This window comes from Taudactylus pleione, unplaced genomic scaffold (genome assembly GCF_031769625.1).
Source record: "Taudactylus pleione unplaced genomic scaffold, aTauple2 ptg000478l, whole genome shotgun sequence".
NCBI classification, from domain to species: domain Eukaryota; kingdom Metazoa; phylum Chordata; class Amphibia; order Anura; family Myobatrachidae; genus Taudactylus; species Taudactylus pleione.
This window is the reverse complement of record NW_028284880.1, coordinates 2162593-2234681: the sequence shown is the minus strand read 5'-3', so window position 1 is coordinate 2234681 and position 72089 is coordinate 2162593. Positions and strand designations below refer to the sequence as shown.

The window sequence follows — 72089 nt, the reverse complement described above, 5'->3', positions numbered from 1 at the left end:
AGGTATTGGGCTATCCTATTAGCGTGCGTTTTTGTGGGTGCGAATTCTTGTACAGATGTGTCCTGCTACATCTTTGTCGACCGCGCTACAGACGTGCGCACGCATCCGCCACGTGATTACCCACAGCAGCCTACGCTATGCTACGCTATGGCGTGCACTGCAATCGCCCATGCATTCCTATGGTGGCACGGGTACGAACGCAGTGTGCGTATCTACTCGTGGGCACAAGCCTAGCGCCATATGTGGTGCGATTTGCTGCATACGGAGCAAAGATGTAGTGGGACAGGATTATTGGGGGGCTGTATGGATGGGAGAGGTACATGGGGGTTGCTGTATGGATAAGACAGGTATATGGGGGTACTGTATGGGTGGGACAGGTTTATTGGGGGGCTGTATGGATGGGACAGGTTTTTATTGGGGGGACTGTATGGGTGGGACAGGTTTATTGGGGGCTGTATAGATGGGACAGGTTTATTGGGGCTGTATGGATGGGACAGGTTTATTGGGGGCTGTATGGATGGGACAGGTTTATTGACAATCCAGTCTCATCTCAGCCAGGTACGACAACTCGACAAGTGGAGGAAGTCGCAGCTAATTGAGGGGGTCTCAACACCAGGTTTGTAGATTCGAGTGTCTGTACATAGATGAGACCTTTATTAAAAAAAAAAAAAAAAAATTACAATTAAGTTAAATAATGACTCTGGATAAGGCCCACGGTGTGGAATAGCGAAGCAAGAACAGAACTACAAGGGGAGGATTCAGTTCCGTGAAACACCGTGGAGAGCCTCCGGAATGGTGGTGACAGCGATGTATATTAGCTCACATTTCCTCGCACCCCATAGAGAAAATTCCTTATAGTAGTAAGTGGTAATGTCCAGACAGACATTGCAGTGATGTCCGATGTCACAGCCCCAAGGTAGGGTAGTGTCTCGTTGCCGCAAGCCCCAGAGAGATTTCGGCTCTAACAGAGCCGAAATCTCTCCCACTGACATCACTCGAGATGTCAGTGGGGCCGCCCCCAAACGGAGGCGTTCACATGGGAACTCCTCCGTTTGGGCAGCCACCCTCCGGCCCGCCCCACAAAAGGGGGCATGCTGTCACTCAACATCGACAGCGCGCCCCCTTTGGTACGATACCCGGAGCGACGGATTATCTGGGTCCGTCGTGCACATGCGCTCTGGGCCACCATCGACCCGGTTGCGAGCGCTCAGCGCTTGCGACTGGGTCTGAATCAGGCCCTGAGTCTGGCTGACGTCGTAAAGTAACAATCCTTTAAAAGGAAAAACCAGGTTGGTTTTGCTTTTTAAATAATTGCTACTTTAAAGCATCAGCCAGACTCGCTGGGAACCCGCCTACATTTACCTCTATGGGTAGATTATATTTTGCCAGGACAGGAGGGATAAGTCACTGGCAATAAATAAGGTGTAATTAGTGTCAGCACTGCATAAAGAAATGACTGATGTTTATGTTGGTGTAACGCAGGGGTGTGATAAGACTCAGTGGTGAAGGGGTTAATAAAACTAGCACAGCCAACTGCAATCTAAGTAACTGGTGCTGTATAGGTTAAATGACCTTTGAGGAGATGTACTAAGCCTTGGGGATGATAAAGAGGAGAGAGATAAAGTACCAGCCAATCAGCTCCTGCCATGTTGTTGTTTAAAAAATGACAGTTAGAAGCTGATTGGTTGTTACTTTATCTCTCTCCACTTTATCACCCTCTAAGGCTTAGTACATCTCCCCCCTTCAATGATGGGATTAGGGGGCATTGGGGCTGAGAGTATAGAGGTGTACATACCCACATGGCACTGGCCACACCCACACAGCACTAGTCACGCCTCCTCTGCTTCTCATAATAAGCCCTTGGTCATTTTCAGCTCCAGGCCCATGTGGTCCTCAATCCGGCCCTACGATAGTGCATGCCGATCTGATGGAGCAATTTTGGGATCGGTGCGCACCTGTACACACTGAGCAATTTTTTACTTAAGCTGCATACACACACAACGATTTTGTTACCAAAGATTTTCTGAACAATTTTCTGTCAGATTTTTGAAAGTGTAATGAACGATTTTTTGACCTACAAACGATTTTTGTAACTTCCCTTAATGAAAATCATGCAGTTGGTCAGAATGAACTACAAACTATAAATGGGAACGCGCATGAACGATAATCGTTCATCGTTATAACTCAGAAACTGAACGATTTTTTCAACGATTGAACGATAACGACGTTGTTATAGTTAAATCGTTAAAAAAAACGTTACGTGTGTATGCACCTTTAGTGTGTACTTTCCTTCATACTTACCTACTCTTGATTCTGATACTGATTATCTGAGGTAATGAGAAAATGTATATAAAATGCAACTTTTAATGTAAAACACCTTAAACAGGAGAAAACAGGTATACTCCACTTACAGACAAATAAATTCACAATGGTGTCAGATCGCACCATTCCAAACAATATAGATTTCAAGATGTTTCAAATGACATCATAGGGGCATATTCAATTAGGTTGCGAAAAGTCCCGTACTTTTCGCAGGCCGGACATTTCGCAGACATCGCTGGTTTTCCATCCGAAAAAGTATCGCGCTCGTCCCCGCTTATCCGCGTATTCAATTAGAAATCGTCGAAAACGGGACCAGGCGAATTCAGACCTGGCGAAAAGTGCTATCAGATTTGGGGAAATCAGACTGACACCCCCCAAAAGATGCACTGACATTGGGGATCACTATAGATACCCCCGAATAGACCTGCTGAAGGTATTTGAGGTAATTAAATGCTCACAATAGCTGCTAATTAGCGTCTTTACACAAGTGGTGAAGAATAGCATTTAGCAGGGATTTTTGCAGAGAATAAGTAGTCCCAGCAAATTTGGGGTACATGAAAATAGGTGCTAGCACATTTTAAAGTTGCTAAAGTGAAGTTTTAAAAAAACTTTAAAATCCACCTGGGGCATACTTGGGGACCCCCTGGAGTCTATTTTGCTAGTTTTTACGTTTGTCCCCCAACTTTGTACTTTTTCGCTCCCTTTTTCAAACTAATTTTTTGGGTTGTTAAAAAAATACTTTAGAATTTTTTTTTTACACAAGTTTACCTTTGGGGGGCTGTCCCAAGGGTGCAGGGTGGTTCCTGCAAGTTTGCACCACAAAACCCCAATTCTGCACTTTGTTTCAACAGCTTTCATAGGCAATTCTTTTTCGCCTATACCAATGCATTGACTTTCCGCACCGGCGAAAATTCTTGGGAATTGAATACAGGGATAAGTTTTCGCCTGGCGAAATGACGTCACCGGCGATACTTTTCCGCTGAAACTGACTTTTCCAACCTGTTTGAATACGGCCCATAGATGCAAATCTCTTGGCGAAAAAATATTTGTTAAAAATCCCTGACTAATAATTAGAATGGTCAATATCTTACAGGGAAAATTACACACACCATACCATTATCCTATTCTTGAGGCAAAATTAGTGCATGAATAGGAACCACACAATATATACATACAGGGGCCGGAGAGCATGATATAAAAAATGCATCAATTGACTAATATTTATCTCTATGCCCTAAAATATGTCCTTTCAGAAAAAAGTGTATAGTTAGAATACAAACCGCACAAAAATGAACATGATTCACATTTCATGAGATAGTAGTCCAGTATAGATTGCAGGCATGTAACAAAGGATTGATCTGCAATATTATCTCTTCTTAGATATGAGACCTGCAGCCATCCATCAAACAATAAGTTAAAGTATTAAATTATGATGCTGCAATGAAGGGATCTCATATTAAGGGCTCTATTTACTACAATCCGCATTTGTAATGCAGATTGTAGTGTGATATTACCGACTGAATTCTCATTGCGAATATCACAGAGATTTACTACAAATCCCTTGCAGGGACAGAGCTTGCGATAAAGCTCTGGGCCTGATTCAGACCTGGTCGCAAGCGCTGAGCGCTCGCAACCGGGTCGATGTTTGCCCACTGGGCAACTGAGCCAGAAGCTCTCTGAGGCTTGTGGCCACGAGACCCTACCACAAGGGTCTCGTCGCAAGCCCGATGGCCGCCATCATCCTGGCCGCTCGCTATAGCTGTGGGTGGTCACCCACAGCTATCCGAGCGGCCAGGAGGCCGCACAAAAAAAAACCGCCCAGATTTAGAGCGTCCGTCTCTGAATCAGGGCCTCATTCCCTGTGAATCCCCTCCGCACACTAGTCATGGTATTTTCGGAAAAAATACCGTGACAAAGTGCCCGCGCATGCACCGACTGTCCGCCGCTGCTAAACCCCCCCGGCGCTAAGCCCCGTCCCTGCAATCGAGGACCCCTCACGACCCCCCCTCCCTTAATTACACTTATCTGCATGATCTGGGACTCCGGTGATGTCTTCCATGTCCTCCGGTCATGTGATATCCCATACTGCACTGGGACCCGATCACCTGATGACCGGGCCACAGTGCAGCATGGGAGACCAGCTGACCGGAGGGGTGACATCACCGGAGCCCCGACCACCAGTCCATGGAGTCAGGTAAGTTAATTTTTTTTTTTTACTTTTTTTTTTTTGCAGTGATCAGCTTGCGGTCTGTTTAGACCACACAGCTGATCACTGGGACCGGCTCCGGGCTCTGCTCTCCCCGTTAGAGCAGAATAGGTGTCCGGTAACCGGGGGAGACCCTGGATAACGCCACCTCCAGGTGGCGATATTATCACAGGGCTTCCCTAGGTATTTTTTTCACAATTTATTTTTAGTAACTACCAGGCAGATCACATTTCCCATTACAATTATGGGAAATGCAATCTGCTTACTAAAACTAAGTGATACTTAGGGGTTGGAGTAGAATTTTACGAATTCTACTCCAATTGCCCTATAGTAACTGTAGGTGAAACTAAAATACTGTAATGTGAATAGGGTGTCAAAACACCCTTTTCACTTTATTTTAGTAAAAATAATGTTAATAAATAGAGCCCATTGTCACTGAACACATAAAATGTCTATGCAGTATATCCATCATGTATACACTTTGTTTTACAGCTCTAGACTTTGTTCCAGCATTGTAAATGTCATTGAAGAGATGGATTTGATAGAAGGAAGATCAGGTGACCAAGCTTCAGAGGCGAAACAAGAGTCCTACCACTCAGACAGCTGCTACATTCACACACCAATCAGCCACACATGATCCACGGACTGTGGACCGGAGGTATTCCCTTTCCCTCTCAAAAGTGCTCTCTCATCTGGGCTAGGTCTGTGTCCTCTCCTGCAATGCCTATTCTGGCAACAGGGGAGATACATGACTAGGGGCCTGATTCAGTGCCGCTCTTAAGCGGCAATACGCTCGTTCCGAGCGATGTTCGCACTTCTGCGCATGCGTACGGTTTATAATGCAAGAACCAGTCAGTGCGGCCGAAAATCGTTTGTTCGCTATATAGCGAGTGCCTGCTATTTTGAGTGACAAGATGAGGCGTTAGTGGGTGGTAACAGGGGAAGGTGCTTGAAAACGGGGAGTGGAGATCAGAACGCAGGCGTGCTAAAAGGTCAAAACGGGCGTTTTATGGGTGTGCATAATTAAAACAGCAGCGTCATTGACCACGTCACCTGGTTGTTTTATAGTCAAAACTGCTCGCAATATAGTGGTAGGAAAAACCAACCACAAGAATAGCGAGCAGTTCATACGCTGATCGATGTACTCGATTAATCTAATAAATAGCGGACATGACGTATGATGCGAGCGGCCAGGGGGCGTTTTTTACAAAATAGCGGCCGCAGGTTTTGTTCGCTTGCTCAGACATGGAGGCGTCAACAGACCGCAAAGAGCGAACGGTTCATTTGAATAGACACCCCCTTTTCCAGAACGAACGTCCGCAAATTGCGAACGGCTGTGAATCAGGCCCTAGGTGCCCTGAAAGCAGAAGCGCTCTCACTGTTGTTTCCCTTTGGTACTGTGTTCTCCACTCTCTCATCCCTGTTCGACAATTCAGACAGGTGAAAGCAGAAGTGGATTAACACTTTCTTTACCCAGGGCTTTACTTCCTTCTATCAAATCCATCTCTTCAAAGACATTTACAACCGTGCTGAATCGCGTCATCATGACCCTACCCCCTGCATTGTGTAACAGAGGCGGAGCCAAAATGACATGATCGTGTGGTCACGCAACCCCCCCCCCTACGCTCTATCCCAATTGCCGGATAATATCCACGGCCATGCCCCCCTCTGCCGCGGCATCCCCCCTATGGCAATCATGCTTTCTTGATATCTAAAACAGGTTCGGGGAGTCTGAAACCTGATCAGGAACTTTTTGGGAAATATCCTAATAGCTGCGATAACCCATTTTTCCCTGAATACTGTAGTTTTTACCGGCGAAAACTTTTCACCAAAAACAGGTATTGGGCTATCCTATTAGCGTGCCTTTTTGCTGGTGCAAATTCTTGTACAGATGTGTCCTGCTACATCTTTGCCGACCGCGCTACAGATGTGCGCACGCATCATGCCACGTGATTACCCACAGCAGCCTACGCTATGGCGTGCACTGCAATCGCCCATGCATTCCTATGGTGGCACGGGTACGAACGCAGTGTACGTATCCGCTCGTGGACACATGCCTCGCGCCATATGTGGTGCAATATGCTGCATACGGAGCAAAGATGTAGTGGGGCAGGTTTATTGTGGGTCTGTATAGATGGAACAGGTTTATTGGGGGGCTGTATAGATGGGACAGGTTTATTGGGGGGCTGTATGAATGGGACAGGTTTATTGTGGGGCTGTATGGGTGGGACGGGTATATGGGGGTACTGTATGGGTGGGACAGGTTTATTGGGGGCTGTGTAGATGGGACAGGTTTATAGGGGGCTGTATGGATGGTACAGGTTTATTGGGGGCTGTATAGATGGGACAGGTTTATTGGGGGACTGTATGAATGGGACAGGTTTATTGGGGGACTGCATGAATGGGACAGGTTTATTGTGGGGCTGTATGGGTGGGACAGGTATATGGGGGTACTGTATGGGTGGGACAGTTTTATTGGGGGCTGTATAGATGGGACAGGTTTATAGGGGGCTGTATGGATGGGACAGATTTAATGGGGCCTGTATAGATGGGACAGGTTTATTGGGGGGCTGTATGGATGGGACAGGTTTATTTGGGGGCTGTATGGGTGGGACAGGTATATGGGGGTTGCTGTATGGATAAGACAGGAATATGGGGGTTCTGTATGGGTGGGACAGGTTTATTGGGGCTGTATGGATGGGACAGGTTTATTGGGGGGGTTGTATGGATGGGACAGGTTTTTATTGGGGGGCTGTATGAATGGGACAGGTTTATTGGGGGTCTGTATGGATGGGAGAGGTATATGGGGGTTGCTGTATGGATAAGACAGGTATATGGGGGTACTGTATGGGTGGGACAGGTTTATTGGGGGCTGTATAGATGGGACAGGTTTATTGGGGGGCTGTATGGATGGGACAGGTCTTTTGGGAAGGCTGTATGGATGGGACAGGTTTATTGGGGGACTGTATGGATGGGACAGGTATATTGGGGGGCTGTATGGATGGGACAGGTATATGGGGGTTGCTGTATGGATAAGACAGGTATATGGGGGTGCTGTATTGGTGGGACAGGTTTATTGGGGTTCTATGGGTGGGACAGGTTTATTGTGGGGCTGTATAGAAGGGACAGGTTTATTGGGGGGCTGTATGGTTGGGATAGGTTTATTGGGGGGCTGTATGGATGGGACAGGTATATTGGGGGGCTGTATGGATAGGACAGGCTTATTGTGGGGCTGTATGGGTGGGACAGGTATATTGGGGGCTGTATGGATAGGACAGGCTTATTGGGGGGCTGTATGGATGGGACAGGTGTTTTTAACAATGCAGGAGGCAGTGACAGGTGTATTTTGAACATTTTTAAAAGTGGCCTAAAATGACACAAAAATATACTTACAGCCATTCTAGTGTACCCCTAATGTAACAGTAGCATTTATTTTAGCAAAGAAACTTTGCTTTCTATCATTATTTCACTGTTATACAAAACTGCCTATAACAGTCATTTGACACATTTTAAGAACCCCAAACCCTTCAATTATGGCCACTACCAGGCTTCTATACTGTTACCCAATATTAGTTTTCTTTTTTTTGTGGCACAGGCTGATTTCCCCAATTTCACCTGTGCTTATCACCTGTCATCCATGGAAGAATTATTGTGCGAAACTGGTTATCGGCGGTTTTGCAATTGGATAGCCCAATAAACAGGAGGCCACATAGCTGTGATAAGTGTCATATATCCGAGCGATAGGTGAGAAAAGTTTTCAACGGTGAAAACTTTTTGTTTTCCACATCTAATTGGATATCCCCCTCTGAATGTTTATCGGCTAAAAACACTCTAATGGTGCATACACACGGTCAGACTTGCTAGATCAACGATGAATGATTTGAACGATTTTACCAACGATTTCATGAACCATGAACGATATCTGACAGCATTTAAAGGAATGAAATTATCCAGATCTGACTGCAAACACAGTCGATTTCAGAAATCGTTATCTGACATGCGGGCACGCGCATCGTTGGTCGATGCATGCCAAACATGTCAACGATATGAACGATGTAACGTTTTTTACAATCATTATCGTTTATATCTTCCAGAAAATCTGACCGTGTGTACCCTCCATTACGCTTCTGTTTACACACTATTGAATTATTGGGTCGTTCAGCCAATTGTCACTGTGTTGCTTAGTATAACTGGGCACATAGATGCACTCTCAGTGGCAGCATCAGCACCGCCCTCTGTGGCTCCAGCCAATCAGTTCACAACTGTCATTTTTCTAACAGTTGACAGTTGGGAGCTGATTGGCTGAGCACCATTTATCATAAAAAGTGATATTTATCACTAGTTTTGAGTTATAAAGTTGTTGATAAATGAGGCCCTTTAGAATGAAGCAGTGGATGGATCTACAGCTGGGCGCCTCTCATGTAGAGTAACCAGATGTCCCGTGTGCCTGGATGTGATCTCTTCTTGGTGTGTTACAAACATTCAATATACATTTATGTGAGATTTCTACATTTTTATATTTTTGTGATAACTGTGATTTGCCGCTGTAACTGTCTGTCAGCCAGTGTGTACCCTATTACTGTAGTCCGTGCTACACCCTGGCGCCGAATGGCTGTGTATCTGCAATGGGTGAATGAGGTATTGTCATTTTAAGGGGAAGATATATCAAATCTTCCAGGGAGATAAAGTGGAGAAGTTGCCATTAGCAACCAATAAGCTTCCAATACCCCTTTTACACTGACATGAAAATCCCGGGTTTTTGCACATGAACGCCTATCAACCTGGGATTTTTGTCAGTGTAAATGGATTCACCCGGGTCCAGGGACACAACTCAGGTAGCTTGCAGGGTTGGCCATGGGTCGTTCCTGTGCCACCCTGCAGTGTAAACGGCACGATCAGGGTCACGATGACCCGGATCGTGTTGCATGCTACCCGATTGGTCGGCTTCAGTGGTGCTTGGAAATCACATAATTTCCAAGCGTCCACTGCAACGCCAGAAGAGCTGGTCACTGCAGACCCGGCTCTGGTGTGAACCGTGCCGACCCGGCCATACCCCAGGTTGGCGTCGCAGTAGTGTCTGATCCGGGTTGGAAACATGTTCCAAATCCCGGTTCAGAGCTGGGACGTTGGGGTAAAAGCAGTATAACTGTTATTCTATAGACTGCGCTGGATAAATGACAGTTAGAAGCTGATTGGTTGCTATGGGCAACATTTTCACTTTATCTAACTCAAAGGCTTCATACATCTCCCCTTAAAGCTTCTGCTGCTGTGAGTTGCAGTCCAAGACTAGTTTTCTTTAAAAATATGGGATGGGTTGGACCACAACACCCAGCATGCCCCATTGCTTAGCTTTATTAACGTCATATTTGTCATAATCACAAAGTGTAGTAATTATTATTGTCTCTATTATAAAAGTGCTGTAATACAGGGTGTAGAATATACTAAATGGACCAAGGCCGTGAGCCAGAGGGATTTGGTATTGTACAGCTGCATGTAATATTCATGGCTGTAAGTTTGATTATTGTCCCTATTTTTCTACTTAAAATGTCGGGATACAAATCTGGGATTCCTGTAATCTGATTGTCACATTTGATGATTAACAAAATAAAAAAAACTCCTTATACCGATGCACAGCGCAATTCTATTTGTGTTTCTCAATATAAATGTATTATTTCCATTTATTTATAAGGCGTCAGAAGGCTTCTGTAGCGCCATACACGGGGGGAAATGGGCAACAAGATACATGAGTACAGACAGTGTATACTGTACATTCCATAATTATGTAGAGAAGGAGAGAGGGTCCTGCTCATACCAGGTTATAATCTATAGGGGATGTGAGTGACAAAATATTATAAGTTATTTATACAGTGCACACATAGGAGTAGCAGGTTATAGAGAATATTAGTCACTCACATCAGTCCCTGCCCAGTGGAGCTTACAATCTATGATCCCCAGGGACGTAACTAGGGGTGTGTGAGCAGTGCCACCAAACAAAGCGCAGAGGCCTGTGCCACCCATGGCCCCTGCATCTGGCTAGTAGGGTGCTTGGAATGGCACCATGCAGCCATAATCGCTGCTGTAAGTGCCGCTCAAGTGTCATCAGACGGTCACACTGCAGCTCATACAGCCCCTGAAACCATACTGAGGAGGCTCCGATCAGTGCTACGAATCCCAGCGCTGCTGGCCCCAACCCCTCCAAATGACCTCATGCACAATGGAGGCGTGGCTGGCACAGGGCAGGGAAAAGCCCTGTTATGGTGCTGGTGTTCCCTATCAAATGGACCCAAACACATGTAATAAGTCCATACATGCCGACTATCTGGCTGCCCCTTCCGGGAGGGAGCAGCCGGATCGGCATTACTGGGGGGCGTGGCCAACAGACGGGGCGGGGCCGGCAAGATGAGAAGTTTTTGCGGGTGGGGCAGGGGCGGAGCCACTCGAGCGCGTCATTTTGGCCCCGCCCCCGCTACACACTGCCCCCCTTTGCTGCCGGGAGACTTGCGGTGGGACAGGAGGGGTCGGCGGCAGCAGGGAGACTTGCCTGCCATCCCGGGAGGTCGGGAGCGGCACCCGATTTTCGGGAGGCTCCCGACCAAATCGGGAGGGTAGGCAAGTATGAATAAGCCCCTAGTGGTGGGGTGTCGCCGTGGGTGGAGCGTGTGTTACCTGAATTCTCCTCGACTGCTGTTGTCCGTCTCAGCTCTGGAAGCACGCTGCTTTTTGGACTTCCCTGGTAGATCAGGCAGAGGAACGAGAAGCAAAACACACATTTGGACCTTGACAATAATTTTATTGAACATTATAGGGATATTCAATATGGGAGCAAAAACTCAGTTTTTGCTTTAATTTCGCACCTATGACGTCATTATCGCAGGTTTTAGTTTTACACCATATTCAATTTCAAAGACTTTTCGCAGGTTCGAAAAGTCTTTGAAAAAAAACGGGGACAACTTTTCACCACTGAATAGGTGGCGAAAAAAAGTGCAGAATTGGGGTTTAGGGGTGCAGGCTTAAAAAAAATAGCCTGCACCCCTGGGAATGACATTTTAAAAATAACTGTGTCAAAAAATTTTTTTTAAAGAAATAGGGACACCCTAAAAAATGAATTAAAAAATTGGGGTGAAAAAAAAAAATGGGAAAAATTTGTTTAACAATAGGAAAATAGGTTCAGGGCTATTCTGCAAATATGCGGCAGGTGTTTTCTAGAATAGAATTATAGCGGCAGGTGCACAGTTGCAGAATTTTTTAAAACTTACTTTAGGGACATAAAAATATGCTAGTACCCATTTTCATGTACCCCAAATTTGATGGGACCACTTAAAAAAACGAAAAAAATAACCTAAGTGCTCTTCTGCATCACTTCTTCAATGTCTTTCATTTGCAGGCTAAAACGGGGGTACCCATAGTGATCCCCCATGTTTTTACAGCTTTAGGGGAGTCCTACAATTTTTTCCAGGAAAATTTCATAGTTTATCGCAAATCCCACTTCGCCAGGTCCCGTTTTCGTAGATTTTATATTGAATACGGGGATAAAGCAGGCGCACGCCCGATACTTTATCCCAGAAAAATCTCCGATGTGGAGCGAAAAGTCCAGCACGGACTTTTCGCTCCCATATTGAATGCCCCTCTTAGAGGTCTATTTACTAAGCTGTGTTGGGAGATAAAGTGAACGGTGATAAGGTACCAGCCAATCAGCTCCTAACTGTTAGTCACACAACTTTCACATAAAATAAAGTACAAGCAAATAACATTGATTATCACAGTAATATGCCTCAATCAGTTCTTTGGTAGGCAGATATAATTCAAAATTAAGCACATTGGTCATAAGAGTAATAACCTATTACTGTATCAAACTGGCTATTAAAGGAAACGAACCACTGAAATATGATGACTAGACACTGAACAATGGCCCTGATTCAGACCCACTCGCGAGCAGCTTTCCGCTCGCAAGTGGGTCAATGGTATGCACTGCGCATGCGCATGACGGCGGGAGCTCCGTCGTGCGCATGCGCCAGACGCGACGAGCGAAGGACTTTCCTTCGCTCGTTGTGTCTGATCAAAGGGGGCGTGCTGTCGATGTTGATTGACAGCACGCCCCCTTTGGTGGGCGTGCCGGGGCCGTGCCTCCCTGACGGGGGCGTTCCCAAGGGAACGCCTACCGTCAGAAGCCGGCCCCACTGACATCACTAGTGATGTCAGTGGGAGTGATTTTGGCTCTGATAGAGCCAAAATCACTCCGGGCCTTGCGGTTGAAAACCTCAACCGCAGGCTCCGGCTCGCAGTGGCGATGGTCGCGATGGTCACGACCATCGCGGCCATCAAACTGCACGCTCGTATAGGCTGTGGGTGGTGACCCACAGCTATACGAGCGTCCAGGAGGACGCTCCATAATTATGGAGGGCGGCCCTCATTCAGAGCGAGCGCTCTGCTCAGAGCGTACGGCTCTGAATGAGGGCCAATGTCTCTAGCGTCCAATAGATGTTCAGTAAGAGCAATTAATGCTTAAGCAATTAGAAACTGGGTAATGTCTTTAAAGGCGCATATCCACTACACGATATCACTCCACGAGCGATATCATGTAGTTTGTTCCTGGCAGTGATGTGCTCAGTGTCCTTAACGACATTGAGCACACACACTGAGCGATATATTGTTCAGTGACGTCACCCTCCCTCATCCCCGTACTTGCAGAACCTGACTGTGGGGTCTATTTACTAAGCAGTGTTAGGAGACAGAGTGAAAAGTGATAAGAAAGTGATAAGATGCCAGCCAATCAGCTCCCACCTGCCATCTCACAGGCTGTGTTTGAAAAATGACAGTTGGGAGCTGATTGGCTGGTACCTTATCACTTTTCACTCTGTCTCCTAACACTGCTTAGTAAATAGACACCAATATCATCAGGTAGCCCTGCAAGTACGGTCGATGTACAACGTTGTCAATGACAAGCGGAAGTACGCATTTGATGATTAACCTAATGGAACAGGTTATGTTGGAGGGTCTGAGTGAGTACTCAAGCTGCGTATGCAATCGCAGTGGCTAATTTATACACGCCCATGAAACAGCATTCAAATGGACAGACACACCTACATTTCTCTGACCACTCCCCCATCATCACCCCCAAACGCTCTCAGCCCGTCACTTACTTTGCAATGGATTCCTTTTTGTGTGTGTAATCGCAGTGCGATCGCCATGGCCGCCGAGAGGGGGGGAGCGGATACAGTTGGCCCAGGCTTGTAGAGGGGCCCGGCGTCGCTCCCCCCTCCCTCACAGCAGTCCAGCACACAGCTTGTGCTGGGCTGCTGTGTGAGACTGCTTGCGGCTGCTGCAGCAGCTGGAGCAGTCTCCTATGGCTGTGGGGGAGAGCGATCACATTGATCGCCCCCCCCCCCCTGCTTAGCGCCGGGCTGGGGGTCTTACAGCGCCCCTACATGGCGCTGCAAGACTGATCTTTTTTTTTTAGGGGGCGTGGCCACGCCTCCCGCGATTAGGCCATGTCCCCTCCATTACCCGGGCCCGGACAGTCTCTCAGCGGCCCTGGCGATCGCAATGCATGCACAGTGTGGCTTATATGCATGCGCAATGGTGAACAATTGCCCAATTTACCTACGTAGTTGCTGCTGAATCAGGCCCTTTACGCAAAATCAATGGGTTTCCGTTCGTTAACCCCTGCCATTTAATTGAAAAAAAATTCCCTGCTTGGTGCGTGTAAACCCTGCGGCCAGTTGTATTCCTCCCTAAATCCTTGATTGCACATAAATAATGGTTAGCATTACTGCCTCACAGCACTGAGGTCCTGGGTTCGATTCCCACCATGGCCCTAACTGTGTGGAGTTTGTATATTCTCCCTGTGCTTGCGTGGATTTCCTCCGGGTACTTCGATTTCCTCCCACACTCCCAAAATACACTGGTAGGTTATTTGGCTCCCAACAAAATTAACCCTCGTGTGTGTGTGTGTGAACATGTGGTAGGGAACATATTGTAAGCTCCACTGAGGCAGGGACTGATGTAAATGGCTAAATAAAGCACTGCGGAATATGCGCTATATAAAATAACTGGTAATATTAATAATTAATAATAAATAAATAACATTATTAGAGGTTGCAGTTTTCTTTAGCGTGTGCCAGTGTTTTGGTATTGGTTTTGGCTCTGAAACCATTTACGTGGTTTGGTTTTGGCTTTGCCCAAAATATCTTCTGTGTTTTGGTCTCAGTATTGCTATTGGTTTGGGATTTCATTAAAAATGGTCAAAACAGGTAAAATTATGTAATTTGTGTTTTTTTAATTACTGTATTACTATTAATATAATTATTGTTCATTTATAGGTTTTTACAGTCACCTGCAAACTGTCAATATTTTATTTTCCAACAATATTGGCCAAAGGCTGCAGGGAGCCGCCTGTCCAACCCTAGGGCCTAATAACAGCAGTGGACGCAATGCCGATATTTGCGCAGAACAGGCGATTATTTGCAATTGCCCATACATGTAAGTCGCACTGCTCACTCATGGCGATTGCTTTGCGATTACATATGAACAAAGGCTCCAATTGCAAAGTGATTGTCATGTGGTCAGAGTTTGGGGAAGGTAACGGCTGGTTAGGTGAAATCAGGCGTATCTGACCGTTTGTGCGTGCATAAATTAGCCATTCCGATTGCATTCACAGCATGAGAGCTCCAGCGCTTGCGGCTGGTCACACTTGCGTAGATGCTGCATGACTGCTTGATGTGCGTCAATGGTACTGATGTTTACGTAGGAGTGCGATATCGGATGGATGTGAGAAAGCAGCAGTGGGCGTCTTTATGCTGGCTGAGCTTTGGCAGACATTAGCATATTTTCGTAGCTATGCTCCATGCGAAATTGCAGCTGCGATTGGATTAGCGTCCTCTGCTGAATCAGACCCTTAGTGTTAGAGAAGCGGCACAAACACAACAGTGTAATATCAGATACGACACCTATAGAATACTATAGACATATATAGAGGTGATTTCCTTTTATGCAACACACAGAAATTAAATGGTGGCAGATTTAGAGGCCGGTTCTCTTTCAAAGTACATACTGATGATGATAATGATGATGATGATGAAGTCTGCATAAGGATAGATAGAGGCCGCATTGGTGTGTAAGGACTCTGGGCCTGATTCAGAGCCTGAGCCTGGGCCTGATTGTAGCGAGCCCCAGAGCGACGGTTTCCCCGTCGCTATCCAGGTCTTGCGCATGCGCACCACGGAGCCGGCGCTGTCGTGCGCATGCGCACTGGGCCAACAACCCGCTTGCGAGCGAATAGCGCTCGCGAGCGGGTCTGAATCAGGCCCTCTGTGACAGTGACATAACATAGCAGAATATGTGGGCGATGTGCAGTTTAATCACCTTTAGTTCCATCTAAGGAAAAATTGTTCTTGTCCAAAGCGGGTGAGCCGGCATGATGTCCTGGTTTACTATTTAAATTTGACTAGAAAAATTAGTTTTATTGATGCAGAGTAGAATAAGAATAAATGTAAATATGTCGGGGCCATAAATTAAATGTATTTGGTTTTTTTTATAACATGGAGACAGAATAAGAGATACACTGTGCAATAAATCCTGGAGACTACCTAATGGTGCTTCATAATCATATAAATGCAAAACTGCCTTAATCTAGTCCTGGGTCCACCTTATATCTCAACAAAGGGCCTGATTCAGCAGGGAACGCACGCTAGCAGACGCACGCACCCGGCCACTGCGAGAATATGCTAATCAGTGCACACGCACAGAGACCCCAGCATAAGATGCAGACGCCCAGTACTATACAAAGCCGCCCACTTCCCTTTACTCAAAGCCTGAGTAGTCCGCAAGATAGCGTAAACATCGGTAACATCGAAAACCATCGGACCCATACGCAGAATAGTGGTTGCCCTGACCTTGCGCAGGAATTTCTTCATTTCCTGCACACAGTGAGGGCTTGAGCTGGGTAGGGCCTCGCACTGCCTTAATTATGCATGCCCCAATAACGGCGTCCCAACACCACCCACAAACCACCCCCCATCACCACCCACAATTGAAACTTCCTGTCAATCAAAATAGGAAGGGTCTGCATGCACACTGCGTGTAGCCTGCGTACGCATACCCGCTCGCACTGGCTAGTCCGCGCACGCCCAGTGTGATGCATACGCATGCGCAGTGCAAAAACATCGACCGGGTGCATGCGAATTTTCATCTGCGTTCCTTGCTGAATCAGGCCCAAAGTCTCAAACAAGCAAATTTGGACCAGATCTGGGCGCTAGCATATAACCAAATCCTAATATATTGGATAGGACTGGATCTTAGTGAAGTAAGTGATAAAAGTGATAATAAAAATAAAAAATAAAATATACAATCTCTTCCCTTTAATGCCAGGGGCAGGATGCACAATTCATCACATATATTATGTGATCAGTAACGGCGCCTTTTGGATTTTTTTCAAAATGTATTCTTTATTCTTATAGCTGTTACGGTATGCTTTATTATCTTCCTTACTGTCAGGTCTGTGCTGTAATTGGCTGTCTGAGCGATGTCATCCCTACAGTTAGCGGACGCTGATTGGCTGGCGGCTTCTGACTCATTGACCAGCCCAAGTGGAAACTGTCAGAAGCCGGAGCCAATCAGCGGCCGCTAACTGTAGAGCGGGCGGTGATTGGCTCCGGCTTCTGACAGTTCCCACGTGAGCTGGTCAGTGAGTCAGGAGCCAGAGCCAATCAGCGTCCGCTCTGGCTCACTGATCAGTTGGGAGCAGGTTAGCGCTGTATGTGGCCACACTAGGGGTGAGCGGGTTTGGATTTCTGAAATCCGAACCCCCCCGAGCCCCCCCGATCCGAGGCCGATCCGAGTCAGGCTCGACTTTTCCCGCCTGACTCAGATCTGAAATCGAGGCAAAACGTCATCATCCCACCTTCCGGGTCTCGCTGGTTTTGGATCCTATATAAGGTACACGCGTCGGCGCCATTTTCTCACTTGGCTGTGGACAGTGAAGAGGGAGGGTGGGAGTTAGGGCTGGGTGGGCTGTGTAGTGTAGTGTAGTGCAGTGTAGTGTTGTGCTGTGCTGCGCTGTGCTGCTGTTGTCCATAGGGGCTGTGTCCACTCCTCCAAAGTCCATAGGGGCTGGCTGTGTTGTGCTGTGCTGTGCTGCTGTTGTCCATAGGGGCTGTGTCCACTCCTCCAAAGTCCATAGGGGCTGGCTGGACTGTGTTGTGCAGTCAGTTGTCCATAGGGGCTGTGTCCACTCCAAAGTCCTGGGCAGAGTCCCAGTCCTAAAGGGGTGCTGTAGTGTTGTCCAGGGGGTGCTCTGTCCATCAGGGGTGCTCCCCCCAAGTGCAAAAAAAAAATATTTTCTGTGTTTGTGAATTGTGTGCGCAGTAGCCGCACGTGCATCAACAAAGTAGTGCCAAGCGTGCGTCTGTGTCATAAGTAAAGGGCGGGCTGGCTTGACCGTTAAAGGGTGCTGTAACCCCCAAAGTACACTCCAAACAAAATAAAAAAATATTTTCTGTGTTTGTGAATTGTGTGCGCAGTAGCCGCACGTGCATCAACAAAGTAGTGCCAAGCGTGCGCCTGTGTCATAAGTAAAGGGCGGGCTGGCTTGACTGTTAAAGGGTGCTGTAACCCCCAAAGTACACTCCAAACAAAATAAAAAAATATTTTCTGTGTTTGTGAATTGTGTGCGCAGTAGCCGCACGTGCATCAACAAAGTAGTGCCAAGCGTGCGCCTGTGTCATAAGTAAAGGGCGGGCTGGCTTGACCGTTAAAGGGTGCTGTAACCCCCAAAGGGCACTCCAAACAAAAGAAAAAAATATTTTCTGTGTTTGTGAATTGTGTGGGCTGTAGCTGCACGTGCATCAACAAAGGAGCAGCGCCAAGCGTGCGCCTGTGTCCCATAAGTAAAGGGCCAGCTGGCTCATATCTTAAAGGGTGGTGTAACCCACAAAGTGCACTAGTCTCCAACAAAAATCAAAAATTATTTTCTGTGTTTGTGTGCGCCTTAGCCGCACGTATATATCAATATAACATAAATGGAGGACCAAACTTTCTCCGATAAAAATAAAATAGGGAAAGATCAAGAACCACTTCCTCCTAGTGCTGAAGCTGCTGCCACTAGTCATGACATAGACGATAAAATGCCATCAACGTTGTCTGCCAAGGCCGATGCCCAATGTCATAGTAGAGGGCACATACAATTCCAAATGACAAAGTTCAGGAAAATGACCTTGAAAAAAACATTTAAATCATCTGAAGAGAAACGTAAACTTGCCAATATGCCATTTACGACACGGAGTGGCAAGGAATGGCTAAGGTCTTTCCATATGTTCATGACTAGTGGTTCAGCTTCACATGACGATGGAAGCCCTCCTCCCACTAAAAAAATCAAAAGAGTTAAGCTGGCAAAAGCACAGCGAAGAACTGTGCTTTCTAAGAAGATATCACAAATCCCCAAGGAGAGTCCAAGTGTGGTGGTGGTTGCGATGCCTGACCTTCCCAGCACTGGACGGTAAGAGGTGGCTCTTTCCACCATTTGCACGCCCCCTGCAAGTGCTGAAAGGAGCACCCACAGTTCACTTGCTGATATGCAAATTGAAGATGTCACTGTTGAAGTACAACAGGATGAGGATACTGGTGTAGCTGGCGCTGAGGAGGAAGTTGGCGAGGAGGATTCTGATGGTGATGTGGTTTGTTTAAATCAGGCTCCGGGGGAGACAGTTGTTGTCCGTGGGATGAAAAAGCCCATCACGGTCATGCCTGGGCAGAAGACCAAACATTCCACCTCTTTGGTCTGGCAATATTTCTATCCAAATCCGGACAACAACTGTCTTGCCATATGTACCATATGTAAAGGTGAAATAAGTAGGGGTAGGGATGTTAACCACCTAGGAACATCCTCCCTTATACGGCACCTGCAGCGCGTTCATAAAAAGTTACTGTCAAGTTCAGAAACTTTGGCTAAGACCGTAAGCAGTCCAGGGACACCTAAATCCCGTTGTCCTGTTGTATCCAAGTGCCTGCAAACCACACCATCAACTCCCTCCTCGTCAATTTCCTCCTTAGTCAGGATCGGAAGTAGTCCTGCAGGCCGTGTCACTGGCATGACTGACTCTCCTATCCGGGATTCCTCCGGAGGATCCTGCATTGCTACGCCTCCTGCTGCCGCTGCTGCTGTTGCTGCTGCTGGGAGTCGTTCATCATCCCAGAGAGGAAGTAGGAACACCACTACTTTTACTAAACAATTGACCCTCCAACAGTCCTTAGCGAGGAGGATGTAGTACGACAGCAGTCATCCTGAAGCAAAACGTATAACTGAGGCCTTGACTGTTGGTGTTAGATGTGCGTCCGGTATCCGCCATTAGTGCAGTGGGATTTAGACAATTGATGGAGGTAGTGTGTCCCCGGTTCCAAATCCCGTCTAGATTTAACTTCACCAGGCAGGCGATACCGAGACTGTACAGAAATGTTAGAAAAAGTGTCCTCAGTGTCCTGAAAAATGCCGTTGTACCCAATGTCCACTTAACCACGGACATGTGGACAAGTGGAACAGGGCAGACTAAGGACTATATGACTGTGACAGCCCACTGGGCAGATGTATCACCTTATGCAGCAACAACAGCAGCGTCACCAGTAGCAGCATCTCAGAAACTCCAGCTTGTTCCAAGTCAGGCTACGCTGTGTATCACCGGTTTCAGTAAGAGGCACACCGCAGACAACCTCTTAGAGAAACTGAGGGAAATCATCGCCCAGTGGCTTACCCCACTTAGACTCTCTTGGGGATTTGTGATATCTGACAATGCCACCAATATTATGCGAGCATTACATCTGGGCAAATTCCAGCATGTCCCATGTTTTGTTCACACAATAAATTTGGTGGTGCAGAATTTTCTGAAAAGCGACACGGGTGTGCAGGAGATGCTTTGGGCGTCCCTAAAAATTTCTGGCCACTTTTGCCATTCAGCGACTGCGTGCCGAAGACTGGAGCGCCAGCAAACACTCTTGAACCTGCCCCGCCATCACCTGAAGCAAGAGGTTGTGACGCGGTGGAACTCAGCCCTCTATATGCTTCAGAGGATGGAGTAGCAGCAAAAGGCCATTCAAGCCTATACATCCACCTATGACATAGGCAAAGGAGGGGGTATACACCTGACTCAAGCGCAGTGAAGAATGATTTCCGTGTTGTGCAAGGTTCTCCAGCCCTTCAAACTTGCCACACGTGAAGTCAGTTCAGACACTGCCAGCTTGAGTCAGGTCATTCCCCTCATCAGGCTTTTGCAGAAGCAGCTGGAGAAAGTGAAGGAGGAGCTAATACGGAGAGATTCCGCTCGGCATGTGGGACTTGTGGATGAAGCCCTTCATTCGCTTTGCCAGGATTCCAGGGTGGTCAATCTGTTGAAATCAGACCACTACATTTTGACCACTGTGATCCTAGGTTTAAAGCCTATGTGGTGTCTCTCTTTCCGGCCGACACAAGCCTGCAGAGGTGCAAAGACCTGCTGATGAAAACACTGTCAGCTGAAGCGGAACGTGCATGTCAACAGCTCCTTCTTCATTTTCTCCTGCAACTGGGGCTGCCAGGAAACAACTTAGGTATCCTAAGCAACCCGCTGGCGGTGATGCAGGGCAGGCAGGACCAAGTTTGGACATCTGGTCCGGACTGAAGGATCTGGCAACAATTTCTGACATGTCTACTGTCACTGCATGAAAGGTGGAGGATTACATTGGTGACATCATCCAAGTAGGCATGTCAGACAGTCCGTACCTGTACTGGTAGGAAAAAGAGGCAATTTGGAGGCCCCTGTACAAACTGGCTCTATTTTACTTCTATTTTTACCTCCAGTGTGTACTCCGAAAGAGTGTTTATTGCAGTCGGAACCCTGTCAGCGAAAGGTGTAGGAGGTTGCTTCCACAAAATGTGGAGAATATGATGTTCATAAAAATGAATTATCAACTCTTCCAGGGAGACCAGCCTCCAGAAGGTACAGAGGGACCTGTGGTGGTGGATTCCAGCAGGGACGAATTAATACTCTGTGAGGATGAGTATGTACACAACACTGAAGAGGGTGAGGAATCGGTGGATGGTTAGGATGAGGACGACATCTTGCCTCCGTAGAGCCAGTTTGTGCAGGGACAGCTTAATTGCCAGCTTGTTTTGTGGGGGCCCAAACAAACCAATCATTTCAACCACAGTCGTGTGGCAAACCTGGTTTGTTAAAGTGTGCATGTCCTGTTTATACAACATAAGGGTGGGTAGGAGGGCCCAAGGACAGTTCCATCTTGCACCTCTTTTTTTTCTTTGACTTATGTACTGTTTGGGGCCTAGTTTTTCAAACTGCCATCCTGTCTGCCACTGCAGTGTCACTCCTAGATGGGTCACGTGTTTGTGCCGCCCACTCGTGTCGCTTAGCATAGTCATCCAGCTACCTAGGTGCAACCTTTTGGGCATAAAAACACTATTGTGAGGTGTGAGGTGTTCAGAATAGACTGGAAATGAGTGGAAATTAAGGTTATTGAGGTTAATAATAGCATAGGAGCAGAATAACCCACAAATTCTGTGATTTTAGTTGTTTTTATGCTTTTTTTCAAAACAATCCAGATCCAAAACACAAAGAAAGATCCAGATCCAAAACCAAAACACAAAACACGAAAAGTGGCCAGTGCACACCCCTAGGCCACACACATACAGTGCTAAGCTTAGTAAATGGTTCGGGTGTCCGTTTTTTTTTTTTCAAAGACCCCTCTGGATGCTACGGAGACCAGCGCGATGGAGGAGGTGAGTATAGGATCTTTATTGCAGGTACTCCAAGCGGGATTCTACTTGAAGAAGCGGACGTGATCAAATTGTTCAATCCTTCACCTGACATATCTGACCGTGTGTATGCACCATTACAACCTAATCCTAAACCTCCAGGCCACGCAGAATATCGACATTTAACATATCAACAGTGTGAACATGTCGACATTCTGCATGTGCCGACATGTTCAAAGCCAACATGTCAACATCATACCTGTCAACATTGTGATGTTGACATTTAGAATGTCGACACTGTAAATGTTGACATTATGTCTGCAGCCCTCTGACGGAACTTCTGCATGGAGCAGGGGGCTGGTGCAAGTGCTGACAATAATGATGATGCATGTGGCAGATGGTGTAAAAACAACAGGTGGTGCGGCATTCCGCTTGCAGGTGCATGGACTCCCACATTTATTATTATTATTATTATCCTTTATTTATATGGTGCCACAAGGGTTCTGCAGCGCCTCACAAAGCACATTAACAAATGAGAAAACACGTAAAACAGCGACTTACAGTACAAGACAATACAGAATATGAACATGGGTTATAAACATTGCTGCAACGATCATAACACTCAAAAAAGCAGCAGGGCGTCAGCTACCAAGTGTTATGTGCCCTTGTGGATAGTTTTGAGTAGATGATCGTATGAGTGAGGGAAAGAAAAGCACATAAGGGAAGAGGGCCCTGCTCGTGAGAGCTTACATTCTATAGGGGGGGAGACAGACATGGGTGACACAGATGGGGAGACAGTGAGGAAGAAGCATGTAAGCAGCAGGTTAGGTTGAGAGCTGGAAGGCTTTGAAGTAGTGAGTCTTGAGAACCCGTTTGAAGATTTATAGAGAGGTGGGGAGTCTGAGAGGGAGAGAGTATCAGAGGTAGGGAGCAGCACAGGCGAGATTTTGGAGGTAGGAGTGGACGGAAATGATCAATAGGCAAGAGAGGTGGCGTGCATTTGTAGATAAGGGAGGGAGATTAGTGTGATGTAGGTGAAGGTGTGGTGAAGTGATAGGCAGAGGAGGGTGGGTGTTCAGCTTAGTGGTTGGGTAGTAGGACCATTGTGGGGGAGAAAAGAATGAAAGAGGAGTAACGGGAGAGGAGAAGGAGGGAAGCAGAGGGGAGGCATACAGACAGAGGAGAGGAGAGAAGGGGAGGAGATTAGGGGGGAAGGATAGAAGTGGGAACAGGGGGCAGACTAAATGATTAGGTAGGCACAGAGCAAAGTGAGAATTTGAAGAAAACATGGTCATGATGTGGATGTGCTAAGAATAGTGTATGTATGAGAACGACAGTGTTGAAGCTTTTTCAAAAATGCTGGTGAAAGAACACTGTTAGTGAAAGCGTATGGTTGATGACCAAAGTTGTGTTTTATTGTTTGGTTTGTTTTATTGAGGGGACTAAGGGCTTCATTCAGAGGCGGCCGTACGGTCTACGACCGCACAGCCGCCTCGATGTTTGTCCAGTGCGCATGCGCACGAGGGAGCCGGCACCTTCGTTCGCATGCGTGAGACCCGCTACGACCGACAGCGCCGGTCGTAGCGGGTCTCTTTCCAAACGGGGCGAGCTGTCGATGTTGATTGACAGCTCACCCCATTTGGAAGGCGGGCCGGGGGGGTGGCCTCAGGCCAAATGGAGGCGTTCCCATGGGAACGCCTGCCGTTTGGGGGAGGCCCCACTGACATCACTAGTGATGTCAGTGGAGAGCTTCCGGCTCTGACAGAGCCAGAAGCTCTCCGGGGCTTACGACAAGTGAGACCCTACCCTAGAGTCTCGTTGTAAGCCTCGATGGTCGCGATGGTCTCTGACCATCGCGACCATCACCCTAGCTGTCGTTAGAGCTGTGGGTGTAAACCCACAGCCTAACGACCGAAACAGAGGTGGGCGGTCAGGATGCAAGCGGCCGCCCAGTTTCTGAGCGACCGCTTGCATCCTCCGACCACCTCTGAATGAGGGCCTAAATGTGATTTTAAGGGTTTCGAAAATGAGTAATAAAAAAAAAAAAGGTCAAAGTTGTCAAGCTAGGCAAAAGCTAAGGTAAATCAGACCGTATATGCAAGGTTTAGAGTATACTTTGCATTGGTTCAAATAAGAATTTAGTTCTTAGTGATAACAGAGGCAGCACAAATAGTAGCAAGTGACATATTGTCTATGCTATGATCAAACAAGGAGTTCAGTGTTGCATGTCCTGGTTATGCAGGCAGCAGGTGTTTGTTGTGAAGAGATAGTTAACTCACACTTGATGCTCCATAGGTGTCCATATGCAGTATTGATAGCAGTTTAGTTGTGTTTGTTGAAATGTTCTCCTTCTGTTATCATTCGGTTTAATGCCGGTCTAACGCTGACATTTTCCCTAAAATCTATATTGCACTTGTGATTCTGCACTTAGGAGTCTGCCAACTCCAGCCAAGGCTAACCAGCCTACATTTACCCTATGGATTCTCGCATAGGTATAAGGCAGTAAATCCGGCTTCCGCGGCTGCCAGCAACTCAGAATCAGAGCCAATTCTTCCCATACAGATCAGATACCTTTATTTCAGAAGATTTGCAGATATTCAGAAAGTACCTATGTTATGCAAAGGTTTTCCAACTGTTCTAAGTGTTATTTTCCCCCACTGTGCCACCTTCAGGAAACCACTGTGCATCACAGTCTTGCATTAGAAAGGTGGGTGACCCCCATATTATGCCCACACATTTTCTGTATTCTATCCAAGTGCAGCTTTTATTGTTTCCAAGTGCAGCTTTTATCATGAAAACCTGTGTGTAGAATCCGACTTCCTGTAATGTTGGATAGGTGTACTGATGCCAAAGTAAAAACCACAAAGTATTTATTGGAGGTGTTAGAAAAAAAAATCCCCACATCTTTTATTTCACTTTGATCAATTAGAAAAAAATAAAAACAGATTTTTTTTTTTTTACATTATGTGTAGATTATCTTTAACCACGTGAGGAGGGATGAGCAAAGCTTCTGACGAAAAATAAGGTATAAATTGTGTGAGCACTGCATAAACAAATGACAGACACAGGGGCAAATTTTCCAGTGGATGGGGCCCATACACAGGCTCCGTGAGGGTCCCCTTCTCACTGCATCCATTATAGATAAGCTTACCATATGATCCCTTTAAAAGGGTCCACTCATGAATTACGCAGGTTCTGAGGCTGGCTGATCTCAATCCTGCATTTCACCTAGTTTTAATCAGCCACAGAACCTGTGTAATTCATGAGTGTCCTAGTTTAAAGGGATAGTATGGTAAGCCTAATTATAGATATGCAGGGGTGTGGAAATGACTCAGCAGCGAAGGGGTTAATAAAACTAGCACAGCTTATTGCAATCTAAGTAACTGGTGCTATACAGGTTAAATGACCTTCACTGACTGCAGAGTAAATGCATGTTTCCTATGTGCAGGGCTGTGTCCCTATAACTCAGCCCATACATGTAATCTGAGTGGTAACATCAGCCCCTCCCTCTGTGGTTTCTGAGTGTCACAGACTTTGACTTTAACTTCTCTCCTCTGCTGTCAGCGATGGCGTCTGCTGATCTGAGAAAGGAGCTGGACTGTTCCATCTGCCTGAGCATTTATAAAGATCCAGTAACCCTGAGCTGTGGACACAACTTCTGCCGGGTCTGTATCGATCAAGTGCTGGATACACAGGAGGGGTCTGGAGTTTATTTCTGTCCTGAATGCAGAGCAGAGTCTCAGGAGCGTCCTGTACTGATACAGAACATAACTCTGTGTAACATAGTGGGGAGTTTCCGGTCTACTCGGCCAGATCAGGAGGAGACTGGCATCATCTGCACTTAATGTGTGGACTCTCCTGTACCTGCTGCTAAATCCTGTTTGTTGTGTGAGGCTTATCTGTGTGATAGACACCTGAGAGTACACAGCAAGTCAGCAGAGCACATCTTATCTGATCCCACCACTTCACTGGGGACCAGGAAATGCTCAGTCCATAAGAAGATCCTGGAGTATTACTGCACAGAGGATGCTGCCTGTATCTGTGTGTCTTGCAGTTTGGCCGGAGAACATCGGGGACACCAGGTGGAGTTGCTGGATGAGGCCTCTGAGAAGAAGAAGAAGAAACTGAGAAATGTTCTGCAGAAATTGACAATAAAGAGAGAGGAGGCTGAGAAAAGAGTCCACAGCCTGGAGGAGCGCAGGAAAGATGATCAGGAAAAAGCAGCTGGTGTGACAGAGACAGTCACTGCCCTGTTTAGAGACATCAGAAGACAGCTCAAAGACCTGGAGAAGAGAGTCCTGAGTGCGATCTCCAGGCAGGAACAGCGCGTTTCACTCTCAGTCTCCGATCTGATCCAGCAGCTGGAAATAAAGAAGGATGAGCTGTCCAGGAAGATGCGTCACATTGAGGAGCTGTGTAATGTGTCTGATCCATTGACTGTCTTACAGGAACCAGATACAGGTGACTGGTGTGATGCTGAGGATAGAGGGAGACATGATAATCAGGTCCTTAATGCAGAAGATCTGGATGTGAGTCACATCTCAAAAACATTACACACATTATATGATATAATAACCAGTATAAAGAAAGGGATCTATGTGCAGGAATATACTGACAGACTGCAAGATGTAAACTCAGCAGTTAATACAGAATCTGATATAACCACAGCTGTAAAGAAAGGAAACAATGTTCCAGAGCCTATAGATATAGCAGTGGGTGTAAAGACAGTGGGTAATACAGGATCTGATATTATAACTGGTATAAATATAGGTTTCAATATGCAGGAACCTACACCTACACATCTAGATATAAACACAACTGGGAATCATATATCTGCATCAGTGCACACAGCAACATGGTCAAATAGCAGCCAGTGTCATCCAGAAACACCAGAGAGATTTCAGCATTATAACCAGGTACTAAGCACCACCAGCTTTACCTCAGGGCGACATTACTTGGATGTGACTGTCAGTGAGTCAGGGTGGTGGAGTGTAGGGATGTGCTATCCCAGTATAGACAGGAGAGGGGATCAGTCACACATTGGTTATAATGACAAGTCCTGGGCTGTGTGTAAGGGGTTGTGTGACCAGTATTCACTGATACATGACAGGAAACAGATCCGGTTACCTGGCAATATCTCCTGTAATAACGTGGGGCTGTATCTGGACTATGAGGCAGGACAGCTGTCCTTTTATGTTCTGACTCCACAGATGAGACACTTACACACATTCACTGCCACCTTCACGGAGCCCCTACATGTTGCTTTTTGTATAGGGAGAGGTTGTACAGATATATCTGGGCACATCAGTATCATACTTGCCAACTCTCCCTGATTGTCAGGGAGACTCTCTGAAATAATAGCAATCTCCCTGACTCCCTGAAGAGTCTAGGGGGTAAATTTACTAAGATTCAAGTTTGGTCGAGATTGCAGTCTCGGGTGAGTTTAGGCATTTTTTTCAACTCGCAAATTTACTAAAGATAAACTCGGGCGAGTTTGGGAGAGATTTCTCTTTTTTCCCTGAAAAACTCGGGTGAGCTTGCAAAGTCGAAAAAACTCACCATCAGCCAACCTCTGAAGTACTTTTCATGAAAAAGATACAACTCGGGAATTTACTAAGAAACAAGATTACAATCTCAGGTATAATTGTAGCAAACTCGCAGCTAATTAGAAGTTTCAAATAGACCACCTCCTAAGCTGCGAGTTTGCCAGAAACATACTCAGATCAGTGTGATTGTTGTATGTTTCTGCATGGTAACCTTCTCTAAAGTGATAATTTAAAAAAAAAAAAAAATGACATTGGCTCCCTCAAAAAGCATAACCAGCCCCAGGCTGCTCAGTTAGTCCTGGTTCCTAAAAATACGGGGATACAAATTAATAGGATCCTCTTGTATTTTAGGAACTAACACCTGGCTGCTGAGCCAGTCCAGGTTTTAAAATTAGGGGGAAAAAATTGCAAGGGTTTCCCCTATATTCAAAACCAGCACAGGCTCAATTCCGGCTGGGGCGTAATGCCACAGCCGGGGGACCCTATCACCGGGTCTCTCCGGCCAAAGCATTCGCAACCCAAGCTGGGGATCTCAGGGGAGGTGGGGACCCCCCCAATAAAGTGGTCCCCTCTCTTCCGACACCCCAGGCATAGTCTCAAGCCCGGGGCTCTTCCCCGCACCCCTGGAGCGGTGGGTATGGGGGTAATAGTATTGTAAATATAGTGTAAAGCTATTGTTTTTTTACTGTGGAACTACAGGTGCCAGCATGCCAGCCCTTTGGCACTTGTGGAACTACAAGTGTCAGCGGGCGGCCGGCACCCATACCCCCGCTGTAAAAAAAATAGTTAAAAAAAACAACAACACACACACCATGTCAAGTATAATTTTATTAAATACACCTACCTCACTCACACATATTTACCTTTTGCCCGTCACTCGGTCCCCTTCTCTAGTAGAATCCACTCAGAGTACCTGAAAAAAAAAAAAACAATACTCACCTCCTGACACCGGTCTCCATAGCATCCCCGTGTCTTGGCAAAAAAACAAACAAACCGGCACCCTTACATTAGCGGTGTACAGTATGTGTGTGACCACATACACCGCTAACCGGCTCCTGACTGTTCGGTCTGAACTGTCAAGAGCCAGCAGCCGCTATCTGTACAGCGACTGCTGATTGGCTGCACACATGCACTCAAAGACTTTAATGTCGGCAATGGGTGAATGAACTGTTGTCTTTTAAAGGGGGAGATATAGCAAACCTTCGAGATAAAGTGGAGAAGTTGACCAATAAGCTTCTAACATTTTATAATCTTCTGTCATTTTATAGACTGCGCTAGATAATTCACAGTTAGAACCTGATTAGTTGCTATAGACAACTTCTCCACTTTATCTATCTCAAAGATTTGATACATCTCCCCTTAAAGCTTCTGCTGCTGCTGTGAGTTGCAGTCCAAGACTATTTTTCTTTAATATGGGATGGGTTGGACCACAACACCCAGCATGCCCCATTGCTTAGCTTTCCTAACTTCATATTTGTCATAATCACAAAGTATAATTATTATTGTCTCTATTATAAAAGTGCTGTAATACAGGGGGTAGAATATAGTAAATGGACCAAGGGCGTGAGTCAGAGGGATTAGGTACAGCACAGCCGCAGGTATATTCATGGCTGTATGTTTGATCATTATTGTCCAGATTTTTCTACCTAAAATGTTTGGATACAAATCTGGGATTCCTGTAATCTGATTGTCACATTTGATGATTAACAAAATAAAAACTCCTTATACCGATGCACAGCGCAATGCTATTTGTGTTTCTCAATATAAATGTATTATTTCCATTTATGTATAAAGCACCACAAGGCTTCTGTAGCACCATACAAGGGGGAAATGGGCAACAACATACATGAGTACAGACAGTATATACATTCCATAATTATATAGAGAAGGGGAGAGGGTCCTGCTCATACCAGGTTATAATCTATAGGGGATATGAGTGACACAATTATTATTATTAGTTATTTATACAGTGCACACATAATCAGCAGCAGGTTACAGAGAATATTTCAGTTATTCACATCAGTCCCTGCCCAGGGGAGCTTACAATCTATGTTCCCCAGGGTCATAACTAGGGGTGTGTGAGCGGTGCCTCCACACAAAGCGCAGAACCCTTTTACACTTGCGCACGCAGTTTGGGTTTCTGAGTACCCAGAAACCCCCCCTGACGAACCCAGTGATTGCAAAATACGCTGACCCGATTTTAAAACTTGAGCGGGTCCTGCAGTGTATGGCTGTGCTACGCGCAGAGCGCCGCAACAGCCAATTGCTGGTGCCATCTCCTTAATCAGTCCCCACCGTGCTGTGTCTCCTCAGCCAGCAGGCAGCTCCGTCCAGCCGTCCGTCCATGCCGCTTCCTCCCGGGATCGCCACTCGACAGGCCCCGCACACTGCCCCTGAGGAGCAGCATCGAGGCCCGCACACAGTCTTTCCTCGCTCCCAGACTGGATTCGGAGCGACGTCCTCACATAGCCACTCACTGTTGGAGCTTGAGACCCGGAAGTGGAGCACAGCACGGTGACCACAGGGAGTCTGGCTCACACAACGGCAGCAGTTGCACCACGCCACCCCCCGCGCTTAGAAGATAGTTGAACAGACATACAGTGAGGAAGGAAGGTCAGTACACCTGGCTGCACAGCACTCCTCTTTCTGCGTCAATCACACAGTACTCCTCTCTCACATACACACAGTGTTTATATATATATATAATGCATACATGTATATATATATATATATATATATAATGTGTGTATATATATATATATGTATATGTATATAATTTGTGTGTGTGTATTAACGATACTTAATTAGAACCTCTATATACCCCTGCCTATACCTTCTAATGTCCTTCCTATAAACCTCTAAGGATGACGCTATTTTGCATATGCAGTCATACAGTAAATAAAGACTCCAGACTTAAACCTGTGGTTCCAAAGCACAAAGTGATATTTCAAGTAAAAGTACAGTCAGTTACACGCTATGATCTAAGTACAATTTAACGCAAAGAAATTATACAGACCCAAGAACAGTTATACATACGCAGCGCTTCTGGACCAGATGTAGGCATCAGCAAGAAACCCCCGTCAATCAGCATTCAGCAAGAAGACTAAAAACCCAGGGTCAGATCACACATATTTATACCCCCCAGAAATAGACAACACAATAGAGAAGTTTGTTGATAATACCATTGGTCCTAAAGGAGGGTGCATATGTTACAAGGCATCTAACAGGTTGGTTCAAATAGACACAGTAGAAGCCTCTAACAACTGGTGGTCTCTGGTTTCCCGCCTCATGCAAACATTCACAGAAATACATTTTGCTGCTTTAAATCTCTTCGGTTCATAAGTTGAGAATGCATGTTGCGATCTTCACACCGATGATACCGGAATGCTGTTGAAAGAACGCAGATCAGTACAATACCAGACATGACGTACTTATCATGTATTAAGCCTTAGCTACCAAATAACCTTTATTTCACAGCAATTGTAATAAATTAACTTACTTGAATCTTATACCTTAGAGCTTATGAAACCTTTTATGTGAATATGCTATGTGTGAGTATTTGGGGTTTGATATAAAGACGCTAGTTAACTTGGGGCAGATGCGTGTGCATGAAGCTAATAAACAGCGTTTTCATACAGGATCTTATGCATTCGCTAATATGCGACTAGTTAACACGCAATTGTGCGTATTAATGTATGTATGAGAAATGGTGAAAGATGCAATCGCATGATGCTAATAGTAATATCGCCATATGTACTTAAGTGTGAGTTTACTTAAAATGGCGCTTGGGCGGCCATTCACAAAATGGCGTCTTGCGATCTTATTTTCTAAAATGGCGTCTTGCGGCCAGTCGCAAGATGGCATCTTTACAATCTAATTTTAAGCTGATCTTGTCTCAGCCAATTATCCAGCTTCGACAGTATATATATATGTATATATATATATAGCATTCCCGCTAGGCTGTTTTAGCGGGGCGCCGCGCCCTGCCCTCCTTCTGAAGGGCAAAAAGCACCGTGCCCTCCAGGAGGAGGGCAAAAAGCGCCCTGCCCTCACAGCCTGCGGGAGCCGTTCTCACCCGCGGGACGCAGTGTCCCGCGGGTGGAGAAACATGCGGTGACCCGATCACCACCGGAGAATAGACACCGGGCGCATGCGCCCAGCATCTATTCTCCCTGTCTGCAGGGCTTGGGGGCTGCCCGGCGTGTCCGTAAGTGCCGGGCACGCCCCCATGAGTGACGAAAAGGGGACGCGTTTTATAGACACGCCCCCTTTTCCGATGACCACGCCCTCTTCTCGGCATGCCCTCTTTAGCTCCGGCGCCCTTTCTCCCGCCGGAGCTAGAGGGAACACTATATATATATATATATATATATATATATATATGTGAATATATATATTTAATGTGTGTGTGTATGCATATATATATTATATGTATGTATATATATTATATATATATATGTATATATATATATATATGGAAACCCCCCCTAAAAATCCTGCATTTGCCCCTGCTTTTAGGTGGCACCGCCATTCACCCACGGTGCCTGCATCTGGCTAGCAGGGTGCCAAAATGATTGCTGCAGTACTGCCCATAGTATCCTCAGATGTTTAAACTGCAGCTCGTACAGGCCCCCAAACCATCCTGAGGGTGCGCTGGTTAGTGCTGTAAATCCCGGCGCTGCCAGCCCCGTCCGTCCCACATGATGTCATACACAATAGGGGCGTGGCCGGCACAGGGCGAAGAAAAGCCATGTTAAGGTGCTGATGTTCACATGGACCCAAAAACATACTAGGGTTAATTTTTGTGTGAAATGCCATTTAATCTACCAATTTGTTTTAAAAGTGTGGGAGGAAATTATCACAAGCTATGGAAATACATACAAACTCCACACATATACAGTAGTTTATTGGTCAGGAGCTGAACTCATGACCTCAGAACTGTGAGCAGTAATGCTATTTACTATACCCAATAAGGACAAGAGGGCAGAGGAATACAAAGACTGGAGACTTAGTATAAAATATGACAACATATGAAAACCCTATGTGATGAGATGTGGTTACTACAAGCCTGTGGTTACCTAGATGCAGCAGATGAGTGTTTAGCTTTTTGCTCTGGTACTAGTCTTCAGCAGGGCCCTTATGTTGTCCCTTTTCCCCAAGCCACAACAGAGAGGCAGGAGGTCCCAACCCAAACTCAGTAAACCATACAGAGGTAAGTACAATCAAGATATCTTAAGGGAACATAATATGAAAGGATATATGCACTTTTAGTAATTGGAAGACAAATAGTTGCTACTGTTTCACAAGTAATAGTAGTCTGGGCAAAGTATATTCAAGTCAATAATGGTGAATTATACTATATATATCAGAAAGTAATCTCTATCAGTACTGACACTATTGAACAATAGATTGGCATTAGCAGTGGTAATATACCACAAAAAGATCAATGCCCTGGAATTACGATATATCAATGTGCGAACAAGGGGGAATCCAATTAGCCGGCAATTCAACCCAGCACATCATCTCCTCTAGGTGGACTTTTCCTCGCAACTTCAGGATCTGCAAAGAAAAGTCCACAAGAAAAGGCACCTGTGGGGGGTTTAAGGTGCGTGAAAAACCCACTAATTCCACACTATACGCGGAATCAGTCGGTTTCCAATCTTTAACCCCTATTTTGCGGATGATGCTACAATAGTGGGTCTCATCTCTTACGGGGATGCGCAGGCAGATCAGGCGATTACTTGCCGTTGCTCATGCATGTAAGTCACACTGCACACTCTTCTTGATTGCTGTGCGATTACATACGCACAGAGGATCCATTTGCAAAGTGAGTGTCATGTGGTCAGCAATTGGGGGAGGTAACGAGGGGTGGTTAGGTGAACGCAGGCCTGTCTGACCGTTTAAACGTCATTCCATGTGCGTGCATAAATTAGCCATTGCGATGGCATTCGCAGCATGAGAGCTCTCAGTGCGTGAGGAGAGCTGCAGCAATTGCGGCTGGTTAGATTTTCCGTACATGCTGCGTGACTGCTGGATGTGCGTCGATAGTACCGATGTTTACGCAGGAGTGCGATATTGGACGGATGTGAGAAAGCAATGGTGGGCCTCTTTATGCTGGCTGAGCTTTAGCAGACATTAGCATTTCGCAGTTGTGTTCCATGCAAAATCGCAGCTGCGATCGGATTAGCGTCCTCTGCTGAATGAGGCCCTTAGTGTAAGAGCAGTGGCACAAACACAACAGTGTAATATCAGATATGACACCGATAGAATAGAATGGAAATATATAGAGGTGAGGTTCTTTTATGCAACACACAGAAATTAAATGGTGGCAAATTTAGAGGCTGGTTCTCTTTCAAAGTACATACTGATGATGATGATGATGATGATGATGATGATGATGATGATGATGATGATGAAAAGTCTGCATAAGGATAGAGAGAGGCCTCAGCGGTGTGTATGGACTCTGTGACAGTGGCATAACATAGCAGAATATGTGGGCGATGTGCAGTTTAACCACCCATAGTGCCATCTAAGGAAAAATTGTCCTTGTCCAAAGCGGGTGAGCTGGATACATAAGAGCGAGCAGTATGATGTCCTGGTTTAACAAATTAAATTTGATTAGAATAATTTGTTTTATTGATGAAGAGTAGAATGAGAATACATTGAAATATGTGGGGGCCATAAATGAAATGTTTTTGTTTTTTTTTCTAACATGGAGACGGAATAAGAGATACACTGGGCCTGATTCAGAGCCGGACGCTCTGACCAGAGCGCTCGCTCTGAATCAGGGCCCTCCTACCTAAACTTGGAGCGGCCTCCTGGCCGCTCGCATAGCTGTGGGTGACCACCCACAGCATATGCGAGCATCCATGATGATGGTCAAGACCATTGCGACCATCGGGCTTGCGACAAGACCCTGCGGTAGGGTCTCGCTGCCGCAAGCCCTGGAGTGCTTTTGGCTCTATCAGAGCCAAAATCACTCCCACTGACATCACTAGTGATGTCAGTGGGGCCGGACCCTCTGGTGTTCCCATGGGAACGCCTCCGTCTGGCAGCCACGCCCCCGGCACGCCCACCAAAGGGGGCGTGCTGTCAATCAACATCGACAGCATGCCCCCTTTGGTGTTCCCATGGGAACGCCTCCGTCTGGCAGCCACGCCCCCGGCACGCCCACCAAAGGAGGCGTGCTGTCAATCAACATCGACAGCACGCCCCCTTTGGTGCGAGACCCATAACGACGGTTACCCCGTCGTTATTTGGGTCTCGCACAAGCGCACGACGGAGCTCCCTCCATCGTGCGCATGCGCACTAGGGCACCATTGACCTGCTTGCGAGCGCTCAGCGCTCGTGAGCGGGTCAGAATCAGGCCCACTGTGCAATAAATTTAAAGCTGTCTTAATCTCATTCTGGTTCCACCTTATAACTCAACAAAGGGGATGATTCAGCTTGGGATGAAGTTGCAAAGCTGAACGCAGGCGGCACACAGACACGCAGGCAGCACACAGGCACGCAGGCAGCACACAGGCACGCAGGCAGCTTTGCAATTACGTTCTTGTAAATATGCAAATGTAGCAGGAGGTATATTACACTCCCTGCTGCATTTGGGATCCAGTGGGGGTCGAGCGGGGCACATGCCCTGGGTTCTGTCGGACACTACTAGGGGCACTGTATAGGGCCAAAACTGGGGGCAATGTATAAGGGGCACTACTCAGGGCACTGTATAAGGGGCACTACTACAGGGGGGACTGCATAAGGGGCACTACTACAGGGTGCATTGCAAAAGGGGCACTGCTGCTTGGGGCACGCACTGTATAATGGGCACTGCTACTGGGGACATTGCATGAGGGGCACGTCGGTGGAGTGTTTGTTGTAGCACTGCAGCCAATAACTGTCAGACAGACTCTTATTGACTGGTGCACCCAGGGCCAGAGCTTGTCTGGAGTTCACTCATGAGCTCCGCCTTTCGACTCCCATAGTGGGTGAATGGAGAGAAGTCATGACGTCTCTCCCATAGTGCCGAGCGGAATGGAGGAGTGGACCGCGGTGGGCGCAGGAGTGGGAATTAGGGTAAGTATTAGGGATGTGCGCCGGATCATTTTTGCCAGATTTGGTTCTAATTCGTCATCCGGCTTTGGATTTGGATTTGGAATTGCTAAACTGCGGTGACTGGCTTTGGATTTGGATTTTTTTACAAAAATGTACAAAAAAGCTAAAATCACATACAGTAAATTGTTTTTTTTTTTCTTCCTAGAGCATTAACCTCAGTAACATTAATTTCCAATCATTTACAGTCAATTTAGACCACCTCACTGCAACCTTTGGCCAATAATGTTGAAAACAATACTATTATTGCACAGTGGGCCTGATTCTGACCCGCTCGCGAGCGCTGAGCGCTCGCAAGCGGGTCGATGGTGACCTAGTGCGCATGCGCACGATGGAGGGAGACCCAAATAATGACGGGGTAGCCGTCGTTATGGGTCTCGCACCAAAGGGGGCATGCTGTCGATGTTGATTGACAGCACGCCCCCTTTGGTGGGTGTGCCGGGGGCGTGGCTGCCAGACGGAGGCATTCCCATGGGAACACCAAAGGGTATGCCCCTAAGTAGCAGTGCCCCCATTTGCATGCCCCCAGTAGTAGTGCCCCCATTAGCAGACCCCCGGTAGTAGTATGCCCCCCAGTAGCAGTGCCCCCATTAGTATGCCCCCAGTAGTGCCCCCTTACACACACACAAATAAAAAAAGAAGAAAATAAAACTTACCTGAATCACCGCTCCTGCCGCCGTCCGCTCTGCTCTGCTCTATTACGCACGAGGAGGGAGCCGGAAGACGGAGCTCGTGAGTGAGCTCCAACCGGCTCCCTCCTTGCAACAGCCAATGAGAGTCTGTGTGACTCTCATTGGCTGCTATAACAAACACACAGCTGCCAGCTGTGTAGAGCAGACCGCTATCACAGCGGTCTGCCCTACAGTAGAGGAGCCCTGACGTCAGATTCTCTCGCGAGAATCCGACATCAAGAGGATGCCGTTTGGCCCCGAACGGGGATACGAGTCGGGCGGGGGACTCAGATCCCCTATGTTCGGAGCGGTTCGGATTCCACAGAATCCGAACCGCTCATCTCTAGTAAGTATAATTATGTCTGTGTGTTTTATGTGTATGGAGCACTACTACTGGGGGCACTGTATAAGGGGCACTACTGGGGCACTGTATAAGGGGCACTACTGGGGCACTGCATAAGGGGCACTGTATTAGGGGCACTACTGGGACACTGCGTAAGAGGCACTACTGGGGGCTCTGGGTCACTGCATAAGGGGCACTTCTGGGGCACTGTAAGGGGCACTACTGGGGACACTGTATAAGGGACACTACTGGGGGCACTGTATAAGAGGCACTACTGGGTGCAATCTGTAAGGGGCACTACTGGGGGCATTGGATAAGGGGCACTATTAGAGGGGGCATTACAGTAGGGGCACTGCTACTTGGGGCACTGCTACTGAGGACATTGCATGAGGGGCACTACTACTAGCGGCATTGCATAATGGGCACTACTACTAGGGGCATTAAGGTGCATATTGAATGGAATGGAATGTTCCCAGAGTGATGAAAAAAGGTGGTGTGCCATGTTGACACACCCCAATTTTTTCAGTGGCCACATCCCCATTCCCACTTTTCCGACGCTCGCACCTTTGGCGCGTGCTCACAGTGTGTGTGTGTGGGTGGGGGGGGGTCCGTTATTTATCTTGCCCTGGACTCCAAATACCCTAGTTACAGGCACAAGGGATTGAGGTAAAGGCATCAGAAGCACTGAGGGCTGACATTTGGTTATTAGGGTACTGAACTGGACTCTGCAGTGCACCGGAATGGAGTGGTAAATGAAGATGTCAGAGGCACAAGAGGACATTTGGAGAGTCTCAGGGGTATATTTACTAAAGTGAGTTTTTTGAAGTGGAGATGTTGCCCATAGCAACCAATCAGATTCTACTTAACATTTAACTAGCACCTTCTAGAAGATAATAGCTAGAATCTGATTGGTTGCTATGGGCAACATCTCCACTTCTAAACACTCTCACTTTAGTAAATATACCCCTCAGGGTCAGACAGGGGGTGACTTAATATTTTATTTAACTTAAAAAAGAAAATTTTATTAAAAACAAAAATAGACACATGGAAAAGTATTCCATGATCACCCTCACATAAAATATCATTTACAAAACAATAACAATGCCAGTAAGTAACCACATATTTATTAGTATAAAGCTTAAATATTTACATAAATAATATACCTTTAAATAAAGTTTCATACACTCTGCAGAGACGTCACAGATGCCTATTGTATGCTAACACTGAGGACAGGCGCTGAGACACTAGCTAGCACTGCCGAGAAATGAACGGTGTCACCAATTACACATATACAGTTATAGGAGGCGCCATTGGTTTGAATGGGGGGACAGCCATGATGTGAAGAATATGCGGTCATTACATTCGGCGGCAACCGGGGTTAACAGGAGGAGAAAAAACACAATGCTGCATACGCAATATGAGCTACAGTATTTACATTAAATCTAGCTGGTAAGTTCTGACATTCACCTAAATCTTAGATTGATGCATCTCGTCCCTGGAAGTATTAGGTCTCCAAGGAAACTCCTGATCTTATTGCCTTGATAAATACTCTTAACATGGCGGCTGATGGCCCTCTCCTCTGCCTGTGGGGGGGGATGGCTATGCCTCCCAGGATTAGGCAATGCCTCCAATAGTAGTGGGGCCCGGGCCAGCTCTCTATGGCCCTGACCACGATCAACAAGGTAAAGACTCACTACAGTGACTGAGGCCACTGATATACCTGTTAGCCCTTCCCCCTGTAGTGGTTCCACTCAGACCACCTGCAGGTGCCTCCAAATATTCTGGTGTGGCCTTTTGGCCATACAAATTACTCTCTATTTTGGGTGACTTACTTCCATGCCAATTAGCTGATGGGAGTCTCTAACTCTCCCCTCACTACTCAGACTAACATGCTAGGGTCCAGGATGTGGATTATTCATTCTGAGTTGACCAATCATAATGCAGTCATACCACATTTTCTCCTGGGCTTTGGTGGTCCTTAATTGCTCCCAAGGATAGGACTGAGCAGGGGCTGGCTACAAGATACCAGGACGAGACTTACTTGGGTGAAGTGGATTTGAACAGAACAGGGGTATTATAATGTTCGAACACTGTCCTTTGGGGTTGGCTGTTAGACTAGAGCAGTGGTCAGGGAACAGGGGTAAATTACCCCACATGGGGTAAAAATGAAATTCCTCAGGGTAATGGACGGACAGCCGGGCATGCATATGAATCAATATAGAATGATTCATATGCATGCCCGGCTGTGCCGCAGGGAGGTTCTAAGCCGGATGCCCGCTGAGATGTTATTACCAGCGGGCACCCGGCTCCTTCCCTGCAGCGCCGCGTTAGCCGGAGGCTGGAGTTCTCTTCTGACTCTCTCCATGTGCACTATGGGAGAGATGTCATGACGTCTCTCCCATAGTTCTGAGGAGCAGCCGGGCGGACAGGACGGCGGCGGATGCAGGAGCGGGGATTAAGGTAAGTGGGTTTTTTTTTGTACAAGCTGCACTACAGGAGCATTATATGGGGGCAATATATGGGGGCACTACTACAGGGGCATTATATGGGGGCACTACTACAGGGACATAACTATATGACTTCCTTCCTTTTAAAATCAATGGGGTAACGTCGGCGTATCTAAATATATTTTGGGGTAAAAGGTAAAAAAGTTCCCTGACCCCTGGACTAGAGCTTCTGCCAGGGTGGCCAAACTGCAACCTATTGGTCCACCAACCAGGAAACTGCTTTCACTGTACAAGTTTCCTGGACCCTTTCCTTCACCTTGAGGGAAACTGTTTTCTGCAAATCAAGTCTATTACATCACCCTGACTGGGGGAAAGTGGTTTTACTGACTTATCTTATTTCACCAACAGTAACCTGCTGTTACTGACCACTACCACCACCAGGCTCATACAATGGCATCTGTAACCCCTTACTCCTGTGTATTGTGTGCAGCGGCTGCACCATACAGTATATTTCCTGATGGATGTGGCCAGTCCCTCCTGGCTGCTTACTCTGAGTAATGACTGTGGAGTAGCCGGCAGAGAATTTAAACAGGCCGCTGGGTTCAACACAGGACATCCAAGTGAAGGGTTGTTTTTTTTTGCATAGCCAAGTTTATTGCTCCATAGTATCTATGAAAGATCTGTTACACATGTCAGAGAGGTAGTGATGGTACACACAGATTCCGGGTTATCAGTCTTCCGGTGGCTGCTTCTGAAGCCCTCTGAGCTCCAGTGTGGGACTTTGCCTCCTAGGACTCTTTGACAGCAAAGGACCATCAGAAACCACCCTGGCACCAACGTTCTGCAGCTCCTGACTGAGGCTGTATGGCTGCATTATATGACCCCTCAGCTGCTGCAGCCCTTCCACTGGATATGAGGAGGACCTGCTAGAAATTTCTGCATTCTGGTATAGAGGTGGCAATGCTACTATTGAAACATCCCTTATGATGGCATGTAGTCATCTCAAGGTAACCCTTAATGGTTTAACCATCAATGGTTGTACAGTACGCATGGGCACCAATCCCCCCGTGTGTCTACAGCTGTATTTACAAGTCAATTGACATGGGATGGGCATCAGAAAGAGCAACCATTGCAAACCCGTCATTGATTTAAAAAACTAGTTCCATCAAACTGGGAAGATCGAAATTTTCTAAACATCAGCTTCTGATGATCATCCCTACCAAAGTGGCACCAGTACACTGTTGGATGCGTCCAAATCCCTACTGGACCACCAGGGTCATTTATAATACATTTTCTATTTTAAAATATATTTTAAATTTAGCCTTTGTACATTTTGAAACATTGGGCCTGATTCAGAGTTGTATAAGAAACCCGTTGGTTTGCGTTCAACTCCGATGGTGGGCGAAAGACCAGTTCTGTGCATATGCAGATAGGGTCCTGCATCGTCGGGGGAGGCACTGGAGAGCGCGCTCAATAAGGAGGCGTGTCGGACCCATTCTCGTGACTCCCATGCTGAACCAGTGTCTGCTTCTTACAATGCAGCTTCAATGGCCCCGGAAGCATGAAACCAGCACCTATCCTCAATAACCTGAGGGTTACTCAGATGGCCGATGGTCATGCAGATGATCCTATGCTGCATCTTCTGACACAGCAGCGTATCGCAGAAGCTGGCAGGTGTCTCTCTACAAAAGACGCCTCCTGCAGCATTATCATATTTTCGTAGAGCAGCTAAGTACATAGACGCAGCTACTGTATGAAATGCGTACATCTCTGATACAGGCCCATTGTACATTATTAGGGGCACTGCACAGGGCAATTCAATTATTTAACACTGTGCGAATTGCGAGTAGTGAGCTTGTTTCATGAAACTCGCAGACTTCACACAAATGCACGCTCCCGAGAATTCTCCAATCCAATTAAAAATGCCTACTCGTGGTACTCACAGCGGAGGGGTGCGCAATGACTGCCATATGCGATGTGAGAGAAGTGCGTGAAAAAGTGATGAGACCATCCTGGACCCCCCAAAATTGATCATTTCGTTAGCAGGACCATATAGAAGGCTGTTTGTGGGCATTAGGAAAGTACTGGAGGTTTTTAAATGGTGTCAAATGGCTGATTTGTGTTTAAAAAAAATAAAAAATTATAAAAAGCAAACTTTTTTCATATAATCTCCAACAAATTAAATGACAAATGCTGAAAAAAGTAGGATAAAATGTGATTTGGGGGTACTTTGAGGGGTACTTTGAAAAATTGTAAAAAAAAAATGTTAAAAAACAGTTATTTGTCAATTAAAAAAATACTCTCATTAAATTTGGGGTGCCTAAACTAACGAAAAAGTTGATTTTGGGGTAATTTGAGGTCATTATTTCTTAAACCCAAAAAATGAGGTGTAAATGGAAAAATGAGAATTCACTCTGACTGGTTCAGAGCGAGTTGCTGATTGGATTGCAAAAAGATTTCGCTGTGCAATTCCGAGAGAAAACAGCATCTCGCAACTCGCACCTAATTGGATTGACCCCTATAGGTTCCAAAGTGCTGGTCTTTAGCCCATCAGGTGCTGCAACCTTAGACATGATTATGAAGTCACATCTCCAGTGGCAATCCAGTCTCATCTCAGCCAGGTACGACAACTCGACAAGGGCAGGAAGTCGCTGCCGATTGAGGGAGTCTCAACACCAGGTTTGCAGATTCGAGTGTCTGTACATAGATGAGATGTGACCTTTTTAAAAAAAAAACAGAAATTACAATTAAGTTTTGGAAAGACTCTGGATAAGGCCCACAGTGTGGAATAGCAAAGAAAGAACAGAACTCCAAGGTGGAGATTTGTGGTGAAAGCGATGCTCATTTTTTCTCACACCTCATATAGAAAATTCCTTACAGCAGTTAAGGAGTGGGGCCCTGATTCAGAGCCAGACGCTCTGACAGAGCGCTCGCTCTGAATCAGGACCGGCCTTCTTGTTTTTTAGAGCGGCCTCCTGGCCACTCGCATAGCTGTGGGTGACCCACAGCTATAGCGAGCGGCCAGGAAGATGGTTACGTTGGTCAAGACCATCGCGACCATCGGGCTTGCGATGAGACCCTTGTGGTAGGGTCTCGTTGCCGCAAGCCCCAGAGAGATTTCGTCTCTCACAGAGCCGAGATCTCTCCCACTGACATCACTCGTGATGTCAGTGGGGCCGCCCCCAAACGGAGGCACTCACATGGGAACACCTCCGTTTGGGAAGCCACTCCCCCAGCCCGCCCACCAAAGGGGGCGTGCTGTCACTCAACATCGACAGCACGCCCCCTTTGGTATGAGACCCGGAGCGACGGTTTGCCCATCGCTATCCGGGTTTTGCGCATGCTCACTGGGCCACCATCGACCCGCTTGCGAGCGCATAGCGCTCGCGAGTGGGTCAGAATCAGGCCCTGTATCCACTACATGAGAGTGGAACGACTGTACGATTACAACATTGTAATCGTACTATCATTCATCTCCTGTGCAGTGGATAATGTGCCCACACTGAACGATACGTCATTCAGTGCCGGCACCCTCCCTCTCCCCGAACAGGCACAACCTGTCGATATCAGCAGGTTGTGCATGTTCAGGCGATGATAGATGCCGAAAACGACCAGTGGAAGCGCGCATCGCTGGTTGTTATCAACATCTTACAGAATGATTAATGAACGGTTGAACGATAACGATATCGTAATCGTTCAATCGCTCATTTTTCTCGTGTAGTGGATACGCACCTTAAGTGGTAATGCCCAGACAGACACTGCAGTGATGTCCGTCACATCACCAAAATATAGGCTACACACATTGTATAGGCAGGTAGTTCTGGTGATGGCTTTCCAGGCAATAGAGTGCAATGTACGTTTCCCGCCTGCAGATGGAGTGGTGCAGCCATACGTGTGCTCCTGGGTCCTCTAGACTAAGGGACTTAGGGGGTCATTCAGACCCGCTCGCGAGCGGCAGTATGCTCGCAAGCGGGTCGATGTTCCCCACTGCGCATGCGCACAACGGAGGGAGCTCCGTCGTGCGCATGCGCGAGACCCGGGGAGCGACGGGCTTTCCATCGCTCCGGGTCTTGCACCAAAAGGGGCGTGCTGTCGATGTTGATTGACAGCACGCCCCCTTTGGGGGGCGTGCCGGGGGCGTGCCTGCCAGACGGAGGCGTTCCCATGGGAACGCCTACCGTCTAAAGCCGGCCCCACTGACATCACTAGTGATGTCAGTGGGAGTGATTTTGGCTCTGATAGAGCCAAAATCACTCCAGGGCTTGTGGCAGGGAGACCCTACCGCAGGGTCTCCGTCGCAAGTCCGATGGTCGTGATGGTCAAGACCATCGCAACCATCTTTTTGGCCGCTCGCATATGCTGTGGGTGGTCACCCACAGCTATGCGAGCGGCCAGGAGGCCGCTCCATTTTCATGGAGGAGGGCCCTGATTCAGAGCAAGCGCTCTGGTCAGAGTGTTCAGCTCTGAATCAGGCCCTTATTCTCAGTCAGATGGATCTCTGTGCTTAGGCGCAAATGGCGAGCTCTTGCATTTAGCTCATTTTGCGTATGCTCTCGCTGCTGCCGATGGTATGCATTGTGTATGCAGTGCATATGCGCATACCTTAGCGAAAGTTCACAATGCATTCGCTCACTGCGCATAGACAGCCCAGCAGAGTGAGTGTCAGGGGAAGCCGTTTGTAGGTGGTAACGGGGGTTGGCCATTAAAAACGGGGGAGTGGAGGTGCAAACGCAGGCGTGCCTGAGCATCTCAACGGCGTGTTAGAGCTGTGTATAATTATAGGACAGCATCATAGTACACGTCACCTGGCTGGTTTTTACACTGAAGTGCTCGCAGTGCTTGCGGCTGGGTATGGTCAACCTCTAGCGCTGCGATAGCATCCGATGTACCGATGGTTGCATACACTTCCTGGACATGACGTGCACAAGTGGGCGTCTTAAAACAGGCTGGTGGGTGTCTGCATACACTATGTGATCGCTCTCTAAGAAATACTGGGCGTGCTAATGCATTGCTGTGTGATAGCGCTGCCTATGCAATTTGCATACACATCGTGTGAGCGAACGCATCTAACGAGCGGCTCTGAATCAGGCCCTGTATCCAAATCTTTTTCTCCATGAAATTGGACATTTCATTACGGCAACAGGGCAACCACAATGCCAGCGCAGAGAACTGCCCTATCTTGTGGGAGTGTCATGAAAGCGCTGTCGGTGTGTATCTAAAGCGCTGTGCATACAATCCGGCTGTAATAGTCTGCAAAATACAGGCATCTGCGTCTTCCCACTGAGTCTGGCTGACGTCTTAAAGTAACAATCCTTTAAAAGGCAAAACCAGGTTGGTTTTGCTTTTTAAATAATTGCTACTTTAAAACATCGACCAAACTCGCTGGGAACCCGCCTATGCCTGTATCTCGCAGGCTCCTACATATACCTCTATGGGTAGTTTATATTTTGCCAGAACAGGCGGGCTAAGTCACTGATAATAAATAAGGTGTGAGCACTGCATAAAGAAATGACTGATGTTTATGTTGGTGTAACGCAGGGGTGTGAAAAGACTCAGCTGCGAAGGGGTTAATAAAACTAGCACAGCCAACTGCAATCTAAGTAACTGGTGGTGTGTACAGTACGTTAAATGATCTTGGAGGAGATGTACTAAGCCTTGGAGGGTGATAAAGAGGAGAGATAAAGTACCAGCCAATCAGCTCCTAACTGCCATGTTACAGGCTGCGTTTGAAAAATGACTGGAGCTGATTGGTTGTGACTTTATCTCTCTCCACTTTATCACCCTCTAAGGCTTAGTACATCTCCCACCTTTAATGATTGCGGAGTGAAGCTGCGCACACTAGGCGATAGTGCATGCTGATCTGATGGAGCAATTATCGGATTGTTGTGCACCTGTACACACTGAGCAATTTTTGACTTAGGCCCTGATTCAGAGCCGTTCGTTAACAGCAGTACGCTCGTTGCGTTCCGATGTTGACTAACCGCGCATGCGTCGGTGTTACACTGCGCATGTGCGTATGGCAGATTGCGAGCTTTTTTTGTCTCGTTCGTCAAATAGCGTACAGGAAGTGACATGTCAAATGTGATTGACAGAACAGGGCGTTTTTGGGTGTTGACGGGGGAGGAGATGGAAAAACGCAGGCGTGGCGAGGCGTTTTTGGGGCGTACATACATTAACAAATTCGAACATCAAATGTGTTCATACCAACTCATACGTCACTGGATGATCCTCTTTCCCTTCAAAATGCTCGCACAGCTTAGGGTCTGGATTACTCGACCACATTGGTGATGGCCTTCTCCTCCGTCCCGGCACTCCACGATGTTGCATCGATTAATCACGGCTTGTCAGAAAATCAATTAGTGTTGGATTGAAAACCGGCTTGGTATGTGTTTGGAAAGTAGTTTTTTTGGATAGCACAAAACCGAACGCAGGTGGAAATCATAGCTGCTAATGTCTGGATTACACAATCAATTAGCGTACATTTGTGGGGCTTTATTTTGGCCGCAATGTGTTGTTTTTGGACTATTGTAACAATAATGTCATCATGTTTAGGTTTTGTGCCTCATTTTGCTTTTGCAAGGTGAATTTGCATCCTTAGGTAATGTTTTAAACATTCCTTAAAGAGCCCTTTTTTTCAAATGTAAAATTTTTTTGTTTGGACGTTGTTGGCTTGTGGGCCCGGATTAAATGTAACCCATTTTGACAATAATGTCAGAATACAAAGTCGTACATTTGATGTAAATTTATTGGTATCCCAAAAACAATTAATGCACATATTTAACACAAACATTTTTGGCAGTGTTCATTCCACAATATTTATTAATTGTGCAAACAATAAATTGTTGGTAAACGTAAATGCAAAAATTAAAAACAATTCACAAGAAAGGAGAGGGAAGTTTTGGCCAGAAAGGAATATGAGGCAAGCACAGAAGGAGTGTGGGAAAAGTAGCCAATGCTGTCACTGTTTTTTGGCCGTTTGGCTGGGGGAGGGAGGGCGCCAGACCGGGTCCGGGATGTCATCGGGCTGGCCTGTCCAGAGGCAGATGTTGTGGCCTCTGGACTAGGCCCAGGGCTAGGCACATTTGGAGGATTGGCTGATGTTGTGCCAGAGGTGGAGGATCCTGATGTTCCGGCAGGAAGGGAGGTCGGCTCCACCATGTGCTGGCGAACGAGCTGCTCCAGGGCATTGGCGATGCGGATGTTGGCCCTGGTATTTTCCAATGGTCACGTTGGCCGCAGCATTTTGCTCCAGGGCCTCAGCCACCCGTACCAGACTGGCGTCCATCCTCTGCAGAATCTCCGTATGGAAATCCGATTTAAAATTGAGTTCTGTGAGGAGGGACACTGCCTGCGAGGGGGATTGCCCTGGACTGGCTTCTGCAGGGTCCTCAGCCGGATGTACTGGTTCCTCCCCTGCAGAGCCAGCAGAAATTCTGCGGCCAAGGCTCCCCTCTGGAGCAGACTCATCCGCCTGTGTCTCTGTTGGAAAAATGAGAAAAGACTCACATTAGAATCTACATATTGGCACAATAACATTTCAAAGTTGGTGACATCACAATATTTACCTGGGACAACATGAGGAGCCGCAAAGTCTGGCATGTCCGTATCCATGTTGGACACGCCAAACACCTCCACAGGCTGCACACACCCCTGTGCCAGCTCTTCTAAATCATTCAACTCCAATGACACAGGGGTGGGACCCCCACCTGTCCCCCTTGCATGCCTAGCCCTGTCCGCCAGTTTTTGCTTCAGGCGATATTTGAAGTCGGCCCATCTGTGGGTGAAATTGGAACCATTATCCTTTTGTTTAAAATGGGTTTTGGTTTTAGAGGGGGCAAGTGTTTACTTACCGCCGTTTGACATCCCGGGATAGACGGACATAATCACCCACCCTATTGACATCAACGGCTACCTCTTCCCACATTCTCCACTTCTGGCTTGCACTCATATTCCTGTCTGCCTGTGGCAGGATGTCCACACACTTCTGAATCAAAACCTCCATCTCCTTTCTTGTGAATTGTGGCTGCCTTTTCTTTTTGGCAGCTTTGCCCGGAATACTGGGCCCAGCAGCCTCTTCCATGTCATCCTCCTCACCTATTTGTGTAAATTTGGAGAATTCTCAACTTCACAACTTGCACAATATTATGTTTCGAATTAATCATTGAGTCAAAATGCCTGAAATACTTACCGCCAGACTGTTGTCCATTGTTTCCCTGGTCTGTAGCCATGTCTGAGCTCCAAACAAGAAATACACCAGAATGTTTGTTTTGCCTCGTGACGTATTTATACATGCGACCTTATTTTTCGGCCGCATCATTGATTGTGCGTTCCTATGATTCCTCCTTAATTTGTGCGGGAAACTAAACACTATTTATGGCTTGGGGCGTCTCGAGTCGAGGTGGCGTTTTTTGAATGTTGGAGGTTACGTTGTTTGGAGTTGATTGTTGGCTGGTTTAGGAGTTTGCGTTGGTTGAAGTCGTTTTTTTCGGTTATATTCGCTTTTTTATTTCCGTTCGCTTTTTTTTCTGGTGTAATTTTTTTTGGCGTTTCCTGTTTTGGTAAGTTTTGGGAAGTCTAACTTTGGTTCAATTTGTGTTACTTCTGTTTCTGAATTTTCTAATGTTTTTTTGGCGTCATTTCATCTCTCTTAGGTTTTTTTTTGGCTCTGCCCCAAAGACCTTTTGATCCGGAATCTTATATATTATCTATTGGTAAGTTCATTTTTTAAATTGTTTTGTAAATGTTCTTGTTTGTCTTTACGCAACTTTGGTTGTCCTTACACTTGTAACCTTTGATTTTCTAAATCCGAAATCTATTTATTTTTTTTTATTCTTTTTAGCTTCGTTTTTTTGACTTGTATTTGTGAACTAATTAGCGCATTTTTATTACTTTCTATTGTGACTTGTATTTGCGAACTAATTAGCGCATTTTTTTTACTTTCTATTGTGACTTGTATTTGCGAACTAATTAGCGCATTTTTATTACTTTCTATTGTGACTTGTATTTGTGAACTAATTAGCGCATTTTTATTACTTTCTATTGTGACTTGTATTTGTGAACTAATTAGCGCATTTTTATTACTTTCTATTGTGACTTGTATTTGCGAACTAATTAGCGCATTTTTATTTCTTTCTATTGTGACTTGTATTTGCAAACTAATTAGTGCCTTTTTATTACTTTCTATTGTGACTTGTATTTGCGAACTAATTAGCGCTTTTTGAAATGCTTATTCATCCCGTAAAATTGTTTGTGTTTTCTCTTTAGCATTTGTTGCTTACATTTGGCCTCCATTTGACGTAGTGTGCGCAATGTCATTTTGCTCTTTGCCCAAATGTGTGTTTCTCCCCTTTTATGTTTTGTCTTGCTCAAATTTTGGAATCAGAAATGGCCAGCATAAAATGATGTATATTTATGTTGTGATTATTTCCAGTTTGCACGTATCATGACAATACCCCGGCATGTAAGCATCAATGGATGGTATCTTCAAGCTAAGTTAAAATTTTTATTTTTGGGGGGGTTAAAAAGCCTGACATTCAAATCTTGCCATTTCAGGTTGATCTGGGTCGGATTGTTCTGGCCATGCTCCCGGAAGCCGACCAACCTCAATCTCGTCCCAGGCGTAGGCATCGTAGGCGTGCAAGGCCCCAGATATTTCGAACATGTGTCACCCTTTTTGGAATGCCCGATGATGAGGTTTTAAGACGCTACCGTCTTCCTCCCAAAATCATCATAGACACTCTCTCATTAATAGAGAGTGATCTTGAGCGGCAAATTGACAGTCCTACAGCAATACCACCAATTACGCAATTTATGGTGGTGTTAAATTTCTGTGCCTCAGGATCATTCCAAACAACAGTGGGAATAGTGGCGGGCATCTCACAGTCCTCCTTTTCCCGGATCCTGAGGGCAGTGATGGAGGCACTTTTCAAGCACCTCCATCATTTTATTCAAATGCCTTTGGATATGGGTGCCCTTAGTGTGGCCAAGGCCAATTTTTACCAAATAGCTGGCTTCCCACACATCATAGGGGTTGTGGATGGTACTCACATACCATTTCAGCCTCCAGCGCGGCTGGAGGCAATATTTAGAAACCGGAAACACTATCACTCCCTCAATGTAATGGTGTTATGTGATGCCTCCCTCCAGATCCTGTCCCTGAATGCAAAATTACCAGGAAATGCACATGACTTCTTCGTCATCCAGCAATCAGGGATATGGCACAAATTAACCAACCTACAAGCTGGTGATGCGTGGCTTCTGGGTAAGTGGAGACCTTTAGTACATAACAATGTTAAGCTTCATACAGAGTGATCCTGATGTTGTCTATTCTTTTTCACAGGAGACAGTGGCTACCCTTGCACGCCCTGGCTGCTCACTCCTTATTTGGCTCCCACACCAGGGCCACAAAGTGAGTATAATTCCACACTTACAGCCACCAGGCAAGTGGTGGAGCGCTGTATCGGCCTTTTAAAAGGCCGATTCAGATGCCTCCACTGCTCTGGTGGCGAGCTCATGTATTTGCCGGATATGGTTTCGAAAATTGTGGTCCTGTGTGGGATATTTCACAACATTGCCATAAGGAGTGGTGTCCCAATGCAGCCAGAGGATGCCTTACCTGAGGATGGCCCCCCCGAGGTTGGTCGGAGGTCAGTATGTGGGGGGGCCATATGCGATGATGTGGTGGCCAGATATTTTAGGTAATTATTGTCAAAACAACAGTGTTTATACCCAATGTGGTACGGTTTATTTGAGAACAACTAATTATTTTTTTTTATTTTCTCCATCTTCTGTTTTTTCACATAATCTTTGGCACTCCAACGATGACTACTTCCTGCTACCCTTAAAAAACCTGTATGTGGACATTTTGGGGATATATTATGGAACCCATATTGCAACGCCATATTTGTGGAATCATGTTGGCATGGTCCTTCGTCAACCAGTTCTTTATTTGTTGTGTTTTTTTTTGGTTTTGTTGGTATGTGTTGTATTTGTGATTATCACTGTGTGTTTCGTTTGTGAGTGACCACTTTGATTTTTGAGTTATGTTGTGAATAAATGTTTTGAGAGTGAAATTTTGTACCTTTTTTTGAACGTTACAAGCAAGTGTAACCAGGTTCACACACATTACATTTGCCTAAGGGGTAATCCAGTAATGACGCCAGTTGAGCTAAAATGTAATATGTTTTCAGGGTCCAAACCAACACCCAAAGGATTCCTGTACAATCAGTTGGCTTCGTAATATTGGCCTAAGCAGCTTGCACCCCAACTAGGAACCTGTAAAATGTAGTAATATCTAATTGTGACTACACCAAAAAAGGGAAATGAGATTGTTACTGTTAGGTGTTTCTTGTGCCGGTTTAACATAAAAATACAACACACAATCTTAGTGACAAAAATTGCAAATCCTTGCAGGAAGAGTCTACTTAGGTCAGGGTTAACAATCTCTGAATTAGAAATAACGAATGAGACAGAACGTTACTTGGAAAATATTAATTTATTTACATTTGTCAAAAAAACAAAAAAAACTAGTCCCTAAGGAGGACCGACATATGGTCAAGGACCACCAGCAGACCGATTATATTTTGCCGCATACGGGCCACACAGGCGGCTAATTCAGCCCGACGCCTCTGTTCCTCTGTTGGTGACAAAAGTGTGGGGATTAATACAACCATAATGAAACCACGTTAAAAAACAAGCCAAAACCAAAAAAAAAAACAAAAACAAAAATCTAGAAACTAACCATAACTACACCATTAAAAGCCATCCCCCCAAAATGGTGTAGGCCAAAAATACAAGGCCAATCTACAAATTCCGACAGGTGTGATATGTGTATGTTGAAATCAGCAGGAACAGGTAAAGGCAATCTGCAAAATCACCAAAAGTCTAGAAAAAAACTCCAAAAAAGGGAACGACACATGATTACATACAAACAGTTTGTGGCGAAAAAAACCCCAAAACCAAAACATACCGGAAGAAAAAACGTCAGCTCCAGAAGGCCCTCCCTCGTCCTCGTGCCTCCATTCCCCAACGATCTGGGCGGGGTAATTTCCGAATCCGGGGAGGGGGTCATTCGAAGAGGGGTGGGTGGAGGAGAGGGGGAATTGGGATGGAGGGGAAGGAGCCCCGAAATTTCCCCCAGAGGGTCTTGGAAGGCTGGGGAGGAGTGGGGAATAGGGGAATTTGTGGTTGTGGAGGGTTGGCTGGGGGTTGGGGAGAGTGGCCGTGAGCGCCGTCTGGCCTGACAATGACGGCGTAGTCTTCGCTGTGCCCTTAAAAGATGTGAAACAAATTGTGGTTAGTTTCCACACAAATCCGAGAAAAACACCATTTTCTGATCCCAAAAAACAAAAAAATGGCCATGCAGATATGAGTACAATGAATAAATATGACATACATGGAAAACATGGCCATGCAGATATGAGTACAATGAATAAATATGACCTACATCGAAAACATGGCCATGCAGATATGAGTACAAGAATAAATATGACCTACATGGAAAACATGGCCAGGCAGATATGAGTACAATGAATAAATATGACCTACATGGAAAACATGGCCATGCAGATATGAGTACAATGAATAAATATGACCTACATGGAAAACATGGCCATGTAGATATGAGTACAATGAATAAATATGACATACATGGAAAACATGGCCATGCAGATATGAGTACAATGAATAAATATGACCTACATGGAAAACATGGCCATGCAGATATGAGTACAATGAATAAATATGACCTACATGGAAAACATGGCCATGCAGATATGAGTACAATGAATAAATATGACATACATGGAAAACATGGCCATGCAGATATGAGTACAATGAATAAATATGACCTACATGGAAAACATGGCCATGCAGATATGAGTACAATGAATAAATATGACATACATGGAAAACATACACACGCAGTTAGGGCCACAAAGACAAACATGAAAACCACAGTCCCTAAAACTTACTTTCTGCGATCTGCATGCGAAAGCATGCCAGCAAGCGGGGCGTCCGCTGTTGCAGGTCCGACCACGTGCGCTCCAGCTGCCCGATCTGGCGGCGTGAGCCGAAGGAGCACAGGCGGGCCCGTACCTCCGCATATGCGGGACGCTTTTCGCGGTTGGTGATGGGTGGAGGCTGGCTGGTGATCCGCCTATCCATCACCTCCGTTAGCACCAGCAGCTCGCGCCTGGTGAATGCGGAGGCTCTCATGATGGCAATGGTGTATTTGTTAAAAAACATTTTTAATAAAGTGCCCAAAAAATGTATGATTGGCTAATGTATTTGGGTAATTAACAGGACCAATTCTATTGGTTAGTGTATGAGTCATGTGTTCGACAGGGCCAGAAATCTCTTGAGAGTTATGATAGGCTTGATGCAGTGACATGCGTAAGCAAATTTAAATAAAGAAATGAACTCCGGGAAATATGCGGGTAGAAAAACAAATAGAACAATTGTTTAATTGGGGCTAACATGTATTTTGACAAATAAAAGCGAATGTTTAAGCCGTACGTATTCTGTGGGTAAACACAAACACGGACAAGAATAAAGTTTACTGCATTGTGTTAAAAAAAAAAAAAAACAATTAAGATAATTGATATATTGATTGGCATGATACGATTGACGGAGGTAGGCAGAATAAGCGAGCAGTTAATCGAAATCTGACAGTCCCACTTCCGGGTAGTACTAGTGCGTGCGTTCCCTTCAAGCCACTTCGGGGCTGTACGGTCGCTATTTGGCACGCTCGTTAGTTAGAGGAGGGGTCGCTTGAGTTTGGGGAGGATGTTTGGTTGCGATCGAAAATACGAGCGAGTGCTTGAATTTAAATATTTTTTTACGTACGCCGGACGTACGAACGGCCACTTGCGTCCGGGTCTGAATGAGGGCCTTAGTGTGTACTTTCCTTCATACTTACCTACTCTCCCGATTTGGCCGGGAGCCTTCCGAAAAACAGGAGGCGCTCCTGACCCCATGGAAAAGTCTCCCCGTTTTTCCCTGAATACTGTAGTTTTCACCGGCGAAAACTTTTCACCAAAAGCAGGTATTGGGCTATCCTATTAGCCGGCGTTTTTGCGGGTGCGAATTCTTGTACAGATGTGTCCTGCTACATCTTTGCCGATCGCGCTACAGACCTGTGCACACATCGCGCCACGTGATTACCCGCAGCAACCTATGTTATTCTACACTATGGCGTACACTGCAATCGCACCATGCATTTCTATGGTGGCACGGGTACGAACGCAGTGTGCGTATCCGCTCATGTGCACACGCCTCGTGCCATACATTGCGTACGCAGCAAAGATGTAGCAGGGCACATCTGTATTGCAGTTATTGCAATTCTTTTTTCGGGACCCTGGAGCTACTGATAAATTGTGCTAAACCATTATTTTTGGCTAAAAATGTCAGGACTTGGTAAAGAACTACTGGGGCACCCTCCTTACTGACTAATTAGCCCAAAATACTTTCTTAATTAGCTTAATATTGGCCAAGAATGACATGTATATTTTGGGGTGAAAAGTAAAAACTGAAGAAAAAGGGTTTTAAAGTAGTGGGACAGATTTATTGGGGGGCTGTATAGATGGGACAGGTTTTTGGGGGGCTGTATGGGTGGGACAGGTATATGGGGGATGCTGTATGGATAAGACAGGTATATGGGGGTGCTGTATGGGTGGGACAAGTTTATTGGGGGGGCTGTATGGATGGGACAGGTTTATTGGGGGGCTGTATGGATGGGACAGGTTTATTGGGGGCTGTATAGATGGGACAGGTTTATTGGGGGGCTGTATGGGTGGGACAGGTATATGGGGGTTGCTCTATGGATAAGACAGGTATATGGGGGTGCTGTATGGGTGGGACAAGTTTATTGGGGGGTTGTATGGAAGGGACAGGTTTATTGGGGGGCTGTATGGATGGGACAGGTTTATTGGGGGCTGTATAGATGGGACAGGTTTATTGGGGGGCTATATAGATGGGACAAGTTTATAGGGAGATGTATGGATGGGACAGGTTTATTGGGGGGCTGTATGGATGGGACAGGTTTATTGGGGGGCTGTATGGATGGGACAGGTTTATTGGGGGCTGTATAGATGGGACAGGTTTATTGGGGGGCTGTATAGATGGGACAAGTTTATTGGGAGATGTATGGGTGGGACAAGGTTATTGGGGGGCTGTATGGATGGGACAGGTTTATTGGGGGGCTGTATGGATGGGACAGGTTTATTGGGGGCTGTATAGATGGGACAGGTTTATTGGGGGGCTGTATAGATGGGACAAGTTTATTGGGAGATGTATGGATGGGACAGGTTTATTGGGGGGCTGTATAGATGGGACAAGTTTATTGGGAGATGTATGGATGGGACAGGTTTATTGGGGGGCTGTATGGATGGGACAGGTTTATTGGGGGGCTGTATGGATGGGACAGGTTTATTGGGGGCTGTATAGATGGGACAGGTTTATTGGGGGGCTGTATAGATGGGACAAGTTTATTGGGAGATGTATGGATGGGACAGGTTTATTGGGGGGCTGTATGGATGGGACAGGTTTATTGGGGGGCTGGATGGATGGGACAGGTTTATTGGGGGCTGTATGGATGGTACAGGTTTATTGGGGGCTGTATGGATGGGACAGGTTTATTGGGGGGCTGTATGGAAGGGACAGGTTTATTGGGGGGCTGTATGGATGGGACAGGTTTATTGGGGGCTGTATGGATGGGACAGGTTTATTGGGGGCTGTATAGATGGGACAGGTTTATTGGGGGGCTGTATAGATGGGACAAGTTTATTGGGAGATGTATGGATGGGACAGGTTTATTGGGGGGCTGTATGGATGGGACAGGTTTATTGGGGGCTGTATGGATGGGACAGGTTTATTGGGGGCTGTGTAGATGGGACAGGTTTATTGGGGGGCTGTATGGGTGGGACAGGTATATGGGGGTTGCTGTATGGATAAGACAGGTATATGGGGGTGCTGTATGGGTGGGACAAGTTTATTGGGGGGCTGTATGGATGGGACAGGTTTATTGGGGGGCTGTATGGATGGGACAGGTTTATTGGGGGCTGTATAGATGGGACAGGTTTATTGGGGGGCTGTATAGATGGGACAAGTTTATTGGGAGATATATGGGTGGGACAAGGTTATTGGGGGGCTGTATGGATGGGACAGGTTTATTGGGGGGCTGTATGGATGGGACAGGTTTATTGGGGGCTGTATAGATGGGACAGGTTTATTGGGGGGCTGTATAGATGGGACAAGTTTATTGGGAGATGTATGGATGGGACAGGTTTATTGGGGGGCTGTATGGATGGGACAGGTTTATTGGGGGGCTGTATGGATGGGACAGGTTTATTGGGGGCTGTATGGATGGTACAGGTTTATTGGGGGCTGTATAGATGGGACAGGTTTATTGGGGGGCTGTATAGATGGGACAAGTTTATTGGGAGATGTATGGATGGGACAGGTTTATTGGGGGGCTGTATGGATGGGACAGGTTTATTGGGGGGCTGTATGGATGGGACAGGTTTATTGGGGGCTGTATGGATGGGACAGGTTTATTGGGGGCTGTGTAGATGGGACAGGTTTATTGGGAGATGTATGGATGGGACAGGTTTATTGGGGGGCTGTATGGATGGGACAGGTTTATTGGGGGGCTGTATGGATGGGACAGGTTTATTGGGGGCTGTATGGATGGGACAGGTTTATTGGGGGCTGTATAGATGGGACAGGTTTATTGGGGGGCTGTATAGATGGGACAAGTTTATTGGGAGATGTATGGATGGGACAGGCTTATTGGGGGGCTGTATGGATGGGACAGGTTTATTGGGGGGCTGTATGGATGGGACACGTTTAATGGGGGCTGTATAGATGGGACAGGTTTATTGGGGGGCTGTATAGATGGGACAAGTTTATTGGGAGATGTATGGGTGGGACAAGTTTATTGGGGGGCTGTATGGATGGGACAGGTTTATTGGGGGCTGTATGGATGGGACAGGTTTATTAGGGGCTGTATAGATGGGACAGGTTTATTGGGGGGCTGTATAGATGGGTCAAGTTTATTGGGAGATGTATGGATGGGACAGGTTTATTGGGGGGCTGTATGGATGGGACAGGTTTATATGGGGGCTGTATGGATGGGACAGGTTTATTGGGGGCTGTATGGATGGGACAGGTTTATTGGGGGCTGTATGAATAGGACTGGTATAAAGAAATGGATCTATGTGCAGGAATCTACTGACAGACTACAGGATGTAATCCCAGCGGGTAATACAGAATCTGATGTAATCTTAGCTATAAAGAAAGAAAGCAATGTACCAGATCCTACAGATAATGCACTGGATGTAAACGCAGTGGATAATACAGAATGTGATGTAGTCACAGCTATAAAGAAAGGAAACAATGTGTTAGAGCCTATAGACATAGCACTAGGTGTAAACCCAGCAAGTAATACAGAATCTGATATTATAACTGGTATACAAATAGGGCTCTATGTGCACCGACCTGCAGATTTAACACTGGATATAGACACAGCTGCTAATAATATATATATAGCACAAGGTAATAATTCATTATTTGGTGTACAAAACAATACAAAGTGGTCAGATGAAAGCCAGAACCATCCAGAAACACCAGAGAGATTTCAGCATTATAACCAGGTACTAAGCACCACCAGCTTTTCCTCAGGGCGACATTACTTGGATGTGACTGTCAGTGAGTCAGGGTGGTGGAGTGTAGGGATGTGCTATCCCAGTATAGACAGGAGAGGGGATCAGTCTCACATTGGTTATAATGACAAGTCCTGGGCTGTGTGTAAGGGGTTGTGTGACCAGTATTCACTGATACATGACAGGAAACAGATCCGGTTACCTGGCAATATCTCCTGTAATAACGTGGGGATGTATCTGGACTATGAGGCAGGACAGCTGTCCTTTTATGTTCTGACTCCACAGATGAGACACATACACACATTCACAGCCACCTTCACTGAGCCCCTTCACGCTGCAGTATGTGTAGGGAGAGGTTGTACACGTATATTTGGGAGAGTCAGTAGCTGTGATAAATGATCATCTGATTGGTGAAACAGTTAGAATGAAGCAGTGGGTGGAGCTACAGATGGGCGCCTCTCATGTAGAGTAACCAGATGTCCCGTGTGCCTGGATGTGATGACTTGTTGGCGTGTTACAATTTTTCCGTATACATTTATGTGAGATTTCTAATTTTTTTCTTTTTTCTGATAGCTGTGATTGGCTGCTGTATCTGTCTGTCAGCCAGTGTGTACCCTATTACTGTAGTCAGCACTACACACTGGCACCCAATACAATGTAATGTCTGCAATGGGTGAATGGGGTATTGTCTTTTTAAGGAGAAGATATCAACTCTTCAAGAGAGATAAAGTGGAGACATTGCCCATAGCAACCATTCAGCTTATGTCATTGTATAGACTGTGCTAGAGAAATAACAGATAGAAGCTGATTGGTCGCTATGGGTAACTTCTCCATTTGATCTGTCTCAATTGCAGTCCAAGACTATTTCTCTTTAATAATATGATATGGGTTGAACTACACCTCCCAGCATGCCCCATTGCTTAGCTTTATCATATGTGTCATAATAACAAAGTATGATTATTATTGTCTCTATTATAAAGGTGCATGTAGTACAGGGGGTTATAAAGAAAATAGACCAAGTCGCTATAATACACTTTCTATAATCTTTTTTTCAGTTGGGTTAGTGAATATTATGACTATAATGTAATCTACATGTCTTCAAGATTTCTCATTTTTGTATCGATTTTTCTACCGAAAATGTCGGGATACAAATCTGGGATTCCTGTAATCTGATTGTCACATTTGATGATTAGCAAATTAAAAACTCCTTATACTGATGCACAGCGCAATTCTATTTATTTTTCTTAATATAAATGTATTATTTCCAATTATTTATAAGGCGTCTCAAGGCTTCTGTAGTGCCATACAAGGGGCAAATAGGCAACAAGATACATGAGTACAGACAGTATATACATTCCATAATTATATAGAGAGGATCCTGCTCATACCAGGTTATAATCTATAGGGGATGTGAGTGACACAATTATTATTATTATTAATAATATTTATTTATATTGCATAGTATACACATATTCCACAGCACCTTACAGAGAATATTTCAATCAATCACATTAGTCATTCCCCTGTGGAGCTTACAATATATATTCCCTATCACATGGACCCACATACACAGTAGGGTTAATTTTTGAGTCAAAATCCTGTTAACCTGCTAATTTGTTTTAAAAATGTGATAAGTAACACTCACAAACAAGGAATGGACATACAAACTCCACACAGATAGTTCATTGGTCAGAATTTTAACTCATCACCTTTGAACTCTGAAGCAGTAGTGTTAACTACTTTGCCCAATTGTAAAAAGAGGGCAAAGCAGTACAAAGACTGAAGAGTTAGGAAAAAATGTATAAAACTGTGGGGGGAATTTATGAAAACCCTATGTGATGGGATGTGATTACTATAAGCCTCTGGTTAGCTAGTTGCAGCAGGGGATGAGGGTTCAGCTTCTTGCTCTGGTACTAGTCTTCAGCAGGGCCCTATTCCCCAAGCCACAACAGAGAGGCAGGAGGTCTCAACCCAAACTCAGTAAACCACAAAGAGTTAAGTACAATCAAGATATCTTTACTTAAGGGAACGGAATATGGGAGAGTATTTGTACCTTTAGTAATTGGAAGACAAATTATCGCCACTGGTCCACAAGTACTGATAGTCTGGGAAAAAGTAAATTCAAATCAATAATGGTGGAGGATATTTTTAATATCAGAAAGTTATCTCTAGCAATATAAACTCTACAATAGCTGTAACAGTGGTAATATCACAATAAGATCATTGCCACAGAATTATGATATATCAATGTGCAAATTGATAACATTAAACACTTAAGGGCCTATGTATTGCACTGCTGCAATTATTAAAGATCAGCTTCTCTGCAGATATTTTCTTTTAAAAGAAAATAATATCCCCGCTACTGTATGTAATAGGGGAAACTTGTAGAGACAGCGGCTGCGGTAACCACTTTCCCTGCGAGTTATATCCCTGGGATGATGTACGGGGAAAGACTGACTTTTGTGAAAGATGTCTCCGGGGGAAGATGACGCTGCACAAGTGCGCGGTGTCAGTTTCCGCCATCGGAATGGTGGAGAAAGCATCTGCTGCCATCTAACTTTGCTCATTTTTCCTCGCACCCCATAGAGGAAATACCTTATAGTAGTAAGTGGTAATGTCCAGACAGACATTGCAGTGATATCTGACGTCACATCACCAATAATGTAATAGGCTACACAGATTGTATAGGCAGATAGTTCTGGTGATGGCTTTCCAGGCAATAGAGTGCAATGTACGTTTTACGCTAGCAGGAGTGGTGCAGCCATACGTGTGCTCCTGGGACCTCTACACTAAGGGACTTATTCTCAGATGGATCTCTGTGCATAGGCGCAAATGGCGAGCTTTTTCATACAGCGTCTTCAGGGTCCATTGATGTGCTGATGACTTCCGGCTGATCCTGCAGCACTTCTGGCGGTGAGTATATCCCTCCCCTTAGTGCCGAATCCTAACCCTCTGCTCCCACAGCCTAACCCTATCTCTCCCCCTAGTGCCTGACCCTAACACTCTCCTCCTGTAGCCTAACCCCTAACCATCCCCCTAATGACCGAACCCTAACTCCTCTCGCAGCCTAACCCTATCCCTTCTATAGTGCCTAACCCTAACACTATCCTCCCGCAGCCTAACCCTAACCCAACCCCTAGTGCCTAACCCTAACACTCTCCTCCTGTAGCCTAACCCCTAACCATCCCCCTAATGACCGAACCCTAACTCCTCTCGCAGCCTAACCCTATCTCTCCCCTAGTGCCTGACCCTAACACTCTCCTCCTGTAGCCTAACCCCTAACCATCCCCCTAATGACCGAACCCTAACTCTTCTCGCAGCCTAACCCTATCCCTTCTATAGTGCCTAACCCTAACACTCTCCTCCCACAGCCTAACCCTCCCCCCTAGTGCAGAACCCTAAAACCTTCTCCTCCCACTGCCTAACCCTAACCCTCTCCTCCCACAGCCTAACCCTAACCATCTTCTCAGTGCCGAACCCTAACGCTTTCCTCCCACAGCCAAACCCTAACCCCCCCTAGTGCCGAACCCTAACCCCCTCCTCCTGCAACCTAACCCTAAGCCCCCCTATTGCCGAACCCTAACCCTCTCCTCCCACAGCATAACCCTAACCCTCCCCCAGGTGCCTAACCCTAACCCACTCCTCCCACAGCCTAACCCTCCCCCTAGTGCCTAACCCTAACCCTCTCCTCCCACAGCGTAACCCTAACCCTCTCCCTAGTGCCTAACCCTAAACCTCTCCTCCCACAGCCTAACCCTAACCCCCCTAGTGCCTAACCCTAAACCTCTCCTCCCACAGCCTAACCTAACCCTCTCCCTAGTGCCTAACCCTAACCCTCTCCTCCCACAGCCTAACCTTAACCCTCTCCCTAGTGCCTAACCCTCTCCTCCCACAGCCTAACCCTAACCCTCTCCTTCCACAGCCTAACCCTAACCCTCCATGCTTAATTTGTACATTTCACATGTCAACATTGTGAACATGTTGACATTCTGCAGATGCCGACAAGTTTAATGTCAACATTTCAACAATGTCGACAACAAAACTGTTGGCATTATGGGGGATATTTACTGAAGTGCGAGTTTCTAGAAGTGGAGATATTGCCCATAACAACCAACCAGATCATACTTAACATTTAACTAGCACCTTCTAGAAGATAATAGCTAGAATTTGATTGGTTGCTATGGGCAACATCTCCACTTATAAACACTCTCACTTTAGTAAATGTACCCCTATGACTGCAATCCTCTGCTGGATCTATTGCATGTAGAAGAGGGCTGCTGCAAAGTGCAGATATTAATGATAACAGATGTAGCAGATGGCATAAATACTACGGTCGGGGCAGCTTCCAGCTTGCAGACTCCAGCATTAGCCCTACGGATTCTATCATTAGTGTAAGGTAGTAAATCTGGCTTCCACGGCTACCTGCAACTACAGCCACTTTGTGCGCAACTATGGGGGCAATTCACGTGTTTTTTCAGTTGTTGCTCCGTTTGGGTGCCCATGCCATGTATAGCAACTAACCCCGCCTAAAGATCAGCTGTGGGCGCCCAAACCCTAATTTCAGTGACCAAACAGCTGACTGATAACACATTTCTGCTCCTCACTTCAGGAGGTAGCGAGAAGAAACGTGTCTAACCGCGGCTAAGTGCGCCCGAACAGAACAACAATGGCATTTCTCTGTCAGGCGCCCATTCATTCAACCATCCTATAAAACAATAGAGTCGCCCCCTCGGAATCAGCCCCCAAGTCTACCCATACAAACTGGGCACCTTTATTTCGGAAGATTTGCAGTTACTCAGAAAGGTATGACACCCTACGTTATGCAAAGAGTTTCCAAGTGTTCTAATTCTAAGTGTCATTTTCCACTATTGTGCCACCTTCTGGAAACTACTCACAGTCTTGGATTAGAAAAGTAAGTGAACCACCCCATCCCACCCTACCGCACCCCACCCCTCCCCACCTCCCCCCACTTTATTATGTTAAATAACAAAAAAGCATTATCATTTCCAAGTGCAGTTGTTATAATGAAAATGTGTAGAATCCAGCTTTTTGTGGTTTTGGAAAGATGGATAGCAAATTTAGCGCACCTCACGCCCAAGTATGAATTATTGCAAGTATGCGCACTCCAGATACCCGCGGTAATACAATTCACAAAAAAGGGTTGTACATTTTTTTTGAGGCCAAAATCCCACGGGGGAGAAAAAAATCACGCAACCACGGAACACCAGGCACCCACCAATATGCTACACTCGCTCCTGTGCCCGGCTGCCACATGCTTCACACTGCGGACTAACTGGGACACACACACCTGACAGCTCACACACACTGACTGACAGCATTTCTCACACAGCGGGGGTCACCCACACACACCTGACAGCTCACACACACACACTGACTGACAGCATTTCTCACACAGCGGGGGTCACCCACACACACCTGACAGCTCACACACACACTGACTGACAGCATTTCTCACACAGTGGGGGTCACACACACACACCTGACAGCTCACACACACACACACTGACTGACAGCATTTCTCACACAGCGGGGATCACACACACACCTGACAGCTCACACACACACTGACTGACAGCATTTCTCACACAACGGGGGTCACACACACACACCTGACAGCTCACACACACTGACTGACAGCATTTCTCACACAGCGGGGGTCACACACACACACCTGACAGCTCACACACACACTGACTGACAGCATTTCTCACACAGAGGGGGTCACACACACACACCTGACAGCTCTCACACACACACACTGACTGACAGCATTTCTCACACAGCGGGGGTCACACACACACACACCTGACAGCTCACACACACACACTGACTGACAGCATTTCTCACACAGCGGAGGTCACACACACCTGACAGCTCACACACACACTGACTGACAGCATTTCTCACCCAGCGGGGGTCACACACACACACCTGACAGCTCACACACACACTGACTGACAGCATTTCTCACACAGCGGGGGTCACACACACACACCTGACCGCTCACACATACACACTGACTGACAGCATTTCTCACACAGCGGGGGTCACACACACACCCCTGACAGCTCACACACACACTGACTGCCAGCATTTCTCACACAGCGGGGGTCACACACACACCTGACAGCTCACACACACACACACACACACACTGACAGCATTTCTCACACAGCGGGGGTCACACACACACACCTGACAGCTCACACACACACTGACTGACAGCATTTCTCACACAGCGGGGGTCACACACACACACCTGACAGCTCTCACACACACACACACACACACTGACTGACAGCATTTCTCACACAGCGGGGGTCACACACACACACTTGACAGCTCACACACACACTGACTGACAGCATTTCTCACACAGCGGAGGTCACACACACACCTGACAGCTCACACACACACTGACTGACAGCATTTCTCACACAGCGGGGGTCACACACACACCTGACAGCTCACACACACACACTGACTGACAGCATTTCTCACACAGCGGGGATCACACACACACACCTGACAGCTCACACACACACTGACTGACAGCATTTCTCACACAACGGGGGTCACACACACACACCTGACAGCTCACACACACACACACTGACTGACAGCATTTCTCACACAGCGGAGGTCACACACACACCTGACAGCTCACACACACACACTGACTGACAGCATTTCTCACACAGCGGGGGTCACACACACACCTGACAGCTCACACACACTGACTGACAGCATTTCTCACACAGCGGGGGTCACACACACACCTGACAGCTCACACACACACTGACTGACAGCATTTCTCACACAACGGGGGTCACACACACACCTGACAGCTCACACACACACACACACACTGACTGACAGCATTTCTCACACAGTGGGGGTCACAAACACACCTGACAGCTCACACACACACTGACTGACAGCATTTCTCACACAACGGGGGTCACACACACACCTGACAGCTCACACACACACACACACACTGACTGACAGCATTTCTCACACAGTGGGGGTCACAAACACACCTGACAGCTCACACACACACTGACTGACAGCATTTCTCACACAACGGGTATCACACACACACCTGACAGCTCACACACACACACACACTGACTGACAGCATTTCTCACACAGTGGGGGTCACACACACACCTGACAGCTCACACACACACTGACTGACAGCATTTCTCACACAACGGGGGTCACATACACACCTGACAGCTCACACACACACACACACACACACACTGACTGACAGCATTTCTCACACAGTGGGGGTCACACACACACCTGACAGCTCACACACACACTGACTGACAGCATTTCTCACACAGCGGAGGTCACACACACACACCTGACAGCTCACACACACACTGACTGACAGCATTTCTCACACAACGGGGGTCACACACACACCTGACAGCTCACACACACACTGACTGATAGCATTTCTCACACAACGGGGGTCACACACACACCTGACAGCTCACACACACACTGACTGACAGCATTTCTCACACAGCGGGGGCCACACACACACACTTGACAGCTCACACACACACTGACTGATAGCATTTCTCACACAACGGGGGTCACACACACATACCATCAGGACCCCCACACACACACCTGACAGCTCACACACACACACACACACACTGACAGCATTTCTCACACAGCGGGGGTCACACACACATACACACCAGCAGCACCCCCCACACACACTGACACCAGCAGCACTCCTCATACACGCACCTGACAGCTCTCACACACTATGCATAGGGGAGGGGCCCTAGACTGCACACCCCAAGCACAATGTGAAGTGCTACCTGCTGAGACTTGTAGTGCTGCAAGCAAAAAAAGAGAAAAAAAATGCAAGTGCGCACTCTAACAATGCTAAACCTAATAATAATACTGATAAATTGCATCAAAGAGGTTCTTAGCATAATTATGGGCATTATTATGCTAAGAACCTCTTTGATGCAATTGTAAAGCGTAACGGAATATGCTGCGCTATATAAGAAACTGTTAATAAATAAATAAAATAAATATGTCTAGTGATGTGCCTAGACTGACCGTTCACTCATTCATGCCAGGCACATCCATCAACCCCGTACATGCTGAGCCTGATGGGTCGTCAGGTTGACCAGCATGTACGGGTGATGATAGATGGCAAAAACGACCAGCGGGCATGCGCATCGCTGGTCCTTTTTGTCATTTACATGCCTGATTTGCGGCCGATTTGTGGGTGATTGCACAATAACGATGTCGTTATCATGCAATCGCCTGTCAAAATCACCTAGTGGATACCCGACTTTAAACTGTATATATTTAGGATTAAACAGACCTAACCGGCCTCAGCTCAGTATTGATCCGCCGGGATGAAATGCCGACGCCGGAAGCCCAACAGAGGAGAATCCCGACAGAGCATATAAGTAAGTACCCCATCTTTCTCCCCCCCTTAAGGGTGCCTAACCCTAAAACTACTGGGGGGGTACCTAACCCTAAAACTACCGGGGTGGTGCCTAACCCTAAGTCCCCCCCAGAAGCCCAACAGAGGAAAATCCCGATGGAGAATGTAAGTACCATAACCCTAACCTTCTCCCCTCTAACCCTCCCTTCGGGGTGCCTAACTCTAAAAGTACCGGGGTAGTGCCTAACCCTAAGTCCCCCAGGGATTTCCTAAAATGAACCCTCCCCCCTGCACCTTAAACCTAACCCTCCCGGGGGGGGGTGCCTAACCATAACCTCCCCCAGTGGCGTCTAACCATAACGCCCCCTTCCACTAGCCTAACCCTTCCCAGGGGGTGCCTAACCCTAAGTCCCACGTGGGGTGCCTAAACCAAACACCCCTGCAGCTAAGTGCTAAGGACGGCCGGACTTACCTCGATCGATCCGGCTTCCTTCAGCATCCCGGCGTCAGGATATAGACCGGTGGCATTTAGTCTATAAACTACATCCCCCTCAGCCAGCATCGTGATTATTATTACAAACTAGCAGTCACACAGATATAGTGACAACAGCTCTTCTAGGGAGTATTACTTACAGACGTCAGGAGACACAGGCAGCCAGTATTGATACAGCGGTATTGGGAACTCTGCATCTGTCGGCCAGGCGCTGCATCTGTCGGGCGGCAGCGCCTGGCCGACAGATGCAGAGTTCCCGGCAGCGGAAGCCCGACAGCGCTGGAAATCCTGATCGTCCCTAAGGTAAGTATAAACTAACCTAACCCCCTAGCCCTAACCCTCCATAGGGGTGCTTAACCCTAACCTCCCCCCAAGTGCCTAACCCTCCCTCCCCCTAGCCTAACCCTCCCGGGGGGGGTGGCTAGCCCTAAGTCCCCCCAGGTGCCCTAAACCTAACCCCCCCCCCCCCCGCGCGGCTGTCCGCTCGTGGCGCCCGGCATCCCTTCGATCGGGATGCCGGGCGGAGTCTCCCGGCGTCGGGGAAATGTCAGGCGTCTACATCTAGACGCCCCCGGCATTTCACCCTCGCAGGGATATGACAGTCGGGTAGCCGGCTTCCCGATTGTATACCGATACAGCGAATACCTAACTTCAGGCACTTATTCAGCTAACCCAATTCTACCATGTCTAGACTTTAGTTAGATGAACTTGGCCTATTTCTCATCTTCAAATAACTTTGCTAAGAAAAGTTCTCTCCCTTACTGAAAAGAGACATTAGAGGACAATAGTATCCAGTATATGCAGAGTTAAAGTTGTTATTTCCCCAAATAGGAAGAATAACCAAAGTGTTTCATCTTTATTCCTGTCTAGTTTAAAAAACGATCCTTGTATCCAGAATTACATAGCGTAACAGAGTTCATCTATATTTCCGATTTTATGTTAGGGAAAGTATTTGTTAAGTGTAACAAAATAAATAGCAGATTTTATTGTTGTGAAAATGTACAATCTTGATTAACCCTTTATTTGAGAGGTTCAGGATCCATCATCGAAGCGATCCAGTAAAATAAAAGTAAAACATCTTATTTTTCATGTCTTTCATAGGCCCGTATTCAATTTGAGGCGAAAAGTCATTTTCCGAGATACTTTTCGCCGATGATGTCATTTTCGCCTGTTTTGAGTTTCCTCCGTATCCTAGGCGAAAAGTCAATGCAATGTAAATGGCGAAATAGTTTTGCCCATGAATAGCAGGCGGAAAAAAGTGCAGAATTGCGGGTTTGGGTTACAACATTGCGGAAACCCACGTGCAGCCTTAAGAGAGTCCCCTAAAGGTAAACTGCGTCAAAAAAAGTTTAAAAATAATCGGGACACACCAAAAAAATTTACCCCATTTTCATGTACCCCAAATTTGATATGAATAGTTATTTTCCCCCAAAAAATAATCTAAGTGCTATTCTTTACCACTTCTTCATAGCCGCAAAATTGCACCTTGCGCGGCTATTACAAACCCCGACTACCTTCAGCAGGCAAAAATGGGGTTACCCATAGTGATCCCCCATGTCTGGACATCTTTAGGGGGGTCCCAGGCATATTTCCCGAAAATTCCCATTTTTTTTCGTAAATGAGGTGAAAGGTCATTTAAAAAAAACAGAGATAAATTTTCAATTACCTATAGCAGGGGAAAAAAAGTGCAGATTTGGGGTTTAGGGGTGCAGGCTTTAAAAAATAGCCTGCACCCTTGGGATTGCCCCCTTAAAACGAAATGTGCCCAAAAAAAAAATCGGGACACCCCCCAAAAATTTTTTTTAATTTTGGGGTGAAAAAAAAAAGAAGTGAAAACAAAGGGCCTGATTCAGACCCACTCGCGAGCGGCTGTCCAAAATCACTCCGGAGCTTGCGGTTGAAAACCTCAACCGCAGGCTCCGGCTCGCAATTTCGATGGTCGAGACCATCGCGGCCATCAAAAAGCACGCTCGTATAGCCTGTGGGTGGTGACCCACAGCTATACGAGCATCCAGGAGGACGCTCCATGAAAATGGAGCCCGGCCCTCATTCAGAGCGTGCGCTCTGCTCAGAGCGTACGGCTCTGAATGAGGGCCAAAATGCCAAACTAACGAAATTAATTCTGGTGGGGTCCCCAAGTATGTGGCAGGTGTTTTTTTCATTGCGCAGAGTAGCGGCAGGTGTATTTTTTGAAGAATTTAAGAAATTACCTTTAGGTACTTAAAAATATGCTTACCCCCATTTTCATGTACCCCAAATTTGATGGGACCACTTTTGAAAATGAAAAAAACAAACCTAAGTGCTTTTCTGCATCACATCTTCAATGTCGTGAAAAATAACCACCTGCCGCATCTATTTAAAAAGCCGACTTTCTTCTGCAGGCAAAAACGAGGGTACCCATAGTGATCCCCGAGGTCTGGACATCTTTAGGGGGGTCCTACAATTATTTCCCGAAAAATTCCCGTATTTTTTCTCCGATCCAAGTTTCGCCTTTTCCCGATTTCGCCTACTTTGGAATTGAATACGGGGAATAGAGGGCACGCGCACGATACTTTTCCGCCTGGAAAACAGGCGAAGGAGGCGAAAAGTCCAGCAGGCAAAAAGTCCAGACTTTTCGCCTCAAATTGAATACGGGCCATAGTGTTGGGATTGGGGGGTCCTCTGCCTCTCTGACGTAGAAAGCATAGAAGATATCAGGTACGTTTCAAATAGCACCACACAACACCAGAGTGCTACACTAGCAGCACCTCACACATACTGTACACAGACAACCAGCAGCACCCCTCCACACACACACACCTGACAGCTCTCACACACACTGACTGACAGCAGTTCTCACACAGCTGGGGGTCACTCACACACACTAGCAGCACCTCACACATACTGTACACAGACAACCAGCAGCACCCCACCACACACACACACCTGACAGCTCTCACACACACTGACTGACAGCAGTTCTCACACAGCTTGGGGTCACACCCACACACCAGCAGCACCCCACACACCACAGACACTAGCAGTGCCCACACACACACCACAGACACCAGCAGCAGCACAACACACACACACACTAGCAACACCCCACAACACACAATCACACACACTGACTGACAGCAGTTCTCACACAGCTGGGACACATACACACACACACACACTAGCAGCACCCCACACACCACAGACACCAGCAGCACTCCATCACACACAAACACACACACACACACACTCTAACAGCACCCCACCACACACAAACACACAATTTGCTTAAAAAAAGAAATTGAGTGGCAAAAAATAAAAATCTCTCCCCCAATTGAATACCAAAAATCTCGCACCTGTGGGAAAAACTTTTGGTAAATTCGCACCTACTTGAATATGCCCCTATGGGTAGATTATCTTTTGCCGGAGGAATGAGCAAAGATTCACACAAAGAATAAGGTATGATTAGTGTGATCACTGCCGAAACAAACTGATATTTACGTTGGCTCAGTCATGGGTGTGGGAGTGAAAAAACTAAGCAATGAAGGAGTTAATGACACTAGCCTAGCTGTGTGCAATCTATAAGTGCTGTGCAGGTTAAATGACCTTTACTGATTGCACCAGCCCCATCCTCTGTGGTTTCTGAGTGTCAGAGACTTTCAGTTTCATTTCTCTCCTCTGTTGTCAGCGATGGCGTCTGCTGATCTGAGAAAGGAGCTGGACTGTTCCCTCTGCCAGAACATTTATACAGACCCAGTAACCCTGAGCTGTGGACACAACTTCTGCCGGGTCTGTATTCATCAAGTGCTGGATACACAGGAGGGGTCTGGAGTTTATTCCTGTCCTGAATGCAGAGCAGAATGTAAGGAGCGTCCCGTTCTGATACAGAACATTCCTCTGTGTAACATAGTGGGGAGTTTGCTGTCTACTCGGCCAGATCAGGAGGAGACTGGGATCATCTGCACTTACTGTGTGGACTCTCATGTACCTGCTGTTAAATCCTGTCTGCATTGTGAGGCTTCTCTGTGTGATAGACACCTGAGAGTACACAGCAAGTCAGCAGATCATGTCTTATCTGATCCCACCACTGCCTTGGGGACCAGGAAATGCTCCATCCATAAGAAGATCCTGGAGTATTACTGCACTGAAGACGCTGCCTGTATCTGTGTGTCCTGCAGTTTGGCCGGAGAACATCGGGGACACCAGGTGGAGTTGCTGGATGAGGCCTCTGAGGAGAAGAAGAAGAAACTGATAAATATTCTGCAGAATCTAACAATAAAGAGAGAGGAGGCTGAGAAAAGAGTCCAGAGCCTGGAGGAGTGCAGGAAAGATGGTCAGAAAAAAGCAGCTGGTGTGACAGAGACAGTCACTGTCCTGTTTAGAGACATCAGAAGACAGCTCAAAGACCTGGAGAAGAGAGTCCTGAGTGAGGTCTCCAAGCAGGAAGAGCGCGTTTCACTCTCAGTCTCTAATCTGATCCAGCAGCTGGAAATAAAGAAGGACGAGCTGTCCAGGAAGATGCGTCACATTGAGGAGCTGTGTAACATGTCTGATCCACTGACTGTCTTACAGGAACCAGACACAGGTGACTGGTGTGATGGTGAGGACAGAGAGAGACATGATAACCAGGTCCCTGGTGTAGGAGAGCTGGATGTGGGTCACGTCTCAGAGACATTACACACATTATATGATATAATAACCAGTATAAAGAAAGGGATCTATGTGCAGGAATCTACTGACAGACCTCAGGATGTAATCCCAGCGGGTAATACAGAGTCTGATATAATCACAGCTGTAAAGAAAGGAAACAATGTACCAGAGTTTACAGATATAGCAGTGGGTATAAACACAGGGGGTAATACAGAATGTGATGTCATCACAGGTATAAGGAAAGGAAACAATGTTCCAGATCTTACAGATATAGCACTAGGAGTAAACCCAACAGGTAATATAGAATGTGATGTAAACACACCTGTAAATAAAGGAAACAATGTGTTAGAGCCTATAGACATAGCACTAGGTGTATACACAGCAGGTATTACTGAATCTGATATTTTAACTGGTATAAAAATAGGGCTCTATGTGCACCAACCTACAGATATAACACTGGATATAGACACAGCTGCTAATAATATATATATAGCACAAGTTAGCAGCAAGGCATTTATGTTTGGTGAACAAAACTATACTAGATGCTCAGATGGAAGCCTGACTGGTCCAAAAAGAACACTGGGTACAAACACAGCAGCTAATAATAATTTATGTATGTCACAGGTTAGCAGCAAGGGATTTGTGTTTGGTGAACAAAACAATACAAAGTGGTCAGATGAAAGCCAGAACCGTCCAGAAACACCAGAGAGATTTCAGCATTATAACCAGGTACTAAGCACCACCAGCTTTTCCTCAGGGCGACATTACTTGGATGTGACTGTCAGTGAGTCAGGGTGGTGGAGTGTAGGGATGTGCTATCCCAGTATAGACAGGAGAGGGGATCAGTCACACATTGGTTATAATGACAAGTCCTGGGCTGTGTGTAAGGGGTTGTGTGACCAGTATTCACTGATACATGACAGGAAACAGATCCGGTTACCTGGCAATATCTCCTGTAATAACGTGGGGCTGTATCTGGACTATGAGGCAGGACAGCTGTCCTTTTATGTTCTGGCTCCACAGATGAGACACTTACACACATTCACTGCCACCTTCACTGAGCCCCTACATGTTGCTTATTGTATAGGGAGAGGTTGTACAGCTATATCTGGGAAAGTCAGGCGCTGTGATAAATAACTAACCCTGAGAGTGGTGACATCAAAGGGAGGGATATCTGATTGGTGAAACATTTAGGGCCCCATTTATCATCGAGTTTTATCATGAGTGATAAAACTCATTGTGTATTAAAAATGGTGCTCCAGCCAATTAGCTCCAAACTGTCATTTTTCAAACAGATGACAGTTGGGAGCTGATTGGCTGGAGCACCATCATCATACGCAACAAGTTTTATCACTCCTTGTGAATGATAAAACTCGTTGATAAATGGGACCCTTAGAATGAAGCAGTGGGTGGAGCTACAGCTGGGCGCCTCTCATGTACAGTAACCAGATGTCCCGTGTGCCTGGATGTGATCTCTTGTTATTAC

General features: G+C 46.5%; 1 protein-coding gene and 1 pseudogene across 1 annotated transcript; both read left to right on the top strand.

Annotated features, from left to right (window-relative positions):
* Window positions 1-25825: 25825 nt before the first annotated feature.
* On the top strand, window positions 25826-57428 carry LOC148503023 (E3 ubiquitin-protein ligase TRIM39-like; annotated as a pseudogene).
* A 12154-nt stretch (window positions 57429-69582) lies between these two features.
* LOC148503022 (uncharacterized) lies at window positions 69583-71806 on the top strand. The gene has a single exon (XM_088449026.1). The coding sequence runs from the start codon at window positions 69644-69646 to the stop codon at window positions 71738-71740; it is 2097 nt and encodes a 698-aa protein (XP_088305152.1). The 5' UTR covers window positions 69583-69643; the 3' UTR covers window positions 71741-71806.
* Window positions 71807-72089: the final 283 nt, after the last annotated feature.

What these genes read in the sequence shown, in the direction of transcription:
- LOC148503022 (XM_088449026.1), top strand. Translation starts at nt 69,644, where the DNA reads ATGGCGTCTGCTGATCTGAGAAAGGAGCTGGACTGTTCCCTCTGCCAG.